At 35.5% G+C, this 72,089-nt stretch overlaps 2 protein-coding genes across 2 annotated transcripts; both read right to left on the reverse strand.

The window, feature by feature from the left end:
- Positions 1 to 22,440: 22,440 nt before the first annotated feature.
- On the reverse strand, positions 22,441 to 36,908 carry LOC142340159 (NADH-quinone oxidoreductase subunit B 2-like). Its single transcript, XM_075390663.1, has 4 exons — positions 36,714 to 36,908; positions 26,572 to 26,791; positions 23,291 to 23,449; positions 22,441 to 22,850 (listed from the first exon to the last, which is right to left on the reverse strand). The coding sequence occupies exons 1-4, from the start codon at positions 36,818 to 36,820 to the stop codon at positions 22,596 to 22,598; spliced, it is 741 nt and encodes a 246-aa protein (XP_075246778.1). The 5' UTR covers positions 36,821 to 36,908; the 3' UTR covers positions 22,441 to 22,595.
- A 409-nt stretch (positions 36,909 to 37,317) lies between these two features.
- Positions 37,318 to 53,805, reverse strand: LOC142339543 (26S proteasome regulatory subunit 6A-B). Its single transcript, XM_075389654.1, has 5 exons — positions 53,379 to 53,805; positions 44,281 to 44,506; positions 41,589 to 41,839; positions 41,269 to 41,510; positions 37,318 to 37,564 (listed from the first exon to the last, which is right to left on the reverse strand). The coding sequence occupies exons 1-5, from the start codon at positions 53,781 to 53,783 to the stop codon at positions 37,402 to 37,404; spliced, it is 1,287 nt and encodes a 428-aa protein (XP_075245769.1). The 5' UTR covers positions 53,784 to 53,805; the 3' UTR covers positions 37,318 to 37,401.
- Positions 53,806 to 72,089: the final 18,284 nt, after the last annotated feature.

Here is a 72,089-nt window from a genome sequence, read left to right on the forward strand (position 1 = left end):
GCATTGAACTCCGATACTCCATGACTTCATTTGTTCAATCAGCTGCCCAAATGTTTTAGTTGGCTATTAAATGTGTCAGAGAGTCAAAAGTGAATGAACTGCAGGGAAAAGCTGCGGGTTGTTCGGGCGCAAGATGGTCCGGGTTCAGATCAGAAACTCTTGGCGGTTTTTCATACAGAACTTCGTGCACTGTTTTGTTTTCTTTTGAATTACACAATTTTACCTCTTGATTCACGTGATGAAAATTTAACGGCATTTGGGGCTTTACTTTTTGTCAATAGATCGTTGAACTGGCACAGCTCTCATTCATTTTTTCTTGCAGAATTGAGAAAACATTCATTGCGTGGATTATTTCAGCTTCATCAAAAACCATTGATAACAGTGTTGAATTAGACAGCTGAATGTTCTGTTGTTTGAGCAACCCTCTTTGTTTTGTCCGATAAGAGGGAGTTAGGGATAAAACACATAGCGGTCCACAGCGCATGTGCAGAATTTTTTTTGTTTTGTGCATTTGGCGAGAGTAAGTCACAAAGGCACTTTGTGACGGACTTTCCCGATTTCTTTTGGCGCAAGAGAAACATTTGCGGCCTCCAGTGCTTGATTTTAGTTTAGATATTTTCCAGCAACTTTACAGGATCAGATGAGAAATTTTTCAAGAAGCTTTAGAATTCTCTTGCTGGCTCGTTCTGCTATGCTCAGGTGTTGCTTGCATGTTTTGAGGAGACATGTTCCATTCAACGGCCATATATTTTCACTCCTGAGGGCATGAGACGCATACGAATTCGCTGCCTCAGTATCTGGAACTTGTACTTGCACTGCACCAATAATGATGATAATTTGTGAATAACTAAGAACTGACAAATCAGCAACAATGTGTTTTTTGAGTAAAGTGGGTCCGCTGTGCAAATGCATAAGGGACGGCTGATCGTTAAAGACTTAGTGCCACAATTCCTTGCAGAGCTTGGCAATGCAAGGAAATATGGTTGGTTCAATTGTGGTTAGTTGTTTTTCCAAAAGCAGTGGGGAGCCGTCTTCATTCGTTAGCATTGAACTCCGATAAACAATGACTTCATTTGTTTAATCAGCTGCCCAATTGTTTTGGTTGGCTATTAAATCTATCAGAGAGTCAAAGGTGATTGGATGGCAGAGAAAAACTGCGGGTTGTTTGGTTGCAAGATGGTCCGGGTTCAGATTAGAAACTTTTGGCGGTTTTTCATACAGCGCTTCGATCACAGTTTTGTTTATCATTGCGTCCGTGAATTACAAAACTTTAGCTCTGATTCAATTTTTTCTTGGAGAGTTGAGAAAATATTCATTGCGTGGATTATTTCAGCTTTATCAAAAACCATTGATAACAGTGTTGAATTAGACAACTGAATGTTTTGTTGTTCGAGCAACCCTCTTTGTTTTGTCCGATAAGAAGAAGTTAGGGAAAAAACACATAGCGGTCAACAGCGCATGTGCAGAATTTTTTTTTGTTTTGTGAATTTGGCGAGTGTAAGTCAAAAAGGCACTCTGTGACGGACTTTCCCGCCTTCTTTTGGCCCAAGAGAAACATTTGCGGTCTCCAGTGCTTGATATTAGAGTAGATATTTTCAAGCAACTTTAGAGGATCAGATGAGATTATTTTCAAGAAGCCTCAGAATTCTCTTGCTAGCAAGTTCTGCTATCCTCAGGTGTTGCATGCATGTTTTGAGGAGACACGTTCCTTTCAACGGCCATATATTTTCACTCCTGAGGGCAAGAGACGCATAAGAACTCGCTCTTTCAGTATCTGGAACCTGTACTTGCACTGCACCAATAATGATGATAATTTGTGCATAACTAAGAGCTGAAACCTCGGCAATAATGTGTAATTCTTAGTAAAGTGGGTCCAGTGCGCCAATGTATTGAGGATTGGTTGAACGTTAGAGGGTTAAAAACAACGATTTCCTGCATGCAGAGCTTGTCTATGCAAGGAAATGTTGTTACTTCAAATGTCGTTGGATGTTTTTCCAAAAATAATGGGAATTCGTTTTCATTCGTTAGCTTTGAACCACAAAACACCATGACGTCACTTGTTTGATCAGCTGCCCGTTTTTTTGGCATGGCAGTTAAATTTGTCAGAGAGTCAAAGATGGTTGGATGATAGGAAAAACTGCGGGTTATTCGGTACAAGATTGTCCACGTTCAGATCAGATACTTTTGGCGGTTTTTCATTGAGAACTCCGAGCAGAGTTTTGTTTTCTATTGCGTCCATAAATTACAAAATTCTACAACCCGAATCACGTGATAAAAATTTAAGGGCATATCAGATTTTAATAACTGTCATTAGATTTTTGAACTGGCACAGCTCTCATTCAATTTTTTCTTGCCTAATTAAAAAAATTTTGCGCGCACTGTTTTTGGCATCACCGGAAACCATTGTTAACAGTGTTGAGTAAGACGACTGAATGTTTCGTTGTTTGAGCAACGATCTTTCTTTTGTCTGATTAGAATGTATTACAGAAAACACATAGCTGTCAACAGCGCATGTGCAGAAATTTTTCTGTTTTTTGCATTTGGCGATAGTATGACAACAAGGCACTTTGTGACGGACTTTCCCAATTTCTTTTGGCGCAAGAGAAACATTTGCGGCCTCCAGTGCTTGATTTTAGGTTAGATATTTTCCAGCAACTTTACAGGATCAGTTGATAAATTTTTCAAGAAGCCTCAGAATTCTTTTGCTGGCTCTTACTGCTATCCTCAGGTGTTGAATGCATATTTTGAGGAGCCATGTTCCCTTCGACGGCCATATATTTTTACTCATTAGAGCATGAGACGCATACCAATTCGCTGTTTCAGTATCTGGAACCTGTACTTGCACTGCACCAATAATGATGAAAATTTGTGCATAACTAAGAGCTGACACCTCGGCAATAATGTGTAATTTTTAGTAAAGTGGGTCCAGTGCGCCAATGTATTGAGGATTGGCTGAACGTTAGAGGGTTAAAAACTACGATTTCCTGCATGCAGAGCTTGTCTATGCAAGGAAATGTTGTTACTTCAAATGTCGTTGGATGTTTTTCCAAAAAAAATGGGAATTCGTTTTCATTCGTTAGCTTTGAACCACAAAACACCATGACGTCACTTGTTTGATCAGCTGCTCGTTTTTTTGGCATGGCAGTTAAACTTGTCAGAGAGTCAAAGATGGTTGGATGATAGGAAAAACTGCGGGTTATTCGGGTACAAGATTGTTCACGTTCAGATCAGATACTTTTGGCGCTTTTTCATCCAGAACTCCGAGCACAGTTTTGTTTTCTATTGCGTCCGTAAATTACAAAATTCTACCTCCCAATTCACGTGATAAAAATTTAAGGGCATATCAGATTTTACTAACTGTCATTAGATTTTTGAACTGGCACAGCTCTCTTTCAATTTTTTCTTTCCTAATTAAAAAAATTTTGCGCGCAATATTTTAGCATCATCAGAGATCTTTGTTAACAGTGTTGAGTTAGACGACTGAATGTTCCGTTGTTTGAGCAACGATCTTTCTTTTGTCTGATTAGATTGTGTTTCAAAAACACATAGCTGTCAACAGCGCATGTGTAGAAATTTTTCTATTTTTTGCATTTGGCGATAGTAATTCAAGAAGGCACTTTGTGACGGACTGCCCCGATTTCTTTTGGCGAAAGAGAAAAATTTGCGGCCTCCAGTGCTTGATTTTAGGGAAGTTTTTTTCCAGCAACTTTACAGGATCAGATGATAAATTTTTCAAGAACCCTCAGAATTCTTTTGCTGGCTCTTTTCTGCTATCCTCAGGTTTTGAATGCACGTTTTGAGGAGCCATGTTCCCTTCAACGGCCATATATTTTTATTCATGAGGGCAGGAGACGCATACCAAATCGTGGTTTCAGTATCTGGAACCTGTACTTGCACTGAAACAATAATGATGATAGTTTGCGCATAACTAAGAGCTTACACCTCGGTAAAAATGTGTAATATTTAGTAAAGTGGGTCCAGTGTGCCAATGTATTAGGGAAGGCTGAACGTTAGAGGGTTAAAAACCACGATTTACTGCATGCAGAGCTTGGCTATGCAAGGAAATGTGGTTACTTCAAATGTCGTTGGATGTTTTTCCAAAAAATAATGGGAATTCGTCTTGATTGGTTAGCTTTGATCTACAAAACACCATGACGTCATTTGTTTGATCAGCTGCCCGTTTTTTGGCATGGCGGTTAAATGTGTCAGAGAGTCAAAGGTAGTTGGATGGCAGGAAAAACTGCGGGTTATTCGGGTACAAGATTGTCAACATTCAGATCAGATAGTTTTGGCGGTTTTTCATTCAGAACTCCGAGCACAGTTTTGTTTTCTATTGCGTCCGTAAATTACAAAATTCTACCTCCTGATTCACGTGATAAAAATTTATGCGCATATCAGATTTTACTAACCGTCATTAGATTTTTGAACTGGCACAGCTCTCATTGAATTTTTTCTTGCCTAATTAAAAAAAATTTGCGCGCACTATTTTAGCATCATCAAAAATCATTGAGAACAGTGTTGAGTTAGACGACTGAATGTTCCGTTGTTTGAGCAACGATCTTCGTTTTGTCTGATTAGAATGTGTTAAAGAAAACACATAGCTTTCAACAGCGCATGTGCAGAAATTTTTCTGTTTTGTGCATTTGGCGAGATTAAGTCAAAAAGGAACTTTGTGACGGACTGCCCCGATTTCTTTTGGCGCAAGAGAAACATTTGCGGCCTCCGGTGCTTGATTTCAGAGTAGATATCTTCCAGCAGCTTTACATGATCAGATTGGAAGTTTTTCAAGAAGCCTCAGAGTTCTTTTGCTGGCTTGTTCTGCTATCTTCAGGTGTTGCATGCAAGTTTTGACGAGCCATGTTCCTTTCGACGGCCAAATATTTGAACTCCTGTAGACATGAGACGCAGACGACTTTGCTGCTTCAGTATCTGGAACTTGTAATCGCACTGCACCTAACATGATGATAAATTGTGCATAACTAAGAGCCGACAATAATCTTTTTTTGTGTAAAGTGGGTCCGCTGCGCCAATGTATTCGGAACGGCTGAACGTTAGAGAAATAAAACATCAGAAATTATAGCCTTGAGTAAAGTAGCGTAATATTTATTGCGAGAAAACATGAAACCAGTACCATCGCGGTAGAAGATTTTAGAATGAATGCCACTGAAAACAGATGGGCCAGGGGAGAACTTACTGTAAAGACTTTCAGGAGCACCAGTGAACATACTTATTTAACAGTCGATAAACATATTTCAATCACTTGGGTCGATCTTCGAAGCAGTGATAATCAATGCTCTTTACATGTAAGTTGACAAAATTTATATTACACAGATGCCATTGATAAAGTCTGTGCAGCTCTTACGCTGGTGACTCAATCGTGCTCCCAAGATTGCAGTTGTCACGTTGCGGGGAAGATTATGTCTCAGAACATCTGTGAGATCCTTAGTGGTTGCGCTTGATAGAAATGAACCACTGGTTTCTCGTCCGCTGACTTTATGTATTCAGATCGGGATGCTCCTAGGACCAGTCTCTCAGCTTGCCAAGAGAGGTTCTCTGCCCTGAACCGAGCTGCTATTTTTTTTATATTTATATCATTCATTTACTCTTTGATAGTTTTATCACATCAATTAGGCCAAATTGTTCAAAACATGCCGACATATAAAATTTGTTGCATTACGTTAGCTTCATAGAAAAAATTGGACTGAAAACGGGATCATCAAGTTAATGTGGATAATCGAAGAAGCAAATTTCATAGAAGACAGTGTTAGCGCACTACAACTTTTTACGATTGTCACTTTTGTGAACTAATAGGACAATGTTTTAATATATAACCACTTGGACAATTTACTACCACCAGTTACAACTTTAGTTACTGTTAACACTCAAACAACAACTGGTCGAAAACCTGTTTGACTGTATGACACCTTCGCAATGACGCGCGCTGCAGAATCAGTGTACGGAGCTACGCAACATCCGAAAACTGATTTTTGGCGTGATGCATCTGTTCAGAATTGCATAAGAAATCAGATCTTTTCAGGTTTCTGCCCCTTCACTCTCCAGCTTATTATGTAACTGGTGTGCATAACATACTGGGTTGCGTAAACGGAAAACATCCAAAAACTCTTCACTACCGCCGATTCTGCTGCCAGTCCATGGAAACCTTGCAATGCTGGCAGACAAGACCCAGGAGTGCAGGCAAAGATCAAAATACAGAAGCTGGCGTTTCCGAATTAAATTTATTGCCGATGGTTTTGGCGGTCTCGTAACAATTATATTAACTTTGGCAAAACTTTGGCAAAATGGGTTAGAAAATTTAAAAACAAAATTTTTCTGATTCTATTTATCCATTTAGTTTAATATATAATTGCGCACCATCATCAGTTTTGACAGTTTTTCTGTTAAAAGTTCATCTCGCAGAAGAATAAAGACAGGGAGTCATTTCAAAATCACCACACAATGTTAAAGCAACTCACTGAGCGCAAATTGCGCCATCTTATGGTTAACGATCACGGCAGATTTTCCAACATTTAATTCTCCCATGAGTGAACAGTATTTAAGATAATTTTGTGATGAAAACGCTAGCTATGTGGCAACAAAAGTGGTGAAAAGGTCAACGCAACAAATTGTTTTTGGGAACTTAAGCTATGCAAAATGAATTTTGTAAATGGAACTGGAACGAAAACCAGGATGACCTGAAACATTTTAACCAGATCACTGAAACAAGAAAAATATCCAATGGAATTCAGCGCTCAACAGGAGAGCTCTCATCAGGGATCCACTCCCCGAAAGAATATTGTTTAATATTAAACAAGGAAGAACCTGTACTTCGATTACTCAATGAAAAACACCCACAAAGTGTCGAGCCAATCCAATCTAATTTGTTGAACCCAAGCATTCAGTTTCATCTCAGCTAACACAGGTCTCTATTTGAAAAGATAAGCAATATCGAGTAAAATGAAAAGAGCAATCTATCTAGCGAGAAAATAATGCTTCATTACGCAGCCATTTAAAGACTAGCTAATCAGATTCGACCATTTAAATTTACACAAAAAATAGTATTAGTCTTAAAAACGTATCGGTAACCGTCTTGAGCCGACTGTCGACTGAGACATAAGACCTGCTAACAAACGCAGCTAGATATAATTTTTTTTTTGCTTTTTTGATGCGTTTGAATACAATTTTACTATCATAGGATGAAAACCGACATTAGCCGTAAAAGTGATCGTGCAGTAAAAGCTTGAGAGCTGTTTTCAACCGTACGCCAATATATTTCTATATCCTCTTTAACTTTGAACCCCCAGAGTTACTGACAGGGCTCTACACGTGAGCTTGGAATCCTGTGCGCGAGTATAGAAAACGCTCACGGAGAACAACTTAAAGCACGAAACAGCTCTGTAGCCAGAATGAAAGCGCAGATCATGTTGCCAAACATGAGAGTGATTGGGGAAAAAATAGGTAGCAAAAAGCACGGTTGAAAAATGGTATGTTGGCCTAAAGCACACAGACCAGTTCCGACGGTCCATTCTGTCAAAAATGGGCTTCTAGAAGATAATTAACCCAAAAGTTTTCAATTAAAAAAAGCAATCAGGGTTTCGCAGGAGGATGTCCTAGATGCTTCAAGAAACTGTACGACTCATCTAAAAAACATTTGATGCAATAAAATTATCGTTTAGACGGCAGATCTTGGTAATTCCAATTAATATTTTCCCCTTTTGATTCATGTTCATCTATTTTCAGCCAATTTTGATAACGGATCACCAAATTCTACCTCTTAAAAATACTTGCGTCAATAAACAACCATTTTAAAAACTTTTGGTCAAAAACATTTTGAATTGACAAATTGATGGTCGCTTAAAAACTTCGAACGGGTGACGTCTTGTAACCTAATAGAAAAACGTAAAAAAATTGATTATTTCACCAAGCTTGAAAACTTTTGCTATATATAAAATATGCAGTTCATAGAATGCGTATAATAATTTCTATGAAGAAGCCAAAATGCAAAGAACTGTAATTTTGTTGTTTTGATAAGATTTTTCAAATAGTCCGGAACGAAAATTAGTAAATTATTCTACTCTACGCTTTAAAAGTAAAAAATGTGATCATTCTCAACTAAATCTATACTTTAGTGACAAAAAACGCCTATGTTAATGGTTTGACGTGGTAAAAAAATCATTGTCTCGTCATCTCAGCATTCGTACTATGTTGCTAACACCAGCACAACCCATTTCAAGGCTTGAAATTTATCATGTGCGTATAGAAGCTGTAGTGTGCTGGCCCAAAGTGGATTCTGATATTCAGCATCAGCTCAAATTTAGTGTTAAATTTATTTTAAAAGCTAGTTTACTATTAAAATCTAGTTTACTTAAAGATTACAGAGAATTACATCGGAAGCATACACATAAAACAACCTCCAGTTAATAATCAGAATTTGCCGACCGAAGAAAATTTCTACGCGTTGGCGAAAAGGGCTTCGTAAACGTCGTGCGTTCCTACACCGCATAATTTTTGTTAAACTGTTTTTCTCGCATACGCACGTAGAAAATCACCATCAAGTCATTGACTATTTGTACAGGCATTGACTACTTGCATTGACTAAAGTACAGGACCATTATGTTGTGATCAAATTACGTTCGTCATTGCGTTCCATTAAATTGGTCTGTCTTTTGCGCATAGGTTTTCGCGTGGCGACCATTCAATCAATCAAGGCTGATCTTCCTACAGAGACAATTGCATACCAGTCTACTTCCTTTACCAAAACGCGGTCCAATTACTTCTCACCAATTTACGACACCGTTCGCTGCACTACCGAGAAGTGCTAATCCTCTTCATTAGTTTGGCTACTCGTTCTGTCAATGATGAAGCCGTCCCATCAGGGATCCTAGGTCCTGTGTAATTTCGCTGGAGCAATTTGTCTCCCGATGGGATGGGCCTGTTACTATCTGGTGAAATAATGTTACAATTTTTATCGGTAAGACAGAGCTTCTTACGTGTATCGAAAAACGAAACACGACAAAAATTGCCGCGGAAAGGCATTAAGTTGAGGTTCACCCCGCTCAGTGCGCCACACCCTGGTCGCATCTAGGAGAAATTGGTCCGTATTTTTACGAGAGTAGTGTATGCCATTCACGATCAAGATCGCCTCACAGATGAAGTTTTAACATCACAATTTGTCTTACTGAATACGCTGTTAATTGATGCGCCTACCCGTCTGAGCTAAGCCCAATAATATCTAATCACTTCTTAACTTGTAGCAAAGCAATCGGAGTTTCGTCAATTCTTTGCATTCAGGATTTATTTTATCTCAAACGGTACGCTCGTGAGCAGTCCTTCACCAAAGAATTTTGGACACGTTCGAGTTCGTACCTGCACTGAGCCCCTATTCTAAGTAGTAGACGCCTACCGAGCGTCACCTTGTTTCTGAAAATTCGTTTCCAATGCGTTTCTGACAGCTTTGCAAGCTCCGAGCCGTTCGTCATACACATCGCTCGTTCCTCCAATTCGTAAGCTTGTCAGGATCTCGCTAACGCCATTTTCCGGGCCCGGGGATGTCATCCGCATAATGAAAGCATCAAGTTATACAGCGGGATTGTAGTGCTTCATTTCTGAACTATAACTTATCCAGTTTGATTCGAGTATTTAAACGGCGCAGAAAATACATTCTAGTTTACGTAGAGAGTCTGTAAAAACGCAAATAACATGATTTTTGTTGATCCTACTAAAAATAAGCGAAATTAAAGCAAATTTTTTTTGGGTTTCAAAACATATAAGTGATCGAAATGAGCCAAAGATCGGCTAGGACATAAGACTTGCTCACAAAGGCAATTATATTTGTCGATGAATTATATGATCTTTTTTTGGATGCAATTGAACACAATATGCATGGTCCTAACATTGTAATATACTGTTATTTAACAAAGAAATTTTACAATTGTGCTTTTTTAGCGCCTATAATTAGAGCAACAGCAGATAAAAAAATAAACCAACGGCAGCCAGATTCCGTCAGGTTCAGACGCCAACGAATGAGGCGAATTTTCGCGTGCTTCAAAGAGAGTTTTGCTTTGGCCAAAAACGTCCCCGCTCCGAAGCTCCCCACATTGAAGCAGTACTTCTACACGACGCAAAATATCGACAGATAGCTCTAGCAAATATATAACGAATTCGTCCTGTTTGTAACTATAGGGCTCGAAAATCATACACAGCACCATCCAACCGATTTGTAGATAGCATGTGCCCACTGTGCCAGCCACTACCCAGAGAGATTGTTTGGCCATGGCAATGTATAGTGTATCCCTTCTTCCGTTGAATGATTTCTCGCACAAACCCAATTTGACGCAAAAGTGGTGCTCGGATGATGACAGTGCGATAGGATGTTTGAGAATCAACTGATATACGTCATGGATTTGTTGGATACTGGTAATAATTTTCAATATATAAAGAAGGCCTCAAATGGAAAGCGCAATGGCAATAGGTCACAAAAGAATCCAGAGCTGGTGATCAAACGAATCCAAATTATCAGAGGCACTGACGTCACATTGAACACGTTTGCGTTGTTTTGGGATTGTTCCTTGCCAGAGTCGTGACGACATTGCAAACATTTTTCAACTGGTTTCAAAAATTTGGAAATAGCTCGAACGCCAAACGCTTAATGGTGTTTCACGAGAGGTTAAAACAAAATATTTGCGGTTTTGGATCGAAAAACTTCTAACGCTCAGAAGATGTTCGTGGACACAAAGAAAAACATTCAACAAATTTTGGTGCCTGTTCTTTGACTCGTTCATCAGCGAAAAGGCGATCGCCAGTTGTTTTCTAAATCAGACTGGAAGAATGGACATTGCGGCACCAAACGAAAATGACACAGACGACGCTGCATCACACCCCAGGTTCAGTGTTATGGCAATGAAGATTTAACCAGAATCAATCTCTCACGTAATAGTACAACCCAAGATGTACGCCGCGCTCTGCTTATGAGGATGAAAGCCCTCAAACACAGATCCGTGGCACGTTATGCTGCCAGAATTTGTTTTAGAAAAAAAACTTTGCACCTGCTAATAGCATTGTCACTGAAACACTAGTTTCACGCTGAAAAAAATCCTTTGAGTGTGTTTGGAATTGGTATAAAACTGAAGCAAAAATGAGATATATTGACCCTATTTGCGAGGAAAAATTGACACTGACATTGTTCTTTCTGCAAAAACAGCGTTACACCCACTTGCAGCGCAATAAAATTAGAGACATGTTCACAGATATAGTGCATGACATAGGCTAAGACGTCGAAGATAGCCCAGCTCTTCAGATACTAAAATTGAAAAACTTTTCCTAAAAATCTACTAGCAATTTTCACAACGCTCCAACTGACATCACCTCAAACAGTTTGTGCATGTCTAGATTCACCACAAGTGTCTAAAATGTGAACAAAAATGTTTAACCCATCGGCTGCGTCATGCCAAAAAAAGCCTAAAACTATCGCAAGGCAACTGAAAAACTTAAATATCAAAAACGCATTTCGCAAATTGAATACTTTTCTTCCATTTGTGTTTTCTTGCATGGGGAAGGAGCTGTCTGCAAAACAAACTAATAAGCAATAATAATTAGAAACGAAAATCTCCAACAAAAAGACGAAGCATATGCTGACGCACTAAAGTGCATTCGAACAAAATTGAAATTTGCTTACCTACGCAGAGCCATTATCTGTCCTAGAGGTTGTTGTGATAAAACTTGGTAACGGAGGTTCAAAACACCTGTAGAGTTGCTGTGAAGAGAAGCCGAGACAGCTATTTAGTGAATTAATGTATTACAAAGACAACCATTGTGACACCCTATCAAGCACACTTTCGAAGAAAGCCAAACACAGCACATAGTATTCCAAGTACAAATACAAAATCAGCAAATCTAACATATGAACAAATATTAAACCGCTATTTAGACGCTGACACTGTCCCAGTCGAAAACTACTTGGGCAAAAATGGATGGGTATCAGGTGACAGAAGTGATATAATGATCGAGGAGACGATGAAAAGGTCGCCGATATAATAATTATGAAAACAAGTCCGCCTCCTGCTTCAATCTTCATCCGAAGTTAACGAACACTATTCCTCGTTCCAAAAAATCGCCCGAACTTAATCTTGCCCGAAAGGTGACGAAACAATCAAAAAGTGACGTGAGGGGATTTTGGGACACCTTAACACCGGGAAGTACAGTACTCCGCACTTCCACAACCACAACAGTCATCCAAGAGCCCGGTGTTCCTGAAGTTCGCGTTAGGAACAATGATATCGCGAATTTCGGCACGAAAGCCGAACGTAACACACCTCTCAGGAAATTTGCGCAAAGACATCTATTCCCAAACGAAAAGATCACAGAGGAGAAAATTGCGTTCCATCATAAGGAATTGAAGTAAAAGTACGGAGGGGACATCAAAATCAGGCACCGACATAATGACAACATTTGAAGCGTATCATCAACGAATACTAACATCTCTAAGACATTGACTGCCAGAAAACCAACTAACCACAGCCACTTGTTACCCGGGGAGGGGTGGGAGAAATACAGCCACCCCAAATACGTCCGCGGCTTCGTCGACTTTACGAACAAGACGTGCACAAACGTAACAGACGTGCACCTGACTATAATGGTTTTGAAGGCTCAGTTTGTTTAGTCAGCGAATCAGAGCCAGTCCGAGCACCGAAGAAACAACGTACTGTAAATTCGGTGATTGGGACGATTATTCAAGAGGAGTCAACACAACCAACACCCGAGGGGACCAGTTTTGAATTGCCATTGGTTGGCCCACCCGACCCGCGAGTACGTCCCCATACAATTCACCTCCAGATTCTGATTATGCTGACTATGAAAAGACGATCGGCATGAGTGTATACGATGCAGAATACCAAATCTATTTGTTAAACTCATCACATACAAACAATTAAACTTTTAATTTAGTCATTTATCATTTTAGTGCATTTGTTGTACGTCAAAATTGTTGCTCATTTGTGACAGCTTTTCTGTAAATTTTCTGGTCAATTCTTCAGTTAGACTGTTCCTGTGCTACAATTACATATTAATTTTAGTATCCGCGAACACTAGTACTGTTGCACATGAAAATTTGCTTGATGTTTATCTTTAACCTTCACATGACCTATTCACGTTTTACCAACCCAATAATTTACCTTTATTACTTTTATTAACCAGCAAATAATTTACCTAATATATATCTATCCGTTAAATTGTGTAAATAATTTTTATTTTTATCTCATGTCTTGCTCTCAAATTTGACAAAGCAGAGAATATGTGATACATTGATCAAATTATTTTACTAAATCCTATTGACCACCATAAGTTAGTATGATATATTAATGACTTTCAATAATTCCCTAAACATTAATTCACCTCCGCCTGTAAAGCGATTTTTCAATTAGTTCATGTCACCCAATTTTATCACTTTTACTTAACTTCATTCTCGTATTAACTTCCATTGAATTCAGTTGCTCTTTTAAACGTATAGTTTGGAAGTCGAAAATATCTGCTAGTGGAAACTCAACAGCCTTCCAAGATAGAAACTCTGATTGGAATACCGTCGGAATTCCATATCTCTTTATCAACTCTACTAACCCCAGCTATAGAATTGACCACGGATTCGTGCCTTAAATTCAAATTACAATTTCAGACAAGTATTATCGATGGATTGCTGAAAGATATAATATAACTGATTAACGCAAAATTTGGACAAATTGCCAAAAATTTGCATCAGAATTAAGGGTATAACTCCGATTTCTCTCAACTACGATTATATCTAGGAAAATTTCGCAATAATTAGACAAAAAATGTCATGGTTTGGAATAGGGTGTGAAAAGTCTACACCATTTTACCCCTCCCATAGCGTTTCTCGTTCTTTTGTTCGGCCGGATCGGCCTTATCCGTATTGTTTCCCGTTGCGTCGTGAGTTGGCAGCTCGGCGTTTCCGATGCCTCAGCAATTTTGCAATCCGTGGTTCGCCACTCACTCGACATACCCGGCCCGTTCATCGCGCTTCGTTGTGGGTTGCCCTCCTGCACGCTCAACGTTTTATTCCTTTTTTTCGACGGCTATTGCGATCCTTGATGAATTTCCTCTTTGCTTATTGGCGGTTTGCTGAACAAACCATCATCATAAGGTTTAATATATGTCTTTTTTGTTAAGCGTGTATGCTCTGTGCATATAAATATCACCCATGAATTCGAATTTGGTTTCCTCGTTTACTAAGGGCAAACGTTCAGAAAAATTAACACAGCAAGATCAAAATTGGGAGCTGAATTTTCTAACATTCATAGCAAATTCAATATTGCCATTGGCAAACAAAATAGAAAACTCGAAGATTGAACGTCCTATGGTCAAGTGTAGGGATGCTTTCACTAAAGTAGTTTATAAGAATGGGGAGCTTTTGATCTTGAACAGAGGACTGAGAATCCAAATGTATCCTTTAAGAACCTTGACGGATGGTTAGACTGTTTCTAAAAACAGAATTTATTGCTGCTGATGGAGGGTACAGTGACTCTGTGCAGGACAGAGCGAAACAGATCACAACCCTTCGTACACCTTACCACTCATAGACAGTTTCCCCCTTGACTTTTTCGGCTGGACTGTCTCACTTGATTATTTCAGCGACATGTATACCATAACTTAAAAGGGCGGAGCTCCAAAAATAACCTGAGGTATAGTCGCGCATCATCAAACAGCCCCCTGAAGTTGAATGCGAACTAGAATTACAGGTGGGATATAGCATCTGGTGCGCAATGTTAATTACTCTTGGGACAAGCTATCTTTCAAGACCCCATTAGTGGCTGAAAGTATTTTTGAAAACCACGCCCGTAACTCAAAACACTAACTTACTTTTCTACATAGTGCAAGTTCATTTTTCATGGCGGTTTGTTAATAGGTTTCATATCAATCAATTTTGAGAGCATGCTGTTTCTAGCTATATAATTTTACCGAAATGTTGCGCAAAGCTTGATCAACAAATTGACAAAATTTAGTGGAGTTTTTCCCTGAAAATGTTTGTAGTATATTATGCTTCTAATTGGTGAAAATATACAAACAAGGATGATTCCAATTAAATCGTCACTATTATTTTTCAGGCATCAAATCGTTTTAAGAGTACTTACCCGTGAAAACAGTAAATATAAACGGCGCAACGAATTAGTTAATAACTAGCTAATAGTTAATAGCTGTTGAATAACGCAAACCGTAGTTAATCGTTTGACGCACTTCTCGGACATCAACTGATTTGCACAGGAATTTATCAGCCAGCACCCAGAGTTGAAACACATTGTCGCCGTAAACAATTCAGGATCTCCAAGACACACAAACATTTTTTCGCAAAGTTCAACCAGAGCCAAAAATAACAGGCTTCACTATCGTGCATTGTGATTTTAAACCTAGCCGCAAATTCCGACGCGTGACTGACAGTCATTTTGGACTTGCTTACTCAGTTTCGCCGCTTGTTGAGCTGTACTGCTCTTCGCCTAAGCCTTCCAGAGTGCTTATTTTATAGAAATAACATACATATTTTTCCTCTGGTAAAGAAACTCAAATTCCATGTTCAGGAGAAATCTGATTCTTAGCTTGACAAAATTTCTATTTCTTTCCTAATGGAGGCTGCAATCACAACTCTTCATGTTGCTTAGCAGATAAGCACACAAGGAACAAATTCCGTTCGTTTCATGCGTCGCAAGTTTGCTGAAACACGTTTTCCCAAACACTTTTGCATCTGTTTGAAAATTGGCCGTTTTTGCTTTTCACCCCACTTCGTCTCTCTGCTTAGGCAAAAACATCACTAGCAAGTCACCCGTAAATATGTGAGCAAACAACTGAAAAAAATTTTAAGCTACACGCGAAAACAGCCGACAAAACGGCTCGTGTCTGTGCGTAGCTTATTTACGGAATGTTCCAAAATACGACGAAGTAAAAAAATAAACTCAGCTGGAAGATTACCAGAAAATATCCGCAATAGCTTTGTAGATCTGCAGTCTCAAAAGAAACAGTAAACATAACCGACTAACGTCTGGCGAATTGCTCTCAAACGACCGGCGAGCGATTGGCTTCGTCAGTAGCTAGCCACGGGTTAGTGAGGTTAGGTTTAGCTTCATTGGACTCCGCAACCTTTAGTTTTTTAGCCTTGTTAGTAATTAAATCAAGCAAAAACAAAAAATTCGAAAAAATTGAAAGTTTCAACAAAAGCTTCCAGATTTTGCAGCAAAAATGTTCGTTGGCTAGTAATGATCGTTAAACTCAGAAAAGGACAAAAATGTTCAAAAATTTGGAAAACAATTGCAAATCTTAAAAAAATCTTGCTAAAATTCAAGTTATTAAAATCTTCAAAACCATTTTATTGTCTCAAGAGACCATCCATTATTCCGATTTCAAGCTTGAAATTGTTTCACTGGCTCATAAAGATTCATAAACTTGGAACATGATAATTTTCTGAAAATTTGAAAAAATCTGATAAATTTTATGAAAAAAATAGTTTAAACTGGAGTCATATTGATAAATATTGACAGCCATTTCATTAACTCTCGAAACTCTGCGACACTTTATCACCAAACCCCGGAGGAGGTTGGACCCTTGTAACGGAAAAAATTTAAAACAATCAAAAAGATTCAAAAAACTTGAAAAAAATGCATATGTTTTTAACAATTGCTGATATTGAAATCTTGAAAAGCATACCATATCGAACCCTAGAAGAGGTTATGTGGCTCTTGAGGTTGAAGAAACCTACAAAATGACAAAATTAAGAAAAAACAGAAAATTTGCAAGTTGCATAAAAAACTGCTAAAATTTGTGATAATTAAAGTCGAAAACTAATCCATGGCCAGAAAACATTTTCCAGTAACTTATTATCAAATCCCAACGGAGGTTTTCTGTTAGGCTGAAAAACTTGAGTAATGAAAATAAATGTTCAAAAAAAATAAAAAATTGCAAGTTTTGCAAAAAAACTGCTCAAATTCATGGTGTTGAAATCTTGAAAAATCCACTGCATTTGGAAACTATACAGTAACAGACTGTCAAAACCTAGAGGAGGCTCCGCGGCTCTTGAAGCTTTAGAAACTTACAAATAGATAAAATTTTTCAAAAAACTTGAGAAAATGCAAGTTTTATAAAAAAGAAAATAAAATTGATAAAATTTGTCATATTAAAAAATTGAAAGCTGTTCCATGGCAAATAATAATTTTTAGCAACTTATCAAACCCTTAAGGACGTTTTCTGTCCCCTGCGTCTCGAATGACGTGATTAATGGAAAATAAATGTCAAAAAAATTGAAAAAACTTTTTTCTCAAAAAACGCTTAAATCCGTGATGTTAAAATGTTGAAACCATTTCACTACCTCTAGAAACTATGCACTAACCTATTATAAAACCATAGAGGACGTTGCTTAACTCAAAATGACAAATTTTCTAAAGGCTGGAAAAAATTTAAAATTAGTTTAAAATTGCGTGTTTTTAGCGATCGATTGTTCGTCGTCAGTAGGCAGGAGGGGGGGAGGAGGGGTGGGGTTGCACCGGTGGCCTGATGGGGGAGGGAGGCGGATAAACAGTGGGGTGGGGGCAACAGTGGGGGTGTCTCCAGCCTCTAAGAACCGCCCTTCATACCATAAGTAAAGGTCTGCAAGTTAGTTTGAGCTGAAACAGAGCTGAAAGGCTCTCAGAGCCTTCATTGCCCGCTGGGCGCTACCTGTTAATTCCGTTTTTGGGGCGGAAGTGTCAAATGTGTTAGATGAAAAATCGGTCAAGCGAGTGAGACTTTCGCTTCACCTTATCTCTTTGAAATAGAGTAAAGAAAAATCAATTTCAGATTGAGGAAGTCATTTTTGTGAGTGATGTAAGTCACGTGTGACCAAAAACTTAATCACGCGAAAGAACAAAAAAGTCAATCCACTAAGAGTGAAAAATGACGTTACACACATACTTCTTGAATTTGTATGAACGAATGAACAAAAACCAGATTTGAAGTTATAGGGACATATGGTTGTAACAAAAATCTGGACGACGAAATTGAAAACATTGCAGGACAAGTCCTGAAGTACAATCTAAAGAAATGAATGAAAAAATTAGAAGGACCCTACCTGATCAACAGATCAATTGAACAATGCCAGTCAAAATACAAACAAAATCATCTCAAAAAGTTGATAAACTAATACAATCAAACAACTAAACAAAAACTTACTCATTGCTAAAACTTGAAGCTTTTACCGAAGGCAACATTTGATCCCATTAAACAAACCTATTAAAAAACGTTGAAAACCAATTTTATCTGTGAAATCGGTCCAAGACTATTCCCGCAAGACTTGAAAAAAACTCATTGGCTCTTGAAGATCGATTAAATCAGAAAATGACAGAAAAATTTAAAAAAGTGAAATCAATGGCAAATTTCAATGAGCTTTTGCTGAAAATCGTAACAGTTATATCTTGAAAACCTTTTCTGTGACACTCGAGGCTATCCAGTAACCCAATTTCAAGCCTTTAACAATTCATTTCATCAAAAAGATCGATAGGCAAAAGTTTTTTTTTAGAAATTCAAATACTCGTTCTTAAAATAAAGAAAACCATTTCATTACACCCTAGCAACTATGTAAAAGTATACTATAAAGAGGTAAGAAAAACTGAGTAAAAGACAAATGTTTTAGAAACTTGTTAAAATAAAAAAACTTTCTAAAATTCGACTTGTTAAATTGTTGAAAACAATTCCAATGACACTAACAACCAAGCAGGAAGTTTTTATCAGACTGCGGAATAGGTATAATTTGCTTAATCAATCCCGGGTGGGCTGAGGCAATTTGTCTTCATGGGCAGGCTTTTTCCGTTAAGGCAATTACTCATAACTGCTATTTTGACCTGAACAAAAATGCTTACATCTGTGGGTCAGGTAAGATTGAGAAATAGCCTCGACTGAATAAAATGACCTCAAAAGAAATTGAAACAAAGAAAGAAAACGAGGATTTATTGAGGCATAATCCTGTTTTCTTAGTGTAAACGATTAAAGAATTATTCTAGTTAGTACTGCACCCTGTGCTGAACAATACAGTTGAACAAACTCATGGGTTTCTAGTCTAAAACTGTGCATTGTGTTTATTCTTACAATTAAAAAGTGTTTATAAATTGAAATCGTTTTAGACAATGACTTGATTCAATTTAGTTTGCTTTGCTCAGCAACCACTGAAATTCAAACTGATCACAACAAGAGCGAATGAAACTATCCCAAAATTCCCTCAATATGAAAAAAGACAAGCTGGTGATTTGTATCAAAACCAATTTTGCTTAACTTTTTATTTGTATTATTTTATTAGTAAACTGCTTCCAATTCAGTACAGTTGCTTGAAACTGTCAAAAAAAAATTTTCATTCCAATGCTCAAAGAGTTAAGCTCAGAAAACCTCAATCAAAAACTCCAATTGCGCCTAGCAAAAAATTTGAACTAAAAAAGACACTACGATGTTTTCTACAACTTCATTGGAGAGACATTAAGACCCGTACTGATACTGATATTCGGAATTAAAAAATCATAAATACCAGCGGTTGCTATACAGATGCTTAGCAAAATAGTTCAACTGTCATACAAGAAAAGAAGGACAATGCGTGGACTAAACTTCATCCCCTCTGCATTTGACAGACTTCAGTTTTTGTTCATAAGAGCAAATCTTCAGATCCGGTGGCACAACGTTAACAGTAATACCGTTACCAAGCAAAGAAGTAACTCAAAGCGACAATGTCCAGAAAGGGAGATTTTCCACTTATTAGACGAGTTTAGAGATAGAAAAGCAGCTAATGTATACACTCGTCCAAATTGGAGATCCAGAATTTTTCGGAAAGCTCAAGGCCACTCGTATCTTAGTTTTGCATGCCAACATGTCACAAAATGTTGAAGTTTATCCTGATTCAGTGAGAGATCTTCACTTCAATATTGTTTCAAAGAACAGAAAAGACTTTGAACACCCCACAGAAATATAGACGAAGGCGTGGAACCATAGCTTGCAGATTGCCAGAAAATAGCCGCAAAAGCTTTGTAGATCTACAGTCTCAAAAAGATAGTAACAGAAACAGACCAAAAGGAAATTTTTTGTTAAACACTGAGATGTTATATAAGTTATTAATTGCTCTCCAATAACCTTCATTTAGAGTGACACGCACCCACTTGAGCTTATCTCTCTGAATTAAAATAAAGAAAATTCAGTTTCAGATTCAGACTCGCTCCAATAAGAGTCATAAATGACGTCACGGGACCAATTCAGTTGAACCTGCATGAAGAATGAACAAAAAGCAGATTTGAAGTGGTTGTGACGTCAAATGAATGTAAAAATATTGACGACGAAATAAAACACAGTCAGAAGAATTCCGAACGAGACTCGAAGCGTCAAAGCTTCACATAAAACCGCAATCTTAGCTGATACCATAACCTTTGCTATTTAACCATCAACTCTTAACCTTACTGGGTTTCATTTAAAAAGATTGCCAAAATTTATACCCAAGTCACTACGACAAATAAATACAGCAAAAATTCATTATTAAAATATTCGGTAACGTAAAATTTCCAATATTCTTAGGATGCTCGAAATATTGATAAGCTTGAACAACTGCCAGCGCTATAAATTGAAATGAAACAACTCCTGAAGCTGGTCTTCAAAAAAGAACTCAGCAATCAGCTGTAATACCCAAAAACACTTTTTGAAAACATTAGCCAGAAAAACATCTCAGGAACTAAACTAAATTTTTCAAAAGAAAAAGAGTATTAAAACGAAGACTCAAATAACCAATACATTTATATTTCCAATCAGTGCAATTCAGACAAAAGTAAGATATTCTTCTTCCCTGTTGGATATATGATAGACAAAATGAATTGAAACTAAATCAAAATAAAATTAATCATAGAAAAAACAAAAGCAAAAGAAAAAAAAATTCAATGTTGTTTTTTAAAAACAAAACAAAAAACTCCAGAAATTGCAGAAAGTAGTTATCAGAAATAACCTTGCAAAACAATTTTCAGCAAATTCGCACTGCTGCATTCTTAAATAAAATCAATTGCAAACCACTAAAGAAGTGACATAAATCTTAAGAAAAAAGTCAAATTTTTTAAATGGAAAAGCAAAACGAATAAAAAATAGGAGCTAGGGGAATGGATAATAGAAGGTAGAAAATATATACACAGTATAAGAAAAACAGAAATAAAACGACTACATCGTGGTTCTTGAAATTTAAAAATCAAAATTAAAAAAAATGAATTCTAATACATTTCAAAACCGAGCATTCTAGATATAGAATCAACCAAGAGGCATCCTGTTAAGATAAAAAAAGAAAAATTCCAACATTCAAAACGTTTAAATATGCAAAAACGAGCAAAAAACATTATTAACTGCACTTATGAAAAATTTTTAACTGTTTTTCAAAAAAGGTCAAAAAAATAGTCGAAATATTAATAAAATGAAAATAAAATCCCTGATTTTGCCAAAAAAGACTTGTTTCTATTAAATTGAACTTAAATACAAAAAAAACATATCAAAAAAACTAGCAAAATCAGGTTAGCATGTGCACAATTTTATAAAACAAAATTACCTCGTGGTAGAAGCATTCAGTATATGAATTATCAATGGGAAGTTGCCAAATAAACTAATTTTTAATAAAAAAACACGGCTGAAAGCTTGAAAAATAAAGAAATTAATGGAATAAAGTCAAAAATTAATTCAAAAATATCAAGAAATGTGCTAGTTTTCAACTCGGAAAGTTTCATTAGGCTCTGCAAAGCACTGTGGTATTAATTTTCGAGGGCTACATGTCAAAATGATGTCGAATAAAAGTCAATTCTATAAAAAAATACAAGCCAAAAAACTCGGGACAATTGGACGGAAAAGCGGCTAAAAACCATTATCTATATGTGCCATTCTGTTAAAAACACTTTTCAAAGTCGAAAAGTCATTCACTGAACACAGCGCATGATCCAAAAACGCAGCGCACTCCCTCAGAAAAATTAGTTCACATAGCAATTTTGATCACTTTCGCTTTAAGGGCAAAACACCGTCTGAACGAATAAGACTTCCAGTAAAAAAAACCTTAAGAAAACCAATACTCCTCTTCGAGTCTTAAAAAAACCAAGAGAAGGACAATAATATCCCCAGCTATCGCTGTGCGTCTATTAAAAAATAGGAGCGCTATAGTAGTATAACCGGAATAGAAGCTGAGGCGGCTATTAATAAACAATAAGAAGCAATTCGTAAGCTCATATTTGATGTGTAAAAATAGCTAGAACCAATACTTATCTACTATGTGGACCGAACTAAGATGAAGCTATCATTAATCGTATTTCACGCGTTTGCCTGGCGGTTATTAAAAACTGACGACCGTTAAAGTAGCAAAAAACAGCCAGCCAAAAGTAATCTTATATAATACCTCCAACCTAGATTTACCTACCAATTTAGCATACGTCACGTTAAAAAGTAGAACACTTTACATTGAATTAGTAAGTCTCTCTGTGTGTCCATTAACTAAAAGACTGGATCCAATTTAAAAAGTTTTCCTCTCAATCATCAATTTCACTTCGCAGGTTGAAGTCACAATTAATTTCAAAAGTCCGGTAGCTCTATCTCCTGTACCATAGAGACACGTCTCGGCTGTTTTTAATCTTTTTCTGCAACTGCAAGAATCCATACAAAAGAGCCTCGGCAGTGGGGGGACAGCCTGGAACGTAGATATCCACTGGCACTATCCTGTCACACCCCCTGACTACAGAGTAGGAGTAGTGGTAGTAGCCTCCCCCGTTGGCACAGCTGCCCATTGATACCACCCACTTTGGCTCAGGCATCTGGTCGTACACTCTGCGCAGGGCAGGGGCCATCTGAACAAACATAATTCTCCACTATTCAATTTATCGTATTGAACCAGTCCAGATTAGAGATTTACCTGCATAAATGGTACTTATCTCATGAGTTAAAAATAATATAATTGAAAGTATTTAACGACTGCGCCTTTTTTCATTCTTTTATGGGTCTAGTAGGAGACTGACCATTACAATTAACTTCCAATTAAAATGTAAAATATTAAATTTAGATGGTCTTTCAGGGGGAAACAGCTTCCCAGTAAGAATATGCTTCTTAGATTTCATCAAACTTCTATGTAACTCAGAATTTTTTTTCTGAAACAGAACACATGCATAGCCACAATGGCCTTCTTAACGTAAGTGTAGCCGGAACCACACAATCTCTACCTCAATCTGTAGTATACGATGAAACTTAAATAGCGCATAATTTCATTTATTATACTAAGCTACTTACATACCTTATTACATAACGTGCCAGCGACAATCATGACGTCAGCCTGCCTTGGACTGGCTCTGAACACAATGCCGAATCTGTCCATGTCGTATCTGGGAGCAGCCATGTGCATCATCTCCACAGCACAACACGCAAGTCCAAATGTCATTGGCCACAAGGAATTCTACACACATATAAATGGTCTATTAATAATAGCATAACTTCATTTTTTATAAATATCATTGAACACGAGAGCAAAGAAACTAATTGACTATGGAGCACTATCACACGTAAAAAGTGTATTCGCAGGTCCCTTTTAATGAATTTTACTCTATTCGACAGTGATTAAAATCATATCAAAAGAAACTTTCTCTAAGGAAACCAACATTGATAGCCCCTCTAATTTGATTTCTAAAGCTCAAATTCTTTAAGTCTTCAGGACTTTAAGCTTTATCATCGGATCGAAATCAGTAGTCAAGTAAAGTCACGTCTGTTTGTTTCCATCTCAATCTTTCATACAATTAGTAATAATGGGCTAAGCAGCAACCCAATTCAAAGAAAGAAAGCAATTAATCTTACAAAAAACATGTGCAATTGAGTTTTTGATTAACCAAATATACTGAATAATACCGCATCAAATCAACATAATTTTAACAGAAATGTTTTTAATTTATATTAGAATCTGGGCCTTAGCGTCGCGTAACCATAACACGTTGTGACCATAGGAAATTAGAATCCCTAAAACAATTAAGCAAAAACGGATTTAAGAAACACCCATTATCAGTCCTTTGCTTGCACAAATTTTTTCGTGATCTCCCGAGAAACACTCAAACAAACACTGAGAATTTGTTTGAGTATATCATATACTGTCAAATTCAAATTGATGTTATCACACTCTGTGATTAAAAAAATGAAGACTAACCAAATTTAAGATATTCAATTTTGGAAGATATCCGAGAGATAATTTTTGAACGATAACTCGAAACACAAAAATGGCATTGAAGAAACATTGTAATAATTGTCACAGCAAACGAAACACATTATCCGGAATGAACGGATGCAATAATCAACCGCAATGTCAAACATCGAAAAAAGGCTTTGAGATTGAAGAATATTCATTTCAAGATACCACTTACCTACTATATTTGTAATATCGATACAATATATCTTTCTGAAGATGGAACAAGATAGAGAGCAGTTATCTTTCAAGCTTCCACAAACGTGCAACAAAAAACAAACCCGGCAGATTGCCGGAAAATAGCCGCCGTTGATCCTCATAACCAAGATTGGGATTGAAAGAAAAGGAAACTAATGAAAAAAAAAAAGATTTTTGTACACAAGTGCAAACTATTTTGATTTCATTTTGGAGCTAAACATACTCCTGTTTTGTAGAGAGACGACACAGGGTAAGGTATCAGTACCGATAAGTATTAGAAATGGTAACTGATAACAAAGTTCGAGTAACGGGCATCAAAATTGGGTTTTATGGGTTTATCCCGTTTCTATTTCTGATTTCGTTTTTTGACAATGACTCAGTTCATTTTGAATTGCTTTGCTGAGCAACTGCTGTCTAAAAACACTTCGCAGAATGAGAAAGAGTCAAACTAGCCCAGAGAAGTAAAAAAGATTTCACGCAAAATGTTGAACAAGCTGTGAACTAAGGTAAAGCGAAAAAATTTTATTCGACGAAGTAAAAAAACATGGCAGGACAAGTCCTGACGTACAACTCAAAGAATTTTCATTGACTAAACAAAAGACTAGACCTAGAACAGACTATGAGTGAATTGGAAAAACCATTTCTAAAAAAAATTGATCACAAAAAAACAGAAAATCAAAGTTCAAATGCCGCATGTGAGTAAAAAGAACCACTAGAGAGAAATGAAAAATTGGTTAAAAAAACTATGCCTAGAATGAACTAAGAATGAATTGGTAAAACCATTTAGAAAAAAAATCCAATCCAAAAAATTGAAAAAATAGTAAAAATCAAAGTGAAATTGCCACATGTGAACAAAAATACCACCAGCGAGAAAGCGAATTTTTGTTCAAATACCATTTTCTCACTCTAAATTTTTGTTCAAATACCATTTTCCAAAATTAGAGCGAAAAAATTTCACGCCCCAAAAGCACTCGATTTTTCACTCCACTTCCTGTTTCGGCGTCACCAAAATCACTACTCCAATTTGACTTCAAAAATCATGAAAATGTGCGAGCAGAACTTTAAAAAAAGACAGCGTCCCAATACAATTTAAATTCCTTGAATTGTAAAAAATAGGAGCACTATAATAGCCGGCTGAGAAGCTGAGGGCGGGCTATTAATTATTTTAATGAAACAAACCGACGGTCGCACAAACTGCTCTCGAACGTTAGGCAGATCAATTTAATTCGAGTGCTGTAGCCTAGATAAATTTTCGTTTATGGATACCAAAAATCCGTCCAGGCTAGAACCCGAGACCTCCAGAGTCATCAACAGAAGCATTCACCGCTCAGCTATTAGGCCCTTGTATTTTCGGTACGCTACAACGGCTTTTAGTTTAGCAAGAAACATTGTTTCGGAAAGATTAATCGAGATCACTCAAAAATGAAGACCAGCTTGAAAAAAGTCACTCGAGAGATCAAAGAATGTTCCAGCAAAAAAGCGAGAAAATGGTCAAGCAAAAATTTTGCCTAAAAAGACAAACGCCTATAATAATGCTTAACTTCGTTCGAGAGCAACTAAAGTGTCTGACTTTTCCAGGTAAAACACGTATGATTGGCAAAAGTATTTTTGCTTATACATAACAGATTTGCTATGTGATCAGATTTTCTGATTTTTCGCCAGAGATTGACAGAGATATAAAAATCCGATATAAAACAGAAATCAAGTGACGTCCCACCAGCTCATTTTCATCAATCCTTCGCACAAGTAGGAATTATCCGCAAAACAGCAAGAACATGTGCTGTTGAGTTTTTGATTAACCAGATATATAGTGAACCTTTATATGCTGTTTTTCATACACACAAGATTCCTGGGCTCTTAACCGTCGCATAACCTTAACAAGGACACGCATGCATTAATTTTCACAATTTCATCACAACAGATCACGACACACCCCATTCATTCGTATTGTTTTTATTATGTAAATTTTCAAGTACACGTGGATTCAATGGCATGTGTTGCTGTTGCTTAAATAGTGCACTGTCGTTCAGCAACAGCTTCGATATCCAAGAGCTTTATTCAAGAATTATTTTGTGTCCGAAGACTTTTCTGCTTATAAACATTTATAGATAAACGTTGCCGCTGAATGGCATTTTTGACTCATTACTAACACTCCTGCCCCAGTTGACGATGTCATCCAGTCTGGCCACTACATACTCTGCCCTGCTGTCTGGCTGGGGCATCTTGTTGGGAGGGGGAGTCCTGTCTGGCAAGGAGGAGTTCACATGTCTTCTGGACACAACTGAGGTGGATGATTGTTGGGAAGAGGAGACAGTAGACTCATCTTGTGATGATGATAAGAGTGAATTGACTGGGGCGCGTGGAGACCACCTACATCAGACACACATTGATTTTCAACGAAAGAGCTCAATTTTGAATTCAATTTTTCATCTTACAGCCAAAGAGAAGATTCTTTTTTGAAAAAGGAGCCGATTAATAGTGATATTCACCAAGTTAGGAGCTAGTAATTTGTAATGATTTTACCAAACATTGATCACATTAATCTCAAAAAAATTAAAAAATCATAGAGTGCGAAATAAATCAAATAAAACTAAACATCTCACCCGATTTGAGGAACGAGCAGAGATTAGCCCCATTAGCTCAATTGTGACTATACCAAGCAAATAAAAAAATGCACCGGGCGAAGTTAACGCACTCCTTTTGAAGTTTTAATTGATTCGGCAAATAATGTGCGAGCAAGATAGGTAACAAAACCAATTAGCATTTGCTCAAACGATCCCGGAAGGCTGATGAAATGTGTCTTGATGGGCAGGCTTTATCCGTTATAGCAATTACCCCTGACTGCTATTTTGACCTGGCCAAAATTGCTTGCATCTGTGGGTCAGATAAAATTGAAAAAAAAAAACCTCGACTGCCTCCAATGACCTCAAAGGAAATTGAAGCAAAGATAGAAAACGAGGATGTAATGAGGCCTAATCCTGCTTATTTTCAGGGTAAACGATCTAAGAATAATTCTATTACTACTTCACTAGTGCTGCACCCTCCGCTGAACATTAAAGTTGAACAAGCTAATGGGTGTCTAGTCTAAAACTGGACATTGTGTTCAATCTTACGATTAAAAATTGTTTATAAATTGATTTCGTTTTCAGCATTGACTTGATTCAATTTAGATTGCTTCCCTCAGCAATCACTGAAATTTGAACTGATCACAACAAGAGCGAATGGAACTACCCTACAACTCCCTCAAGCTGGTGTTTTGTATCAAAACCAATATTGCTAAACTTTTCATTTGTATTATTTTAGTAGTAAGCTGCTTCCAATTCAGTACAGTTGCTTGAAACTGTCAAAAAAATTTCATTCCAAAGCTCAAAAAAGTTAAGCTCAGAAAACATCAGTAGAAAAATCCTATTGCCCCTAGCGAAAATTTTTAACAAATAAAGACACTAGCATAATTTCTACATCGTTTGAGAGCAATTAAGACTCTTAAGATTACTGATATTCAGAATGAAAAAAAAATAACTTCAAACGGTTGCTATACCAAATGCTGAGCAAAATAAATTAACTGTCATAATAGAAAGGACAATGCATAGACTAAACTTCAGCCACTTTGCGGTTGACAGACTTCAGTTTTCGTTTATAAGAGCGAATCTTCAATCGAAAGAGAACATTATCCGTTGGCACAATGTTACCAGTAATACAGTGAGCAAGCAAAAGAGTAACTGAAAGCGACATTGTCCGGAAAAGGAGATTTTCCACTTATTAGACGAGTTTAGAGATAGAAACGAAGCTATTGTATACACTCGACCAATTGGAAATCCAGAACTTTCTGAAAAGCTCAAGGCCACTCGTATCTTAATTTTGCATGCCAACATGTCACACTAGGTTGAAGTTTGTCCTGATTCATTGACAGATCTTCACATTTTAATATCGTTTATAAGAAGAGAAAACCTCGAATACATCACAAAAATAATAGCCCGAAGGCGAAGAAAAACAAGACGCTTGGAGAAAAACGCAAGCGGAACGGACAGCAAAAAACTCAAATCCTTAGGTTGGTTTGCGCTTACTGCTTCTTTGTTGGCTGATTGTCAGTGCAACATATTCATGAACTGAATTGAAACTATTGCACTGCTTACGTAAAAATCATGGCCAAATTCGCGTTCGAAACTGAAATTTGTTCTATTACTGACAAAAAAATACGAAACATTCTTACTTATTTCCATGATAAAAACTTATTGAAAAAGACGACCAAATAGTTTCTCTAACAAACCAAGTTACCGAAATGGAATCCAGAGTAATTCAATTGGAGCGGTATAGTTCGAAAGACAAAATCATTATAAATAACCCCCTTTGCAACCTGGTAACCCCAACATACCAGATCAAATTCTATTTTTCTTTAATAAATGTTTGAATTATTCCATGACTCCGGACGCAATCAAAGCCTGCCACCCCTTGGGTAATTGCAAAGGTAACATCCCCCCTGCAGTAGTCGTCAAATTTATTTACTACAACGATGAAATTGAATTATACAATCGTCGACCAATGCTCGCAAATTTTAGGCACCCCTAAATGGTAAACCCGTATATATGAAAGAACGTCTCCCCCAACATGATTTGGCAAATCAAAAACGGGCTAACGAACTGGATTTGGTCACCACGATCTACAGCTGCAGGGTAAAACTGTTTTTAAAAACTGAAAATGGGCGTTTAACACAACCTGTTGATAGTGTTAAAGCACTTGAAGATCTTGAATCACGGGCAATAAAGAAAATATCCGTATCAACGCAACCAAGCCAACAACTGGAATCCTAATCAAGTGCCAAATCAGCGACGAAACAAACAACCTGGCGATGTAATTGAAATTGATAATTTCAACGAAATTAATCATATGGGAGCAACACCAGCTGGAAAAAAACTTAATGACAACGACACACAGCCCAATAGATGATTGTCCTAACATTTAAAAAAAAGCGGCTTAAAAAACAGACGCAGTGTACACTCCCTTTCGAATTTGTGTTTTGTAACAGTTTTAAAATCAAGTAATTGGACAATCTTCTACCACTTGGAAATGGAAAAACACTCGAAATCGCTTTTGTTTATTAACGTGCAATCCTTAAGATCCCATCATGACCAACTTTGCTGTCAACTAGAAACCCTCGAAACCAAACCGGCAGTAATAGCTGTATGCGAAACCTGGCTCACTGCTAACGATCCAATAGACATGTATTTCATAACAGGGTATCATCCAATGATAGTAAAAAATAGAAACGACAAAAGAGGAGGAGGCGTTGGCTTTTTGTACGAGATGATTGTAAGCTAATATCCAACTTCTTTTTTGAAGGAAATCTGGAGCACCTACTTTTAACCATAGAAAGCGGAAAAAAGCGAATAAATTTCTGTGTTCTATATAGGCCTCACTCTGAAAAAATTCAAGCTTTTTCTGAGAATTTTGAAAGTTTACTGTTCAATATAAACGCGATGAAAGAAGAAACTACTATTTGTAGTGACTTTAATATTGATATCTCTGATACATATCATCAACAGTATAAAAACTTGATAAATTCATTTAACTATGAAATGCAAAACGCAGAACCCACAAGAATAACTAAGTTCACGAGCAAATGTATCGATCATATTTTGTCGAAACAATCGAAAGTATCAACCCTGAAATGGACTTTCAGCGATCATTACGCTCTACTTTATGAATTTAATTTTTCAGTCTCTAGCTCTCAATCTAATGAATTTTTTTACAGTCGTAATTTTAAATTTTTTGAGAATGAACAGAATTATTTGAACTTCCTCTTCATTCTCCAACATAGATTAAACAACATGAATGATTATGATCTTGAAAGTTCGTGGTGTGAACTAAGTTCAATCATTCTACAAGTTTTTGATGATAAATGTCCAATTACGAAGAATAAAATCTTCAAAAACAGTTGGATGACAAACAGGTTAAAGAATCTTATTAGAAAGAGAGATCGTGCTCATGATACACTCATTTCTCACCCAAATAGTAAAAATGAAGTCCGGTTCAAGCAATTACGTAATCTAGTAACAAAAGAAGTACGAAATACTCGCAAACAGCACTATGATCAAAAACTGACTTTATCAGGTAGCCCAGCACAAAAATTTAAATTGTTCAAGGAATTCCTAGGGCAAAGGAAAAAATCAGTAAGACATTGATGTGGAAGAATGTAATCACTTTTTATCAACGTGGGGAAGAAAATGAGTAACACAAATTTTCACAATGTAGACAGTGAGCCAGGTTTACCATGTCACGACAAAACTTTTTTTATATTTCCCGTTGACACTACGGAAATTTTCAACATAATAAGTTCATTAGAAAACAAAAGCACAGCGGGTCATGATGGGATCAGTAACAAACTTTTAGCTTCAGTAGTCAGCTATCATGTGGCTAAACTGATAAATAGGAGCATTCGAGAGGGATTTTTTCCGGTTTGTCTTAAAACAGCCAAGGTAATTCCTCTACATAAAAATGGAAATTTTGAAAACCCTTCAAACTATCGACCAATTAGTCTTTTTTCATCCCTAAGCAAAGTGTTTGAAAAAGTCTTGATTATCAGGATGGTTGAATTCCTCAAACACATCAACTTTTCTCAAACGAACAGTTCGGATTCCGGCCAAAACGCTCATGCGCATACGCTATCGCATCAGTTACAGAACTGATGCTAAATGTCATTGAATCACAAAAAAATAGGTTTCGCTTGCTTCATTGACTTTCAAAAGGCATTTGACACAATTAATCATTCACTTCTCATGAAAAAAATACAAAATCTAGGCTTTCGAGGAAAAATTAATACACTCATTGCTTCATTCCTGTCAGATAGAGAACAATTTGTAGTCCACGGATCAAAAGAATCGAAAAAAATTGGAATTTAAGGTAGGCGTTCCACAAGGATCAATTTTGGGCCCGTTGCTGTTTCTTTTGTTTATCAATGATCTGCCTCAAATTGTTCAAAATAGTTCAAAGGTTGCACTTTTTGCAAACGACAACAATTTTAACATCAGGCAAAAATTTGGAAATTAAGGATAAGCTCAATAATGACCTGAAAAAGATTGAAAATTGGTGTGCAAGAAACAAACTTGTCATTAACAGTAAGAAATGTAAAATTGTGGGTTTTGGCCGGAATGCACAAAAATCGAAAAATCTGCTATTAGACGAAGTGCTTGAAGAAGTAGTTTCATTCAAATATCTAGGAGTGTTAATTGATAGGCATCTAAATTTTGATCTACACATTGAACATGTTGGAAAAAAATTAGCAAAATTCAACGGAATGATGTTCCGAGCAAGAAACTTTTTCTCAAAAACTTTTCTATTACAAATGTATAATAGTTATGCCAAACCAATGATATCGTATGGAATTTTAGCTTACGGTTCGGCAAAAAAAAACAAAACTCAGTTCTATTTTTTGTCTACAAAAACGCATTTTAAAAACTATCTTTTTCAAGAAGAGAGGAGACCATGTATGCTATCTTTTCAAGCGTTACAACGTGCTGTCAGTTTTTGATTCAAATTTTGACGCTCTTGTAAAAGAGATCCTTGATCAGATTGCAAAAGTTTCTCCTTTGAACTTTCTTGATGTTGACAGTAACAGGCCAAACACGCGGGCGTCACTCATCCCTTTGCCAAAAGTCAAAACACAGCCTCAGAAATCCTTGAGATTTTCAATAACAAAAATGTTCAACTACCTTGCTAAAGGAAGTCTTACCCAAACAAGTAGTTAAAAAAGAAATTTCTTCCATTAGAACTAAACTTAGGTCATATTATTTGGATAATAAAGATGTTTTCGATATGTTTTATTAGGTATTGCACGTTTTTTTTCTGTGGGCACCTCTTGTAGAGTCTTTTGACTCGTATGGTGTCCAAGGTGGTAAATTGATTAAAATTAATACTCCGTATAAAGTACTCTGTATAGTCTACCATCTGAATTTAAATCAATCAATCAACCAAACTTGAGATTAGATATTATCTCGTTCGGCCAACAGATATAGTTTTTTCATTAACAGGTTACTTAGTTGACGCAATGCTCACTCGCCAGATTTTTTTCCTTTCGTTTCACAGCTTGCAGTCTTTCGTTGCTTCAACCCTTTTTAAAAAGGCAAATACCACCAAAAAAATTCACCTACCGAGCATCCTTAGTATAGAATAGGCTACAATCTGTTACAGCTGCAATTACCCGAGATCGATTCGATTATAAAGACAAGCTATCTTTGAACAGAAATTGCGGTTGACGTTTTCTTCTGTAATTATGGTGGATCTTCAGCATAAGGTCTTCGCATTCAAAATTTTTATGCGAAAACCTTAAATTCGTTATTTGAACATTTGAATTGCTTTTACAAAGGAAACACTGTGAAAAGCCATTGCCAAAAACTTAATGTTTCTAAAAGCAGAGGCTTTGATGGGATTTTCACAATTGCTTATAGGAACTGCAGTTCAACTTTGTCGCAATTAATCTTCTAGTTAATAGAAAGATCACGTTCGCTCAGAATGAGAGCAACTTAGATGATTGCAAAAAGAAGAACTCAATTGTGAAAAAGTCACTCAAGATGTCGAAGAATTGTTTGCAAAAATTTTACACAAAAAAAAACAAACATGTTTATAATAATTGCTCCAAACTTCGTTCGAGAGCGATCAATAATATAAGGACAGTCAATTAGGTTTGTGAAAGAGAGCAATTGAGACCACGCAAAAACCAAGTCACGACTGAACATACCCGGCGGCAGATCGCCCCAAAAAAAAGCCGCCGTTGATTCTCCATGAACTGATTGGGATTGAAACAAGAACAGCAAAAATGATGGCATTACCGAAAAACATCCTATTGGATTTTGCATTAAGCACACTCCTTTTTCTGAATGAGAGGGTACAGGAATTAGAACCATTGCCAATGATCATTATGCCTGGTAATTCAGACATTTCAGATTGAAGTTCAAATATCGGGCATCCAATAGCGGTTTCCATTTTTGATTTATTTTTTGATACTGACTCTATTCATAGTAAATTGCTCTGCTGAGCAACTAGTGTTGAAAATCAGTTTCCGCAGAATAAGCGAAGAACAAAAGTAACCTATTTCACGCAAAAATGATGAAACAGCGGCAAAATTAGGTGAAGCGAAACAAATTTTTGTTTGACGAAACAGAAATAGGAGCGCAATAATATCCGGCTGATAACATGACGCTCCTGTTATCTAAAGTGGCCAAAATGTCACAAAGGAAAGGATAAATTTAGCATAAACTAGCAGGCCCGCAAAAGCATCACCAGAAAATCATTTAAAAGAATAAGTTTAAAATTGAGATTTTTTTTGTACCAGCTCGTGCTGTAAGCCATGACCCTCCTTCAACAGCCAGAGGTATTGCGTTACGTTACCGGTTTGGTTTAGTATATTACCCCAAGTAACACCAATTTTTTGATCGAAGACTTAATTGGCTTTGCTATCTTGCATATTTAAGTACCGCTAAGATTTGTACAGATAACGAGCTTCTACAGTGAGAAAGAGAGTAAGAAAAGAAAGTGAGAAAAGAAAGTAACAAAGGAAAGTGAGAAAAGAACGTGAGGAAAGTGAGAAAAAAGTGAGAAAAGAAAGTGAGAAAAGAAGGTGAAAACAGAAAGTGAGAAAAGAAATTGAGAAGAGAAAGTGATAAAAGAAAATGATAAAAGAAAGTGAGAAAAGAAAGTGAGAATAGAAATTGAGAAACGAAAGTGAGAAAAAAAGTTGAGAAAAGAAAGTGAGAAAAGAAAAAGAAAGAAAAAGAAAAAAGAAAGTGAAAGAAGAAAGTGAGAAAAGAAAGTTAAAAGAAAGTGAGAAAAGAAAGTGAAAAGAAAGTGAGAAAAGAAAGTGAGAAGAGAAAGTGGGAAAAGAAAGTGAGATAAGAAAGTAAGAAAAGAAAGTGAGAAAAGAAAGTGAGAAAAGAAAAAGAGAAAAGAAAGTGAGAGAAGAAAGTGAGTAAGAAAGTGAGAAAAGAAAGTGAGAAAAGAAAGTGAGAAAAGAAATTGAGAAAAGAAAGTGAGAAAAGAAGGTGAGAAAAGAAAGTGAGAAAGGAACGAGAGAAAAGGAAAAGAGAGAAGAAAGTGAGAAAAGAAAGTGAGAAGAGAAAGTGGGAAAAGAAAGTGAGATAAGAAAGTAAGAAAAGAAAGTGAGAAAAGAAAGTGAGAAAAGAAAAAGAGAAAAGAAAGTGAGAGAAGAAAGTGAGTAAGAAAGTGAGAAAAGAAAGTGAGAAAAGAAAGTGAGAAAAGAAAGTGAGAAAAGAAAGTGCGAAAAGAAAGTGAGAAAAGAAAGTGAGAAAGGAACGAGAGAAAAGGAAGTGAGAGAAGAAAGTGAGAAAAGAAAGTGAGAAAAGAAAGTGAGAAAAGAAATTGAGAAAAGAAAGTTAGAAAAGAAAGCGAGAATAGAAAGTGAGAAAAGAAATTGAGAAACAAAAGTGATATAAGAAAGTGTGAAAAGAAATTCAGAAAAGAAAGCGAGAAAAGAAAGTGAGAAAAGAAAGGAAGGAAAAGTGAGAAGACAAAGTCAGAAAAGAAAGTGAGAAAAGAATGTGAGAAAAGAAAGTGAGAATAGAAAGTGAGAAAAGAAAGTGAGAAAAGAAATTGAGAAAAGAAAGTGAGAAAATAAAGTGAGAAAGGAACGAGAGAAAAGAAAGTGAGAGAAGAAAGTGAGAAAAGAAAGTGAGAAAAGAAAGTGAGAAAAGAAAGTGAGAAAAGAAAGTGAGAAAAGAAATTGAGAAAAGAAAGTTAGAAAAGAAAGCGAGAATAGAAAGTGAGAAAAGAAATTGAGAAACAAAAGTGAGATAAGAAAGTGTGAAAAGAAATTCAGAAAAGAAAGTGAGAAAAGAAAGGAAGGAAAAGTGAGAAGACAAAGTCAGAAAAGAAAGCGAGAAAAGAATGTGAGAAAAGAAGTGAGAATAGAAAGTGAGAAAAGAAAGTGAGAAAAGAAATTGAGAAAAGAAAGTGAGAAAAGAAAGTGAGAAAGGAACGAGAGAAAAGAAAGTGAGAGAAGAAAGTGAGAAAAGAAAGTGAGAAAAGAAAGTGAGAAAAGAAAGTGAGAAAAGAAATTGAGAAAAGAAAGTTAGAAAAGAAAGCGAGAATAGAAAGTGAGAAAAGAAATTGAGAAACAAAAGTGAGATAAGAAAGTGTGAAAAGAAATTCAGAAAAGAAAATGAGAAAAGAAAGTGAGAAAAGAAAGGAAGGAAAAGTGAGAAGACAAAGTCAGAAAAGAAAGTGAGAAAAGAATGTGAGAAAAGAAAGTGAGAATAGAAAGTCAGAAAAGAAAGTGAAAAAAGAAAGGAAGGAAAAGTGAGAAGACAAAGTGAGAAAAGAAAGTGAGAAAAGAAAGTGAAAAAAGAAAGTGAGAAAAGAAAGTGAGAACAGAAAGTGAGAAAAGAAAGTGAGAAAAAAAAGTGAGAAAAGAAAGTGAAAAAAGAAAGTGAGAAAAGAAAGCGAGAAAAGAAAGTGAGAAAAGAAAGTGAGAAAAGGAAGTGAGAAAAAAGTGAGGGTACCCCACACGGATTCGAACCCTCGCCCCTCAGAATAGCAGTCCTCCGTCTTACCACCTGCACTATAACGACTACAAGCCACCGTTTCTCACAATTGCTTATATCGTATCAATAACATATTTCAGATTGCGAGCATTTGAGATCACACAAAATCAAAAAGTAAAGCGTGAAAAACTTAGTTGAAATCTAAGAGTGTTCTAGAATAGCGCAGAATCTGTAAAGCTAAAACTTTGCAGAAAAACACACGTTTACAATAAGAACTTCAAACTTAGTTCGGGACCGTTCAAGAAACACGTAGTACCCAGGACAGTAAATCCTCCCTCTGGGCGAGCAAACTGTTAAGCCCACTTAGCCTCGTGGTAACTGCACCTGACTAACAGTCTTTTGTCCCGGGTTCGATTCTCACCCATCTACTTTGAGCCTTTTAGGTCATTGACCTCTCTCGATATGTCCGCTTAAACATGCTGCTCAATGCGGCTCTTAAACATGCGCTTCGAGAGGCCCCTTAAACATGCAAAAATTTTGTCCCACTTTAGAGCTCACGCGTTTAATATATAGGATGACAGAGGAGTACAGTAATTGTTCAAGAGCAAGTTTCAATAGAGGTACCAAGGTACTTAATGCCCCGAACTTTTACCGGTTTATCAAGTTTTTGATGACAAAAAGTCACATCGATCAATTGAAAAATCGAACAAGTGGAAAGTTGCATAAAATCACTAATATGACCCATAAAATAGCTACTAAATTTGTTTAAGAGCAATCATACAGTTCTAAGCTGACTATCTCACTTTGTGAAAGTGGAGAGGCTGGTTGTGGCGTTGATGTTGAGTGATACCCCTTTTGAGGTGAAAGGAGACCTCTGCGCAATTCGACTCAGAACGTATTTAGTGGACATATTTCTATGTTCTCGCTCTCACTCTGTCAAGTCAAACATGGGAGAAAAGCCACACTGTCATGCAATATCTGAAATACAAATTGGGGTCACGTGATTACATATTAAACCTTACAATTGCAAAACAATAATACTACCTATCAAACCCTTTCAAAACATTGTTTACAACTTTGAGCAAAATGGCAAATTAAGGGATTGAAAGACTATTTTGTTTAAGAGGTCATTGTTCGATATCAGGGGTTATATATTATGCTTAAAACTTTAATCCTCAGCAAGAATTCGCCACTGTTCAATTTTGCCACATTCATCCAATTTTTGTTAGCTACACCTTGAAGGCCTTACCCCTTCCCCCTTTAGTACTAATCATGCTCATGCATTTACTAAAAAGGATCTTGCAGTAATAATTCTCGTGGCACATTTATTGTCAACTTTCTGCGAACATGTCAACCATATTGAGCGAATTCTGCAGCAGAATTTGTCTTTTAAATGTACCAAAAGAACCAATTTAGACTTCAATAAATTCAAAACAACTTTTCTAATAATTTCAACAGGATCACAACTCATATACATGTTAGTCTATAAAATCAAGCGTAGTAATTCAGGTTCGTTTTCTTCTTCGATTGCACTTCCAGTATCCCGTCCATGTAATCTTCATGACATAGACTACTCGCCCCTCTTCTCAGTGCAATCATACCTGCTTCAATACAGACTGCCTTGCACTGTGCACCATTGAAATCATCCGTACACCTAATAACCAAATCAGTTCCACATATAATTACAGATATCACGTTCAAGCCAGCGCCCATACCAAATTGGGTAGGACCATGTGGTACTTTTTACACCTTTAATTCAACATCAGTTATCTTAACCCTTGTAATAAGAGCCTAATGCTGAGGAATATGAGCATACCCAAAATGATACCCAGTATGTAAGCCCTTTGTTAAAATTAGTAGAAAAACTAGTTCGCCCGATTCGACAAAATAGCAAATTAGGTCTCGGTGACATTGGGCGACAATAATTGTTTCACAGACTCCAGTATTAAGAATTCCATTCCACAATTAAGTGTTGAGGTAGCATTTTGGATTAGAGATTGCATTTACGCGCAACAGCACCTAGTTGTTCCCGCATTTGTTGAAAAAAAACTGGAGAACTTTATGCTAGCCCACTTTTTTGTCCAGAAAATTTTTGATTTTTTAGAGGGCATCCAAGGTTAGCATATGTATGAATTTGAAGCACTCTGAGTCTAGAATTTCACTACGAACATTTTTAGAAATTTTGCTTTTTTGGAAAAAGTTGAATCATTTTCTACCAAAATTTCAGGCAATTTGGATCAAACAGTTTTTGATCAGACTTAGCTCAAATTTTGATCAAAACTCAATCATTTACGACAACTAGCAGTCTTTTCGAGGATACTTTTGAAAAACAAGTATCTTATCGTTTTGTCATGTCTCTTTATAGTACAGAAATACAATAAAAAAAGAGTTTTATTTTTGAAATTTTAAGCCGTCCCACAACTGTGTTAACCTCACTTCACAAACACTGTTCAGTTTGCTTTAAATACTTGTTCAAGTCTTGATAAACAGTGCGAAAATCTTTTGCCATCTGTGTTTTGATGGTTAAAACTTTTTAAAAAATTTGAAACAAATATATTTCATATCGAACCTAAAAAACTAAGAAGAATTTAAAGATTTACTGAAAGCACGCACATTTTCGGCATGCACAATTGGCTTAACACCAATCAACAAGGACACATTCTGCGCTTTGTACTTTTTGCTCTACACAGATTTTAAAAAATTAATTTTTGTTGACATTTTTGAAATTTTAATCACCTTTTATGCTACTAATGATATTTGTTCTCATATTTCTGTCATTCATTAAAACAACAAATGTGAGTTATTAGGAGCAGCTGCACGTAGTCAATCAGCTATTTTTGAGTTCCGAATTTATATAATTTATGTTTTTGAGTGCAGTCCTTTTTTAAAGAGCTTCTTAATTTTTTTGAATTTGAGGTCAATTGGAGGTATAATATCAAGGGTCAAATCAAGTAGCAAAACAGGTAATCACACTGAGGCAGCGCAGTAACAAAAAACAAGTAAAAAATAAGTATAAAGATATAAAAATAAAAATAAGTATAAATAAAAATAAATAAGTTTTATGGAACGAACAGCTATTTTTGAGATAAGAAAATTCAGATTTTTCCGAATTGTCGACTTGCCGTGCTTTGACTGCTGCATTTAAAGTTATCCCCTTTCAACATCACATTACTTTACAGAAGTTATTTAAAATGAAAAAAAAACAATTGCATTAGTACTTAGCTTCAACTGTGCGAATTACTTCACATGATACTGATAATTTTCTGACTTTAAAAAATTTGTTTTGAAATAATTGTCGATATTATTTAATTCTAGTTCTGTTCATAGTTCTTTTTGGCGGCTTACGTGATAACCATTAATGATGACAACTCTCATTAAAAAAGAGGTACCTTTTGGACGTTCTCTTCCATTTATACTCATGGAGATTACCTGCATAGTATGCTATATATATTTTCAAAAAAATGTACACTTTTTGAAGCTATCAAAATTAGCATGTCTTGGAGAAAGTGAGCTACCTGTTTTGAAAAACCCGACTCGTCAGGGAACGATTTGTTGTATCTATTGTATCATGTGCTGTGGAATCGTCATTAAGATTCCTTAGCTCAATCTGTATTACCACAATTTTTGATTACTTTGAATCCACAGATGTGTTACAATTGTGCAACCGCATTTGATTTATCGTTAACAGAACACGTTAGTAGTCTTGAAATCAATCAGTCGGTCCCAATCGCATTTTTTGTTTTTTGGTTGAATTCTTATCCAGGATTTGCCCTGTTTTGTGAACGTCTCAAACAATATTGGTTCATTTCACCTGCTTTTACTGCTTGTTTATACAACTGCCTAAATTGATTTTGACTTCTACATGCTATTTAATGTTGTGAACGTCTCAGATTGCTTCGTTTCACCTGCTTTTACCGCTTGTTTATACAACTGCCAAAAATCATTTTTGGCTTCATGCCATTTAATTCCTTCGTTTCACCAAAGAACCTTTTAGGGGATGTTGCAAGAAAAAAATGAGACAATATTGTCCTGTTGATAACGTAAGCCACAGTCGAAATAATTTTGACAAATATTTAAAAAAATGTTTCAGTTTCCAGTATGTTGTATTTCTGAAACAAAGTGTTTTGGCTACGGGTAGCTCTAAATGAGAACGGTTTCACTGGGTACACGTGACGTGGAGCCGCTTTATTCTTGATGATTTTTAAGTTCGTTTTGGATTATCTAGATAAAACATGAAAACATTATTGTTTTATTAAACATTAATGTTTTATTTAAAACAAATGTAACTTCTACAGCTGCATTTACCGATGTTTTTTGACTAAAACGTTCTGGCTGAGAAACTCAAAGAGAATGAAAAACAGTAAACTTTAATCAGAAGCCATCAATTCGACTTTTGAATTGTTAAAAATCATCAATTTGTTAAAGTTTTAGAAAAAGACTGAACATAACCGACTAAACGTCGGAAGAATTGCTCTCGAACGACTAGTGGGAGCTCTAATCAATTGCAGCCTGCTACAGTCGGGGGGAGGGAGGGAGGGGGAGCCTAAATGGGACCAAGAAGTTCAATAGTGCGCTTCAAATAACCACAGAGGTTAACATAAACCACTATTAAGATTTGAAGTTAAAAAATGGCACCAGTTTTGGCTCACTTTTCATTTGACTTTTAGTATTAAATTGCCGCCAATTGAATTCAGCTGCTTGAAATTGTGATTGAGAGAGAATTTTAGATCACGCGAAACACAAAAAGTCATGGGCGTAAAAGTCACTCGAAAAGTCAAAATTGTCAAGCAAAAATTTTGCAAACAAGACAAACACCTTATACAATAATTGCTATAAAATTTGTTCAAGAGCAATTAATAAAGGTCAATCAAAATAGTCAATATTGCAAAAGAATTAAAACTTATAGGATTCGTGTTTGATTACAACACGTTTTAGGAAAACTCCTCCAATAATAATTATCCGTTGTTTCTGTTTCAAACTTCAGCTGAAAACAGGTGCCAAAAACAAATGTTTCAGAAATATTATTTTTGATATATTGATTTGATATATGTTATGCTTTCAAATGCGAATGTGGGAACATTCTGTGCAGCGCACAGAACATGCGATCATTCTTGTTCAAAATAGGCCCGGCCCTTCTAATGCACATATTTCAATTATTGAAAAAAACTATATGTAATTGAGCTCTACGGGAACGTTTTTTGCACTCTAATTCCAACTATTTAAACATATTAGACATCACATAGCACTTTTGTTAATATACCACAATTATAACAATGGTTCAATGGTTCACGTTGTTGGTGATACTGAAACACTGAAAGACGTTGTTTTAAAAACTAGTTTTCGACAAAAAAATCTTGCCTGGCCAACTCTGTGAAATTGACGTCGTCGCTCAAATTCATTTTTCGGCTGTGGATTTGCATGATACGTGCTCTGGCCTCCTCGTTCGGGTGCGGGAACTCAATCTTGCGGTCCAACCGACCAGACCTGAGCAGAGCCGGGTCCAGAATATCTACCCGGTTTGTGGCAGCTATCACTTTGATCTCTTCTGTTGAGCTGAAGCCGTCGAGCTGGTTAAGTAGCTCCAACATTGTTCTTTGCACCTGCAATATACATATTGTTGCTCAAGTTACTTTTGATCAAAATTAAGATTTTGAACACAAAAAGCATGCTATACACACCTCTCGATCTCCCGCCTTTTCACTGTCGAATCGCTTCGTGCCAATAGCGTCCAGTTCATCAATAAATATAATGGCAGGTGCCTTCTCCTTGGCCAATGCAAACGCATCCCGCACCATTTTGGCACCATCTCCGATAAACATCTGCACCAGTTGAGGTCCAGCCAATTTGAGGAATGTGGAATTGGTCTGGGCTGCACAAGCTCTGGCTAACAGTGTTTTTCCGGTGCCCGGGGGTCCGTACATCAAAACACCTGGAAGACCAGTAATACAAATCTGCGCCCAAGATACTTACCCTAGATATTTAAAAATCTCGACAAACATTGTTTTCTAGCGTTGGGTTGCCCTACCTAGTTCAATAAAAATTGAGCAGTATAGTTCGCGATATAGAAAATTAAAATCACAAAAAACTTATAGTAATCCTTGTTAGTAAAACCTAGGCTATCGAAAAGAAGACGGCGGTGACACAAAGTTTCCTTGGGCTGACAAAAAAGCTCTCAAAGAAGTTTGTTTGTGATACAAAAATTTAATTAAAAATTTTTGGGGATCTAAGTAGGCGCAACTACTGTGAAAATGGACCAGTACTGGATTCGAACCAGTACGTCTGCCAGAAGATGGCAACAACACTGAACAGGTAAAAGTTCTAGGTTGTTACATAAATTGTCAACTTACTCTGCAACGACAGATTAACTTTGTTTGTTCGATTTTGTTTTATTATCTCCGTAAAGTATGGCCAATTCGAGATAAAGTTAAAACATCAGTTCTAATTGATTTAATTAGAGTTTTAGTGTTATCACGTGTTGACTACTGTAATTCGCTTTATTATGGTCTGCCAAACTTTTTATTAGCAAAACTTCAGCGAATAATGAACTCTGCCGAGCGTTTGATTTTTCGATTGTCACCGTCAACCCCAACCTCTTCATACCTGAAGCAGCTACACTGTTTGCCAATTAGGCAACGAATTATCTTCAAAATCCTATTGTATACGCATCGCTTTGTACATCAGCCTGGCAAACTCCCCTTATATTTATCGGATTTAATGAAACGAAACACGATGGTTACAAGGTCTCAATATTTTTTACAATTTACATGTTGCCAAATTTCGCTCTAATTTTGGAAGACGTTGGTTCTCGCATGCCATCGCTGTTGAGTGGAGTAAACTCTCTTTTGAGCTGAAAATTATACCATCTAAAATTTTATTCAGGCGATAACTCAAAACTTATCTGTTTTAGTTTTCCTGCACTGTTGAGATTTTAAATGATGCTTAAACCAATAATGATAATAAAATAATAATAATAAACATAGCTGGCAGATTGCCAGAAAATAGCCGCAATAGATTCGTAGATCGACAGTCTAAAAAACAGTAAAAAAGAAAGACCAAAAAAATTCGTATTTTCATTGAAGGCTGATCTGTTATATTTTGATTAAAAATCTGTATAAGTTATTGCTGCCTCCATTAGCTGATCTCAAATAACCTTCATTTAGAGTAACACACACCCATTTGACCTTATCTCTTTGAATTAAAGTAAATAAACGTCAATTTCAAAGTGAGGAAGTCATTTTTGTGAGTGAGGTAAGTCAAGTGTGACCATAAATTTAATCACGCGCATGAACAAAAAAACTCGCTCCACTAAGAGCGAAAAATGACGTCACACATGCAATTCAGTTGAAATTGCATGAACGAATGAACAAAAAGTGGCTGTGCCGTCATATGGTCGTAACAAAAATCATGACGACGAAATAAAAAAACATAGCAGGACAAGCCCTGACGAACAGTTCAAAGAATTTTCATTGACTAAACAAACATCTAGACCTAAAAAGGACTATGAGCGAAATGGAAAAACCATTTTTAATAAAATCAGATAAAAAAATTTAAAAAAAAACATAATCAATGTCAAAATGTCGCATGTCAAGAAAAAAATCATTAGCGAGAAATGGAAATTTGGTTCATAAAAAAAGCTAGGCCTAGAACGAACTATGAATGGATTGGAAAACCCATTTAGAAAAAAATCCTATCCAAAAAATCGAAAAAGCAGTAAAAATCAAAGTGAAATTGCCGCATGTGAACAAAAAACCACAAGCGAGAAAGCTAATTTTTGTTCAAACACCGTTTTCTCACTCTACTTTAAAATTAGAGCGAAAAAATTTCACGCCGCAAAACCACTCGCTTTTTCGCTCCATTTCCTGTTTCGGCATGACCAAAATCACCACTCCAATTTGACTTCAAAAATCATGAAAATGTGTGAACAGATCTTAAAAAAAAAGACAGCGCCCCAATACAATTCAAATTCTTTGAATTGTAAAAAAAACCAAGAGAAGGCCAATAATAGCCCCAGCTATCGCTGTGCGGCTATTAATAAACACTATCTCCTACCCCAGTTTGCTAACCATTATACCAACAGGTCTTAAGCTCTCGAACTTGGGCATCTCTTATAATCCATTCTCATGTTTTTTCTTGCTCCTCAAGGCTTCTTTTCTCTAGCCAAGTATAAGTTGAACAAGTAGAGCTTCTTGTCAAGCTTATCTTAAACATTAGGTTGTTCTTTGATATTAACCTTTTCCAATCGATGCTCTTGTTTACTCAAGTTTTTGAACTGTTTTATAGTCCTTCACTAACCCATTCTACTACCCTCCCGCGCGTTTTGGAGTCAACTATGCAATGACGATTTGAACTTCAAAAAATCAAAATCGTTACCTTTGGGAGGTTTGATTCCGATCTTTTCGAATCGATCCTTGTGCGTGATGGGTAGCACGACAGCCTCCACCAGTTCCTCGATCTGTTTGTCCAGTCCTCCGATGTCGTTGTATTGCTCAGTCGGTCTCTCGTCTATCTCCATCGCCTTCACTCTCGAGTCATACTCAGGGGGAAGTTTTTCCAATATCAGGTAGGAATCTTTGTTCACTCCTACTAGATCCCCCGGCTGCAACACAAGTAATTCCAACAGTTCCAGACCAATTTAATCAGTTCATAGCTGTGTAATTAGACTGCTTTTCAACGTATTGCCTTATCAATAGATTGCACTGAAGCCTATAGGTCGACATTGATGAAAACAGTAGTCAAAAAGTTTCTTGAGCATAGTGGATCGGACCAGCTCAATCAATATAACCTTCTGAACTATAAGTTTTTATACAACGGTCTTTTCAAATAAAGTGGCCTCAGCTGTAACAGACTGCACATTTTGCTCCCAAGCGATTCATCACAAAATTTGCGATTGCCACTAAAAATTGCAACCGTACTGAAAAAACTAACAGGCCCGCAAAACCATAACAAGAAAATCATTTACACGAATAAGAGGTTTAAAAGAAGTTAAGGTTTCTGTTTCGCGACCGACTCAGGCTCGAACCCATACCCCTCGCTTAACAGCTATAGCTCTCACCACTTACGCTAACTATGCGTATTGCGCTTGTCCTCTGATCTTTATACAGCAAATTCTGGACAATGGCTTTGTGACTCGCTTGTTTTTGCTAAATCGCATGCATAATAAGAGCAAAAAATGTGCATATTAGGAGCTTAAATATGATGGCAAAGCGCGTCTCAAAACGTATTTATTATGCGCTAGGTTGCATGATTAAGGACCGCTAAAACATGTTACGATAGGAGCAATGTTAACAATTGTGCTCAATTGCGACTGATATTTAATATAATAGAGGAAGATCAGAAAATACGACTAAAACTGCTCAAAACTGAGTTTCATAGCAATTTTATGGATAATGGTAATAGAACCGCAAATCAACAGCTATATAATAAAACAACCTGTGGTTATCCTATAGAGGACAGAGAAAGCTGTTTGATTTTTCCAATTCAGTTGAAGCGCTTGTATTCTGTTTTGGCCTCTCGTTTCTTGGGGTGACTATTTGCTCAGCTGGTTTTCTTGATCATTAAATTTGAGAAGAGAAAAACAGAAGTAAACAAAGGGAAAGAGAGAAAGAGAAACGGAAAGAGATAGAGAGAGGGAGTGAAAGAAAAACGGAACGGAGGAAAAAGAAGAAAGATTAAAGACGAAACACACAAACACAGAGAACGAGAAACACAGAGAGGTAGAGAGAGAAACAAAGAGAGAGAGAGAGAGAGAGAGAGAGAGAGAGATAGAAAGAGAGAGAAAGACAGGAAGAAAGTAAAAATGATTGCTCTAAAATTCGTTGGGGACAACAATACTAATGGGAAAAATCCCCGTGGTTTTTACGAAAAACCATCGTTAAAAGAATTGCAATAAAAAACAAAAAATGAAAAGACCAAGCGAATGGATAGAAGAATTTTGACAAAAACAATTGCAATTTTTTTACCCCCAATCACACACACACACACACACACACACACACACACACACAAACAAACACACACACACACACGGCAACATAAACCAATTCGCGTCGTAACAACTGCTCTCGAACGCCAGGCGGCATGGTGTTGATTAGAAATCTTCAATTGTTGATTAGAAACAAAAGGAAAGGTACCCGACACACACGCGTTCGAACCCTCGACCCTCAGAATAGCAACTGCGCTATAAATACTACAAGCAACCATTTCACACAATCACTTTTAACATATTTCATATTGAGAGCATTTGAGATCACAAAAAAATCAAAAAGCAAGGCGTGAAAAACTTAGTTGAAAGCTAAGAGTGTTCAAGAATAGCGCAGAATCTGTAGAGCTAAAACTTTGCAGAAAAACAGACGTTTACAATAAGAACTTCAAATTTAGTTCGGCAGTACTTCAAAAACACGTAGTACCCAGGACAGTAAATCCTCCCTCTGGGCTACTTTCAAAATCTCTTAGCCTCACTGTACGGTAATTGCATTTGACTAACAGTCTTTTGTCCTAGGTTCGGTTCTCGCCCATCTATTTTGAGCCTTTCAGGTCACTGACTTCTCTCAATATGTTCGCTTAACCGTGCTGATCAATGGGCTCTTAAACAAGCGCTTCGAGAGGCCCATTAAACATGCAAAAATTTTGTCCCATTTTAGAGCTCGCGCGTTTAATATAGTATAAATTCAGTCGAATTACTCATAGCCGACAAATTGCCGGAAAATAACCGCCGTTGACCCGCTTGACGCACATTGGGATTGGAAAAAAATATGAGATAGAAATTGACAGAATTTTTCAAAGTGTCAATTTTTTTTCATTTGGTGTGTAAATTCTGCATATTCGGTTAGATTCTAAAGTAACACTTAATTCAGCTTTTAAACTGAACGCTATAAAGCATAATACTAATGCCAGCTAGCAATCGCTTTAATGAATTTTGATAACCTAATGCACTATGAATTAATGACCGGGCTTTATATGATTATCTTGTTTCTTTTGACATTTTGATTTTGCTCTTTTGACTTTCACCGCAATGACTGCATTGCTTAATTAATAGCGTGAAAGAATTTAAAATCAGTTCAGTTGATACAGTGAGTGAAGTAAGCCAAAAGTCAAGCGCGAAAATCGTGACTTATGTAAAACGAAAAACGTGATCAAAAGGTAAAGCACAAAAAAAACATAGCAGGACAAGTCCTGACGTACAAGTCAAAAAATTTCTTGACTAAACAAAAACTAGACCTAGAACGGACTATGAATGGGAAAACCATCTCTAAAAAAATCAGATAAAAAAACCAAAAAATAAACAGAAAATCAATGTCAAAATACCACATGTGAACAAAAACCACTAGCGAGAAAGGGAAATGTGGTTCAAACAAAAACCTAGGCCTAGAATGAATTATGAATGAATTAGGAAAACAATATAAAAAATGCAAAAAATCGATAAACAGTCAAAATGAAATTGCCGCATGTGAACAAAAAAACCACTAGCGAGGAACCGAATTTTCGTTCAAACGCCGTTTTCTCACTCTACTTTCAAATTAGAGTGAAAAAAATTTCACGGCGCAAAACCACTCGCTTTAGCTGCACTTTCTGTTTCGGCGTGACCAAAATCACTACTCCGATTTGACTTCAAAAATCATGAAAATGTGTGAACAGATCTTAAAAAAAAGACAGCGCCCCAATACAATTCAAATTCTTTGAATTGTAAAAAAAGACAGCGCACCAATACAATTCAAATTCTTTGAATTGTAAAAAGGAGAGCGCCTAAATAATAGCCGTTGAGAGGCTGACGGTGGCTATTAATCAAAGACTAATTGAGCGGGGGCCTCCTAAGGAGCTACAAACGATTTTTTAGAGCTAATTTCACAATCAGCTTGGATAAACTTTTCATCTAACTTTTAGTAGTAGACTTCCGTCAATTAAGGTAAGCTGCTTAATCAAGAAGTCAAGCATGTAAATACGGTCAATTGAAACAATTAAACTTGAACAACTGTTAACTTTTTAGGTACAGAACTTTATAAAACTTACTACTTTGTCCCGATAAAAAGCTCATAAATAGACATAATCTGAATGGATTTCCTATTTGCGCCAGATACTTTTAATGGTTTCATTATCTGCGCTTTGTCATTCCATGCTCTTTTATTCAATTCTGACAGATTTTGAAAACAAAAATTTCTACAGATAATTGCGACAAGCCGTGATCCCAACCCCCCCCCCCCCCCCCCCCCCCCCCCAATACATTTTACTTGACAAAACATCAGAAAACCTAATATAAGAGAGAAGGCCTCAATTGAAAAAAAAAATTAAGACAGTTATTCTTTTCTCAGTAGATTGTACAGTAAAAAAGTCCCATATACAACACCACAATTCACTAGTTGAAATATAAGTGTTTCTTTCAACGAGATTTCCAAAAAAATCTGTAATTTTTTTACATGAATACCAAAAGACGCTGACAAAACTAACAGAAGATTCGTTCTGCACTTATTTAGGTAGGTTGATTATGTAGGTAATGAGTGGGACGAGGAGCCTTGTACTTGGCGACATCTGACGCAACCCAACGTCAATTTCAGATAATCTACTCTGACATACTGCCACCTTTGACTCAGGTATGAGGCAAAGATTGTCAAAAAAAGTTACGCTAAAGCCTTGATGCGAAATTTAGCCAATCAAATCATTATAAATGGTACTCAATCAAAAGTTTTTCTGGAAATCAAAACACAGAGCAGTTGATAGCTCACTAGTTTCTCCACAATTTCATTCATAAATCCTGTGTAGAAAGTAGAGATGAAGTCGGACTCATTGTTTCTTTCTGACCAAACAATGATTTGTGCAGTGTCTGACATTTTCAGTTCGTTATCAATTTCCATTTTTTAATTAAGCATATCTTTTTTCCTCTTCCGTCTCTTTCTGTCACTACTGAAGCAATTATGTGCTTCCTAGTGATGAAATATCTAGATTCCTTGAGGGTCTTAAAATATAGATAATAGAATACATGATTTTGATACCAGTTGCGTTGCGGACACACAAGGAAAGGTCAGATCTTTGCTAGCCCAACCTGTTGTTCTAGCTGTGGCACAGAGCTGCAATTCGCAGGTAACTTTGGCGGGATACCGGCGCTTATTGCCGTTTTTAACTAGTACCCTAGTTGAGTTTGTATCAAAAATAGATATATTAGTAGTGGTACTATATATCTACAACATGCTTGTGGTGCGGCGACCTTTCTGCATTTACGCAATGATGAATGACATGCAGTCCCCGGTTCGGGGGGGGGGGCAAGAGGGACAACGTCAACATCGGAGGAAAGGGGCAAGGAAGGATTAGTCTGTGCGGTGTGGTCAGTTGGACTGAAGGTATTAAGTCCAGCCAGTTGGCGACCTGTACTGGTCTTTCCCACAGGTCAATCAAGTTTAGGTCCGTTGTGTTCTTACTGCAGTTGAAAATGTGGTTTACGCCATGTAGTGCTACTTCCCATTTGGGAGAGAGGTTATCAACATTGTTACAGATCCCACTCAAAATAAGAGCTTTGCAGTGGGCAGTATCCAGTTCTGTTGTGCTAGTCGGATACGTGCAATTCGTGGCAGCATTTGTTTTTCTGCCATCTTTGGTGGAGGTGAGTCTAGTTGCATGCTTTCTTTGTTCAACTGAGTATGGACCGTGTGTCGGTGGATGCTTGTGAGCGATTTTTTGAATTCTATGCAATATAATTGCTCTTTATTGTTTGTGTCTTGTTTCATGCGGTCTCCAAGTAAAATTTAGGGACGGTGTTATGGGACGGAAACTGGTTGAGGAGCTTGTTTTGTGATCAGCACGGTGGCTCTGATAAACGCCGGCCAGAAATTGCTTTGCTAAAATCTTTATGTGATCGTTATCAGGCAGCATTTCACCCTCATTATGTAAGTCATTGATGTCAGACATTTTTACCTAGCCAGTAATTGCACGAAGAGCAAAGTTTTATTGTTTGAAAGTTGTTCTAATTTGTCTGTATGAGTATTGAAGACCAAATGGGAGCACCGTAGTTCATGAAGCTAGTACTGCACATCGTGCAAAGTTTTACTTTTTCTGTTTCAAAACAGAGAACATGAAGGGGGCTCAGTCGAGGTTATTTTTTTGTGATTTGCCGAATAAGTTTGATGCTCGAAATTTCAGACCATTTTCAAAATTAAAAAAATCCAGATCATCAAAATGATAACATAACCGACTAACGGCGGGCGAATTGCTCTCAAACGACCAGCGAGCGCTTGGCTTCGTCAGTAGCTATCCACGGTTTATCGAGGCTAGCTTTAGATTAATTGAAGGGGCGTAAGGAGAGCCCAGCGTGGGTGCACCGCAGCAGAGGTGCAAACGTACATTGAGGGGACTGATGTAGCGGCGGTGGGTGAGTGGGGGTGTGCGATCAATTTCTAAGAACTGCTCTTCACACCATAAAATTAAGTCTCCAATACAGTTTCTGTTATCGCATACTTGAAGACTAGTGGATTGAACGGCTCTCTAAGAGAACTTCATGCCAACTAGGCGCTACTTCTTTATCCCGTTTCTGAAAAGTAAAGTCGAATGGGTCAGACAAAAAATCGGCCAAGCGAAAAATAGCATAAAAGAGACAAAGGATTAATATAATTGCTACAAATTGCTTTTGAGAGCAATTAACAAAGATTTTCTAAAAAGTGCCTGTTAAATCATTAAGGATAAAAACATTAAAACCATAACTTATTGTTAATGAGGATCAGAGATGCCATTACGCCACATAACAGCAGCCCAAGTGCGGCATCAACAAGAGAGAGAGAGAGAGAGAGAGAGAGAGAGAGAGAGAGAGAGAGAGGGAGTGGGAGATAGATAAAACGTGAACGAGAAAGAGAAGGAAAGAAATCCCAACCGACACAGAGATAGGTTTATTTTCAAAGACGGGATTCGACTCTGTTTTCTAACCGAAACTTCTAGTTTTCTAACCTTGTTAGTAAACAAATCAAGAAAAAATTGAAAAAGGCAAAAACAGAAGTTTTCAACTTCGCAGTAGAAAAAGTTCAAATCCATTTCATGTCGCAAAAGTTCTGTCAAGTAATGCTTCTCCAAGACTTAAAAAGTTTCGTTGTCCAGTAATGATTGTTTAACTCAGATAAGGATAACAAATATTGAAAAATTTTGGAAACTAATGCAAATTTTAACAAAAATCTTGCTAAAACTCAAGGTACTAATATCTCAAGAACCATTTCATTACCTCCACAGACTATCCAGTATCCCTGTTCCAAGATTGAAATAGTTTCACTTGCACATAAAGATGCAAACAGGGTAAAGGTCCCAGGGCCTCTGCTGTCTGAAAAATTTCAGAAAACGTGAAAAAAGTGCAAATATTTAAAAAAAAGCTTAAATTCGTGATATTAGAATCTTGAAAAAACGTTCCAGTACATCTATTAACTATGCAGTAACATATTATCATACCCTAGAGGAGGTGTCGTGGCTCTTCAGGCTAAAGAAACCTCAAAACCGACAAAAAAAACTCAAAGAAACTTAAAAATGTAACTTAAGTTTTATAAAAAAAAGTTTATAAAAAAACTTGTGATATTAAAAAGTTGAAAATTAATCCATGAACAACAACAATTTTCAGATTACTTATTATCAAACCCTAATGGAGGTTTTCTGAGCCTTAAAGCTCAAAAAAAACATGAATAAAGACTGTAAATGTCAAAAAATTGAAAAAAGTGGCACAAAATTGTCAAAAAATGCTAAAAGTCGTGATGTTAAAATCTTCTATGACATTCCAATACATCTAGAAATCATCCAGTAACCTATTTTCAAACCCTAGTGGAGGTTCAGTGGCTCTTGAGGCTGTATAAAAGAAAGTCAAAAATCGAAAAATTTGAAAAAAAAGTGCAAGTATTATTAAAAAAAATTGCTCAAAATTTTAATTTTAAAAAGTTCAAAACTAATACATAGCCAATTAAAATTTTCTAGTAACTTATTATCAAAACCTAACGGCAGTTTTCTGACACTTGAGCCTCAAAAAACCGGAACAATGACTATAAATGTCAGAATTGAAAAAAAATGGCAATAATTGTCAAAAAATTATAAAATTCGTGGTGTTACAATCTTGCATGACATTCCATTACATCTAGAAATTATTAAATAATTTTTTTCAAAGCCTAGAGGAGGTTCTATGGCTCTTGAGGTTGAAACAATCTGAAAAAACGACAAAAAAATTTTCAAGAAACTTGAAAAAAGAAAGTTTTTATCAAAAATAGCTAAAATTTGTGACATTAAAATGTTGAAAAACTACTCCATGGCCAATAAAAAATTGTCAGTAACTTATTATCAAACCTCATAGGAGGTTTTCTGACCCCTGGGTCTGGAGAGACCTGAATAAGGAAAAACAAATATCGAAAAGTTTGAAAAAACCATTCCATTACCACTAGAAACTATGCAGTAACCTATTAATAAAACTTAGAGGTTCCTTGACACCTAGGGCTAATAAAAATAAAAAATGTCAATAATTTTCCAAAAGCTTGAGAAAAAAATTGTGCAAAATAGTATTTAGCAAATAGTTTTTAGCGAGCGGTTGTTCGTCAGTAGCTAGCGACGGGGGGTGGCAACAATGGGGTGGGGGCAACAGCGCGGTTGGGGTAGGGGGCTTGGGGGCAATAGTGGGAGGGTCAACAGTAGGGGGCGACTTCAACCTCTAATAACCGCCCTTCACAACATAAGTAAGTCTCCAAAACAGTTTGAGCTGAAAGGCTCTAAGAGCAGTTAATACCCACTGCGCGCTACTTGTTCATCCCGTTTTTGAGGACAAAAAGTCAAAAGCGTTAGACAAAAAATCGGTGAAGCGAAAAATCGCATTTAAAAAAAGACCGACAGGGCTAATATAATCGCTACAAACTTCGTTTGAGGGCAATCAACTACAAACTTTGTTTGAGAGCAATTAAACATTTGGTGCAGCCGATAACAAAAATGATTTAAAAAATGGCCGATATTGTTCCACAATTTGATATCGCAAGACCTTCGCAATAGCGCTATCCCAAAAATTTGTTCTAAAACTCTTCATAAACTTCAATTACACGAAACCTTTGGAATATAGCTGTCAAAAAATGGCTGCTTGAGACGTAAATTTTTGAACAATTCTCGGCCATTTTGACAAATTTTCGTAATAGAAACAAGGCAGAGGGACACTCTCGAACTATAGCTGATGACGAGTTCTCGGCGCCGCCATTTTTCAGGGACTTGCAGCTTCTAGACAAAAACTAAATGCACAACATGCAAAACTCGCCTTTGTCCAACCAAACTATACCACGTTTCATTCCGCTTCTCGTTTAATCTGAACAGAAGACAATCTGGTCGCGTATTATTAATGAATGTTATTCCAGTTACAGATTCTATGAGAGCCGTTTCCAGACAACTTAAGTTAGTTACAAAACTACGCTTCGAAAACTTGTTTCTGCTCAAATTATTGAAACACCTAGGAAGATCGAATGTAACGCCACCGATGTCGGAAACCGTCTTACCTTAAGATCCTCGGCGTCTACTAAACCGATAACAGGCAAGAAATAAGTTTGTCGAGTACTTGTTTTGACAACTGCGCATTTACCAGCCTTCTGTCCATCCAAATCAACATTCGCTCCCTCGTTATCCCCGTCCTCTGCAGGGTCAACATCCAGCAATTCAATGACAGTTGCCACTAGATATGGCAACGTTTTATTGATTTTCACCTTATCATTATTTTCTGAGATTTTATCTTTCTGAGTTGAGATTTCATGGTTCAACCGCATTACTTCACTTTTCATTATTTTTATTTCAGTGTCAATGAGTCGAGTTCGTCCCGCAATCTCATCAGTCGTCATTTGCTCTAGTTCTCTTTCAATTTCGTTGTCAGCCTCAAACAAAGCTGAATCGTTGACTGGAGCAGCCATAAAATTATCTGGAAACAAACCCGTCAGCTTAAATTTGATTATCGTATTGAGATTAGGCAAATTACGGATTTATTCTTTTCCGCCCGGTTATTGTTCCCACATTTTTGACTTTTTTGAGGGCATCCCAGGCTAGCATATGCGGTACCAATTTGAAGCTTTCTGCGTCTGGAATTTAACAAAGAGAAATTTTAGGAACTTTTCACCGTTTTCTACCTACGCCTTCAGCCAATTTTAGATCAAATTTTGGTCAAAATTCCAACAAATACCACAACTAGCGGTTTTATCGAGTATCTTAGAAAAACAAGTACCTTATCGTTTTGTCGATGTCTCCATTTAGCGAAATTTTGACTTAGTGATAGGATGCACTTTATCCGTATGCATAATTGCCTGATCATCAACCCAAAATAACTCACTCAATCAGGCATTTTGTGACACATTAAAATTTTGACCACATTTTATGCCACAGATTAAATTTTTCTCATGTTTGTTAAAACAACAATGAATCCGAGGAGCAGCCCACTCAGTCAGCTATCATTGAAATCTGCAGAGAAGCATTGTCGACTAAAAATTAATTTGATTTACAAACACGACCGTTTTAGAACATTATGTTCATCATCAGGTTTTACGATCAAATAAAATCAATTACAAAATGTATAAACTTGTCTCAGACTATTGATTTCTAGGAAAAGACAACGAATTAAAATAACGAGTTTTTAAAATTATTTATAGTCAAAAACATAACCGACCAAACGTCGGAAGAATTGCTCTCGAACTAGTGGGAGCTCTAATCAATTGCAGCCTGTTTCAGTCGATGGGGGGGGGGGAGGGAGGGAGGGGGAGCCCAAATGGGACTAAGAAGTTCAATAGTGGGCTCCAAATAACCACATTAGAGGTAAACACATACCACTGTTATAATTTAAAGAGAAAAATGGCAACAACTTCGGAGTTTTTTATTTGACTTTTGGTATTAAATGCCCCAATGGCGTTCAGCTGCTTGAAATTCTAATTGAGAGATTTTCAGATCACGCGAAACACAAAAAGTCAAGGGCGTAAAGGTCAATCGAGAAGTCAAAACTGTCAAGCGCATAATTTTGCATAAAAAAGACACACGTTTACAATAAGTGCTATGAACTTCGTTTAAGAGCAATTAATCACATTTACCACATTTTAAGTTACATTTTTTACATCAAAAATAATTCAATCTTTATTCCGGAGTTTTTGCAAATCCGGGGCGTATTGTCTTCTTTTCCTGAGAAGGCTTTTTTCACTTTCATTCTTATCTGTTGTTTTAGTTTACTTTTTCGGGTCGACAAAATTTCGAATTAGCATTAACCAGAACAATTTTTGAAACTCAAAAGCCAAATTTTGTATTTGAATTAAGACTTCATTGTCAATTCCCGCCTCCGGTACCCGTCGCGCGAGGTTTCAGCTTTTTGATGTAGATCGCTTCTATTGTCCAGAAGTTTTCAAACCCGCGACATGAATCTAGGATATTCCATTCAATGTAATGCGCTGTATCAAAATATTCAACAAGGTGTTGTCCTATAGGGGAAACATTTTTTGAGGCTACTAAATTTCTAGTGATAATATATCAACTGGTTTGGCCAATATAGATGGAACTACATCCAATACAAGTCACCTCATATGCCACATGGGAATTCAGATCCCCATCAACAGATGAGTTCAGGATGAGCAACCAAATACTTAGTTTTCTCTTTGCGAAAGTGATGTAGATGCCACACAGTTTTTTCAGTCTACTTGCAAAGTTTTGAGCGATGTTTCCTTTGTATTGATCAAAAAACATCATTTCAGCTAATTTTTGTTGAGAAATTTAATTGTATTTAGGTGTTGATCATTTTTGGGAGCTTTTGCTGTGACTTTTTCCGTTGTGACTATCTTATCCAACGTCTCATTAAAAATACTCGATGACCACTCAAATGGATACTGATTTTCAGTTAAGATCTCTTGATTGTTCTTATGAGAAAAGGATTGACAGTCACTGATTGCAATGAAAATTCCATGTACAGTCACTTGCTTCAAACTTTTCTTATGTTGTCACGGCCTACAGCTAAGGAAATTTAGGATTATGCCGGTACCTTTCAATTGTTGATACGAATGACAGCTACTTCATCTATCATCGTTTTTGTTTTTGTTCAGATCCAAGAATGCCTGGTCTCCAATACCGTTGGGCGTCTCAAGAGTGAACAGTAAATTTTGTGAAGAGATTTAGCATAATCAGGGCAATTTAGTGGGTTCCCCTAAACAGGGCTCACTATGTCATCCACATACCTCCTGATTATTCTCAATTCTTGTGTATCCTCTGTTGTACTTTTTCTGCACAATAGGAAGAGATCAATGCAATTTCCTGCATATTCATATAATCCATGTTAGTGTTACTTTAGCAATTTGCATGAAACCAATTTTTGCTTGATTCGCACACGACGCCTTTCCCATGAAAAATATAGCGTTGCTTACAATCAATGCTAATTCCCTTCATGTCAGGAGTTTTGTTCTACCTTCCCTCATTTGTTTCCTGCAAGGATTTTTCAAATGAATTTATCCAAAAAGTTGCCAACTTTACCGCAAGCGAAGCACACATTGCTAAGCTGTTCACATTTTATTACACTTAAAGTGAACATTCGTTACGGCTAGTCTCAAAAGGCTCTCCATAGTTGAACTTGGAATCCCAGGAATGTTGTCGCTTTAAGCGCAGTTTCAACGGGACATTGGTGTACAAGCTTTTAACATCGCGAGATACCGCTAGTTCGTCTTCCTCCAATTTGTTAGACTCTAAAGTGACTCTGTCTTATTTCGAGTTGATCTCAATAATTTCACCTGGTAACCTCTGGAAAAGGGAAACAAAATTCATTTAGTTTCTCGTAACTGCTACCCGGTATTGACAGTACGGGCCAATTGGGCGTAACGTTTTATGTACTTTAGCAAGTCCATAAAGCCTAGCCGTTTACGATCCAGTTGTTCTGAGCCTAAGTTAAGTGTTTTCATTTATCTTTCCCTGTTTCAATAAATGGTGCAATTTGCTATATATCAGTTTCTTAGTTTTTATTGTTAGATCATCAATCTCTACATTAGGAGCTTCAAACTGACTGGCACTAAGGATTTCATTTAGTTGATCAGAGTAAGCTGTCTCTCTCACAATTCAAAAGCCACAACCTTTATGAAATGGTACAACTAGTAGTTTTTGATGCTTTAAAAAATCCTTTACTTTTCAACCCCTCTATCCATTGATGTCTCACGTTCTTGGCATACCATTTTGCAATCATATCTATTTCACATAACTTCTTGCAAACAGTGTTGTTCTCCATTAACTCACGAACTAATCTGTCTACATCCCCAAGGAAGCACTGTTCTTTAAATTTGTCTCTGGCTGCATGCTTTGGACCTAATGATAAGAAGTCAAGGACAAATTTAGCCAGTTCTACACCATTCAATGCACAAACATTATTATTAGATCCGCAATGGTTTGTCCTGTCTCTCAGACATTTTCGCCAACTTGTCGTTAAGCCTCCTACTAATCAAATCGGAATGATATCGCATTTCTTTTCTAATGCGGTACACAATTGATGGTAAAATTCATTTTTCAGCTCTTTCTTTGAAATGTTCCTATGTTTCTGATGTTTTTCTTGGATTATTCTACGACCTTGTTCCGCAGAAATTTAATCTTTCCTCAAGAATATAAGCTGAAAACCGTGCACAGCTTGTTCTGAGAAAACTATGTTGTTTTTTTGGAAATCATAACTTCAAAAAAAACGGAATGATGTTATTATTATTATTAAAGTTTGTCAAAAACTCTATGCGATATTTACAGTTTTTTAGTTTATTTGAAGATTTTACAAAGCTTAGGTATCGGTTTAAGCAATTGTTATGCCTGAAAATATAAATAAGCCATGATTGTGGTAGACTTTTGCACATCACGGAAGCTCTCTCAAGAACAAAGGCAATGAAGCCCTACTGCTCAGGAGCTAAACTCTTGATCTGTGCCATTTCTAACAGTCTTACATTCGCCCTCGCTTTCCTCTGTCGTTTCCCAAGGTTCTTCACTTTTTTTGAGCAGAGCTTTTATGTTTCCTTGGTGGCGCAGAACCAGTGACTTGATTTCATGTTCCGTTTCCTGGTGGAGCACACTGTAGTCTCCTTGCTGTGTTTTCGCTTCCGCTTTGATATCAGTTGCATTGTCACCCTCCGAACCAGTATCCCAGTGCTCAACAACTCTCTGAACATATCACGAGTTTCAGTGCGCTGGCAGTATACTAGCGCTTTAAATTGGTTCTTAATCGCGGTAAAGTAGTTTGTCAGCTCTTGTACGCTACCAGGTCTGTAGTTTTTTGTTTTGTGGCTTGAGATAATCTTGTTGATTAGATCTTGCCGCACATCTATTTCAGTCTTTGTGACCAATTGGCACTTGACAAGATTATTTTGTTCGTTTTTCAACCGATTCTTTGCATTGGAGTTGAAAGAAAGTCCAAGGACTGGTGTTATTTTTGTCAAAAATTTGTTCTTTTACTATATTGAACACTCTTTGCAGCGTGATGGAGTGAGCTGGCAGCTAAAAAGTGAATCATCCTTTCTGTAACATTTCAGAAAGTTATAAAATTTTTGCATTCTCTCGCCTTTTTGGGCCCGTTAATGATATGGTTGACAATAGTTAAGGATGCGGAGAAGAATACTCAATTAAAATTAATTTCATTTTTAGAAACAAACGTTTTCGAAGATAGCGTTCATCGTCAGCTTCACAATCAAATAAAATCATTTACAAAGTTGATCATTTTGTCTTAGACTATTGACTTCTAAGAAATGAGTAAAAGTAACAACGAATTTTTGAAATTATTTACAGCTAAACTGACAACTACAACATTTTGTTTACATTTTTTACATCAAAAATAATTAATATTTATTCCGGTTTTTTTGAAAATCCTGGATGTAATTTTTCTTTTCCTGGAAAGCATTTTTAATTTCATTCTTATCCGTTGTTTTCCTTTACTTGTTCGGGTTGAGAGAATTTCAAATTTATATGAACCACAATAGTTTCAGGTAAAAAATATTAAAATCAAAAGTCAAATTTCGCAATTGAACTAATACTTCAATGTCAATTCCCGCCACCAAAATCCAAAATTGAAGTCCAATTTCGTATAATTCAGTTTTTTTGGGTGCTGTCTGTTTTTTTAAAGAGCTCGTCATAACCTTTGATGACTTCAAATTAAATTAGAAGTCAAATTATTAGGGATCACATCTGGTAGCCGAATCGGTAATTACACTAAGCAGCAGAAACAAAAAAAGCTAAGCTTCAGAACTCCAACTGCAAATTCAGATATACAAGAGAAATCAGATTTTGTTGCATTTTGCTGATTTACCGTCCTTTGACTAGTTTTGATTGTCCTATCTTTTTTTCAAAATCAGATTTTGCCACTACTGTTATTAAAGGTAACAAAACTGGATTCCATTAGTGCATAGCGTCAACTGTAAATCACTTTCTATAAATCTGATAGTTTATTTGACTTTTAATGTAATTGTCATTAAGAAAGTTTTTTTAAACTCTAGTTGTCCCTTCCGCGGTTATTTTGGCAGCTTGCCTGATTATAAGTAATGATGACAATTCGAGTCACTCATTGGTGCAATAATTTTTATTTTTTTTGCCATAGGGATTAACTGCTTAAAAACGAATGTTTTCTCAAACCAAGAATTTTACTTTTCAAATTTTGTTTTGACATTTTCAATTTGCTGTTTAAATTTTTTAAAACGTTTTGAGCAAATTGAAACCAAACTGATTTCATTTGATCCATTTCTCCATTTTTTGATAGTTTAAAATTCGTTTTTTTTCAGGAATCGAAGTTTTCATATTCCAAAATAAACGTTCTGTTACCCACTATTGGCGAATGCTATGTTACGTAGCTCACGGTTCCATCAAAGTTGATGCACCTTTTTGCATTTTGGATTTTTTAGGTTTGGTTCTCATTTATAAATTTATTCGATCACAGAATACTAAAATAAAAAACTCTTCTAGAAGATTTTATTTCTTTGCAGTGCCTCATTGTTTTCTTACTGTTTCAGTGTAGCGAAGTAGAAAAATATCTCTCAAGACGTGAAGACGAAATCAGAGCTCTTTTTTCAATTTGCATTTTTTACCTCATCATTATTTTAAGCATGTCTGATATGCATCTTTTGCCTAATGTTTTTACAGATATTGTTCCGTTTTTGAACAAGTTAGACGCCAACTGTTTCCAGAAGCCGGAACAAATTAGCTAATTTTAGCCAGCTGTTCAATTCTCCATCTTTTTGTTTTTCCATTGTAACTAAATTATGTTGGATGTGGCTCCATAAATATGGTTTTTAGCCCAATCGTCGCATTGACATGAGTTTTCAGTACTAAAAAACCACAGTTTTTGAACAGCATATTTTACCTCTTTCTCTCAAATGTACAAACCCATTTGCTTTATCTATAGGAGAACACGTCAGTAGTCGTAATGAAATCAAATAAGCAGAGATGCATTTTCTTTGTGGTTTTTTTCCATTGATTCTTTTCAATTGCTTCTGCAGCTTGTTTAGGCTTCTTTCTAAACTCGTTTTAACTTTTATATGCTATTCAATTCATTCGTTTTACCAAACCCATGTCTAGGGGACCATAAAAAAACCTACAAAAAGTTCAAGGTAATTTTGTCATGATGATAGTTTTTTTAAGCAAAATTAAAATAAATCTGATTTCTTTTTATCTGTTTCTTCTTTTTTTTGATAGTTTAAACGTAGTTTTTTATGTAACCGACTTTTACATTTTTATTGTTTAAAAAATGTGTTTTTACTCACGATTGGTGAACGCTATGTTACGTGGCTGACGGTTCGATCAAATTTGATGCACTTTTTGGGTTAATGATGTTTTTTAAAATTTGATGCCCATGAAAAATATATTTGTTCGCAGACTATTAAAACCAAAAATACTGCTTGAAACTATCATTTCTTTTCAGTTCCTCATTGAGGTTTTTGTTTTATTTCAAAAGTATATAAGCTGCCCAACTTTCATAAAGATTCAGTGTACTAAAATAGAAAATTTCTCAAGCTGTGAAGAATAAAATTGAGCTGTTTTTTCAAAATGCAGGCTTTTTTCTCTACGTTATATAAAAAAAATCTCACATGCATTTTAATGCCTAAGTTTTTTTTTATATATTGTTTTATTTATGAACAAGTGAGACGTCACCTGGTTTCAAAAGCCAGATCTAATTAGCTAATTTCAACCTGCTCTTCAGTTCTCAATTTTTTGTTTTTACATTGAAACTAATTTTTGTTGGGTGTGGCTTCATAAATTTGGTTCTTAGCCCAATCTTCGCATCGAAATGATTTTCGAGTACCAAAAAAACCACAGTTTCTGATCATCATATATAACATCTTTTTTTTCAAATTTACAAACACATTTGCTTTATCTATAAGAGAACACGTCAGTAGTCGTAAAAAAATGAAACGACAGAACTGCATTTTCTTTGTTGATTTTTTGCTAGAAATGTAAAACAGGAATGTCCGTGCTAGGTGTATGACATTCTCAAACAGATTGACTCTTTTCAATTGCTTTTGCAGCAGATTTATGCAACTTTCTAAATCAATTTTAACTTTCACATGCCATTTAATTCCTTCGTTTTACCAAACCACGGTCTAGGGCATTACACAAGAAAAAATTTTCAAAAAATTGAGGTAGTTTTGTCATGATACTAATTTTTTTAAGCAAATTTTAAAAAATCTGTTTTCGCTTTTTCTCCATTTTTTTGATAGATTAAACGTCGTTTGTTTCAGAAATCAAATTTTACCTTTATACTTTTACAAAAATGTGTTTTTACTCACTATTGGTGAACGCAATGTTACTGGCTCAAGTTTCTATCAAGTTTGATTCACTATTTTGAGATATTGATTTTCATTTAGATTTGATGCTCATATAAATATAAATTCCTTTGCAGAATATTAAAACCGAAATTACTGCTGGAAACTTTTTATTCCTTACAGTGCCTCACTGAGCTTTTTCGTTCAATTTGAAAAGTATATAAGCTGCCCAGCTCTCTGACTGGTTTAGTGTAGCCAAAAAGAAAAACATCTCTCAAGCTGTGAAGAAGAAAACCGAGCTATTTTTTCAACTTGCATATATTACCTCAACATTATCTTAAGCATGTCTGACATGCATTTTTACGCCTAATGTTTTTACAGATATTGTTCTTTTTTTGATCAAGTGAGACGCCACCTGTTCGCAAAAGCCAGATCCAATTAGCAACTTTTAACCCACTCTTCAATTCTCCATTTTAGTTTTTCCGCTGAAAGTAATTTATGTTGCGTGTGGCTTCGTAATTAGAGTTCTTAGCCCAATGTTCGCATTGAAATGAGATTTGAGAACATTAAAACCACAGTTTGTAAGAACACATTTGTTTATCTAAAGCAGAACACGTCAGTTGTCGTAAAAGAAATCAAATAGGCAGAACTGCATTTTCTAGTTGTTTGTTGCTAGAATTGCATAGCAGGAATTGTGGTGCTCGATTGGTGATTTTCCCAAACAGTTTGATTCTTCTGAATTGCTTTCACAAATTGTTTATTCAATTGTCTAAATTAGTTTTCACTTTCACATGCTGTTTAATTCCTTTGTTTTACCAAACCCCTGTCAAGGGGATTATACAAAAAACTTTAAAAAAATTAAGATAATTTTGTCCTAATGATAGTTTTTAAGGAAATTAATATAAATCTGACTTCATTCCATCTGTTTCTTCATTTTGTTGATAGTTTAAACGTAGTCAGCAATCAAATTTTACATTTAGATTTTTATTTAAAAAATTTTGGTTTTACTCACTATTGGTGAACGCAATGTTACGTGGCTTACGTTTCTATCAATTTTGATTCAGTATTTTGAGATATTGATTTTCTGTCAGATTTGACTCAAATATAAGTATATTTTCTTAAGCAGATTATTATAACTAAAAATAACGCTCGAAACTATTATTTCTTTATAGTGGTTTATTAATTCTCTATATTAAGAAAACCTCTCATTGAGGTTTTTTTAATATTTCAAAAGTATATAAGCTGCCCAACTTTCTTACTTACTCAGTGTTTTAAAATAGAAAAAAATTCTCAAGCTTTGAAGAAGAAGTCTGAGCATTTTCTTCAAAGAGCATGTTTTTACCTCTACGTTATCTTAAACAAGACTCGCATGCATTTTTATGCCTAATAATTTTACATACATTGTTCTATATTTGAAAAAAAAGACGCCACCTGTTTTCAAGAGCCAGATCATGTCAGCTACTTTTAGATATCTCTTCACTTCTCCATTTGTTTTGTTTTTCTGTTGTAACTAAATAATCTTGGGTGTGATTTCACAAATAAGGTTCTGAGTTCAATCTTCGCATTGACGTGAGTTTTGAGTACATAAAAAACCACAGTTTTTGATCAGCATATTTAATCTTTTTTCTCATATGTACATATACATTTGCTTTATTTATAACAAAACACTTCAGTAATCTTTAAAAAATTAAATAGACATATTAGATACCAGATCAAAATAGCTAATTTTAACCCGCTCGTCAATTCTGCTTTTTTGTTTTTCCGCTAAAACTAGCCCAATGTTTGCATTGAAATGAGATTTGAGTACTTAAAAACGACAGTTTTTGGTCAGCAAATTTAACCTCTTTTACGCATATGTACAAACACATTTGTTTATCCATAACAGAACACGTCAGTTGTCGTAAAAGAATTCAAATAGGCAGAACTGCATTTTCTTGTTGTTCGTTGCTTGAATTGTATAACAAGAATAGTGGTGCTAGGTTCGTGAATTTATCAAACAGTTTGATTTTTTTCACTGGTTTTTACAAATTGTTTATCCAACTGTCTAAATTAGTTTAAAGTTTCACATTCTTTTTAATTCCTTTGTTTTACTAAAACCCTGTCTAGGGAATTATAGAAAACAACTTTAAAAAAATTAGGTAATTTTGTCATGATGATAGTTTTCAAGGAAATTAATATAAATCTAACTTCATTCGATCTGTTTCTTCTTTATTCTTGATAGCTTAAACGTAGTCAGGAATCACTTTTTACCTTTATATTTTTAAAAATTTTGTTTTTACTCAATATTGGTGAACGCAGTGTTACGTGGCTTACGTTTCTATCAAATTTGATTCAATCTTTTGAGATATTTATTTTCAATTAGATTTGATTCTCAAATAAAATTTATTCGTTCGCAGATTATTAGAGCTAAAAATACTCTTGAAACTATTATTTCTCTATAGTGCCTCATTGAGGTTTTTTTTATAATTCAAAAGTATATAAGCTGCACAACTTTTTTTAAATTACTCAGTGTATTAGAATAAAAAAAATCTCTCATGTTTTGAATAAGAAATCTGAGCATTTCTTTCAAAAAGCATGTTTTTACCTCTACGTTATCTTAAACAGGTCTCGCATGCAATTGCATGCCTAATGTTTTTACATATATTGTTCTATATTTGAAAAAAGAGACGCCATCTGTTTTCAAAAGCCAGATCATGTCCGCTAATTTTATTCTGCTCTTCACTTCTCCATTTTTTTTTGTTTTTTCCGTTGTAACTAAATTATCTTTGTTGTGACTTCATAAATAAGGTTGTGAGCCCAATCTTTGCATTGACATGATTTTTGAGTACATAAAAAACCACAGTTTCTGATCAGCATATATAACTTTTTTCTCAAATGTACATATACATTTGCCTTATTTATAAGAAATGACTTCAGTACTCTTAAAAAAATCAAGTAGACAAATTAGCTACCAGATCAAAATAGCTAATTTTAACCCGCTCGTCAATTCTCCTTTTTTGTTTTTCCGCAAAAACTAGTTTATGTTGGGTGTGGCTGCATAAATAGGGTTCTTAGCCCAATGTTTGCATTGAAATGAGATTTGAGTCCTTAAAAACGACAGTTTTTGGTCAGCAGATTTAAACTCTTTTTCGCATATGTACAAACACATTTGTTTATCTATAACAGAACACGTCAGTTGTCGTAAAAGAATTCAAATAGGCAGAACTGCATTTTTTGTTGTTCGTTGCTTGAATTGTAAAATAAGAACAGTGGTGCTAGGTTCGTGAATTTCTCAAACAGTTTGATTCTTTTCACTGGTTTTTACAAATTGTTTAAATTGTTTCTAAATTAGTTTAAACTTTCACATTCTTTTTATTTCCTTTGTTTTACCGAAACCCTGTCTAGGGGACTATACAAAACAACTTAAAAAAAATTAGGTAATTTTGTCATGATGATAGTTTTTAAGGGAATTAATATAAATCTAACTTCATTCGATCTGTTTCTTCTTTATTTTTGATAGCATAAACGTAGTCAGGAATCACTTTTTACGTTTATATTTTTAAAAATTTTGTTTTTACTCAATATTGGTGAACGCAGTGTTACGTCGCTTACGTTTCTATCAAATTTGATTCAATCTTTTGAGATATTTATTTTCATTTAGATTTGATTCTCATATAAAATTTATTCGTTCGCAGATTATTAGAACTAAAAATACTGCTTGAAACTATTATTTCTCTATACTGCCTCATTGAGGTTTTTTTTACATTTCAAAAGTATGTAAGCTGCCCACTTTTTTTCTTTTACTCAGTGTATTAAAATAAAAAAAAATATCTCAAGTTTTGAATAAGAAATCTGAGCATTTCTTTCAAAAAGCATGTTTTTACCTCTACCTTTTCTTAAACAGGTATCGCATGCAATTGCATGCCTAATGTTTTTACATATATTGTTCTATATTTGAAAAAAGAGACGCCACCAGTTTTCAAAAGCCAGATCATGTCAGCTAATTTTTTTTGCTCTTCACTTCTCCATTTTTTTTGTTTTTTCCGTTGTAACTAAATTATCTTGGGTGTGACTTCATAATTAAGGTTGTGAGCCCAATATTCGCATTGACATGATTTTGAGTACATAAAAAACCACAGTTTTTGATCAGCATATTTAGCTTTTTTCTCACATGTACATTTATATTTGCTTTATTTATAACAAAAAACACTTCAGTAATCTTTGAAGAAATCAAGTGGACTGGGCTGCATTTACTTTTTTATTTTTTTGCTTGAAATATAATTCAGGAATTGTAGTGTTGGGTTCATGATTTTCTCAAACAGATTGATACTTTTTAATTGATTTTGCAGCGTGTTTATGCAACTTTCTTAATTTCTTTTTACTTTCACATGTTATTTAATTCCTTCGCTTTACCAAACCGCTGTCTAGGGGATTATACAAGAAAAAAATTTCAAAATAATTGTATTTTTGTCATGATGAAAGTTTTTTTAAGCAAATTAAAATAAATCTGATTTCATTTAAACTGTTTCAGTTTTTTTAAAGATTAACGTCGTTCAAAAATAAAGGTATTTTCGTCATGATAATAGTTTTATAGGCAAATTAAAATAAATCTGATTTCATTTAAAAAGTTTCAAATTTTTAATATTTTAAACTTCGTTATTTCAGGAATCAATTTTTACTTTTATATTTAAAAAAAATTTTGTTGTAACTCAGTATTGGTGAACGATATGTTACGTGGCTTACGTTTCTATCAAATTTCATTCACCATTTTGAGATATTAATTTTTGAATTAGATTTGATCCTCGTATAAAAATATATTCGTTCGCAGATTAATAAAACCAAAAATTATGTTGGAAACTATTATTTCCTTACAAGGCCTCACTGAGGTTTTTGGTTTATTTTCAAAAGTACATAAACTGCCATGATGGTAGTTTTTAAGTAAGTTAATAAAAATTTCACTTCATTCGATCTGTTTTTGCATTTTTTTCGATATGTTAAACGTAGTCAGGAATCAAATTTTACATTTATGTTGTTAAAAAAAATTGTGTTTTCACTCAATATTGGTGAACGCTATGCTACGTGGCTACAGTTCGACTAAATTATATGCAATCTTTTGAGATATTGATTTCCTTTAAGAATTGATGTTCATATAAAAACATATTAATTTGCAGATTTTTATAACCAAAACTACTGCGGAAAATTTTATTCCTTACAGTGCCTCACTGAGCTTTTTGTTTAATTTCAAAGGTATATAAACTGCCCAGCTTTCTTACTGTTTCAGTGTAGCGAAGCAGAAAAACACCTCTAAAGCCATGAAGAAGAAACCTGAGCTTAATTGAAATAGCTTGTTTTTACCTCTGCGTTATCTTAAACAAGTCTCGCACGCATTTTTATGCCTAATGTCTTTACATATATTGTTCTATATTTGAAAAAAGAGACGCCACCTGTTTTCAAAAGCCAGATCATGTCAGCTAATTTTAGGTCATTCTTCACTTCTCCATTTTTATTTTGTTTTTTCCGTTTTAACTAAATTATCTTGGGTGTGACTTCATAAATAAGGTTCTGAGCCCAATCTTCGCATTGACATGATTTTTGAGTACATAAAAAACCACAGTTTCTGATCAGCATATTCAACCTTTTCTTCTCGAATGTACATATGCATTTGCTTTATTTATAGCAAAATACTTCAGTAATCTTAAAAGAAGTCAATTGGAGAAAACTGCATTTAGTTTGTTGTTTTTTGCTTGAGATATAATTCTGGAATTGTCGTGCTGGGTTCATGATTTTCTCAAACGGATTGATACTTTTTATTTAAATTTGCAGCTTGTTTATGCAACTTTCTAAATTTGTTTTTATTTTCACATGCTATTTAATACCTTCGTTTTACCAAACCCCTGTCTAGATGATGATACAAGAAAATTTTTTCAAAAATAGAGGTATTTTTGTCCTGATGATAGTTTTTTCAGCAAATCAAGATAAATCTAAGTTAAATTAAACTGTTTAAATTTTTTTATAGTTAAAAGTCGTTTTTTCAAGAATCATGTTTTACTTTTATAATTTAGAAATATTTTGTTGTAACTCAAAATTGGTGAGCGTTATGTTACGTGGCTAACGTTTCTATCAAATTTCATTCACGATTTTGAGATATTGATTTTCTTTTAGATTTGATCCTCATATGAAAATATATTCGTTCGCAGATTATCAAAACCAAAAATACTGATGGAAACTGTTGTTTCCTTACAGTGCCCCACTGAGCTTTTTGTTTATTTTCAAAAAGTATATAAACTGCCCAGCTTTTCACTGTTTCAGTGTAGCAAAGCAGAAAAAAATCTCTCAAGCCATGAAGAAGAAACCAGAGCCTTTTTGGAAATGGCTTGTTTTTACCTCTGTGTTATCTTAAACAAGTCTCACATGAATTTTTATAGCCAATGTTTTCAGATATATTGATCTATTTTCAAAAAGGTGAGACGCCACATTTTTTCAAAAGCCAGACCAAGAGAGCTGAATTTAACCCGCTCTTCAGTTTTCCTATTTTTTTGTGTTTTTTATTGTAACTAAATTATCTTGGGTGTGGCTTCGTAATTACAGTTCTTAGCCCAAGCTTCGCATTGAAATGAGATTTGAGAACATAAAAACCACAGTTTTTTGTCAGCAAATTTAACCTCTTTTTCGCATTTGTAAGAACACATTTGTTTATCTATAAAAGAACACGTCAGTTGTCGTAAAAAAAATCTAATAGGCAGAACTGCATTTTCTTGTTGTTCGTTGCTTGAATTGTATAACAAGAATAGTGGCGCTAGGTTCGTGAATTTCTCAAACAGTATGATTCTTTTCACTTGCTTATACAAATTGATTATGCAACTGTTTATATTCGTTTTAAATTTCGCATGCTTTTTAATTCCGTTGTTTTACCAAAACACTGTCTAGGGGATTATACAAAAAAACTTTCAAAAAAAATTTTTTCATGATGGTAGTTTTTAAGGAAATTAATATAAATCTCACATCATCCGATCTGTTTTTGCTTTTTTTTTGATAGTTTAAACGTAGTCAGGAATCAAATTTTACAATCATATTGTTAAAAAATTGTGTTTTTACTCACTATTGGTGAACGCTATATTACGTGGCTACAGTTTGACTAAATTTGATGCAGTCTTTTGAGATATTGGTTTCCTTTAAGAATTGATAATCATATAAAAGTATATTAATTTGCTGATTATTAAAACCAAAATTACTGCGGCAAACTATTTATTCCTTACAGTGCTTCACTGAGCTTCTGTTTAATTTCAAAGGTACATAAACTGCCCAGCTTTCTTACTGTTTCAGTGTAGCGAAGCAGAAAAACATCTCTCAAGCCATGAAGAAGAAACCTGAGTTTTTTTAAATGGCTTGTTTTTACCTCTTTGTTATTGTAAACAAGTATCACACGCATTTTTATAACCAATGTTTTCACATATATTGTTCTATTTTTATACAGGTGAGACGCCACCTTTTTTCAAAGGCCAGACCAAGAGAGCTAATTTTAGCCCGCTCTTCAGTGCTCCATTTTTTTGTTTCTTCATTGTAACTAAGTTATCTTGGACGTGGTTTCGTAATCAGGGTTCTTAGCGCAATGTTTGCATTGAATTGAGATTTGAGTACTTAAAAACCACAGTTTTTTCGTCAGCAAATTTAACCTCTTTTTCGCATTTGTAAGAACACATTTGTTTATCTATTACAGAACACGTCAGTTGTCGTAAAAGAAATCTAATAGGCAGCACTGCATTTCTTTTTGTTCGTTGCTTGAATTGTATAACAAGAATAGTGGTGCTAGGTTCGTGAATTTCTTAAACACTTTGATTCTTTTCACTTGCTTCTACAAATTGTTTACGCAATTGTTTATATTCGTCTTAGCTCTCACATGCTTTTTAATTCTTTTGTTTTACCAAACCCCTGTCTAGGGGATAATAGAAAAAGCTTTCAAAAATGAGTTAATTTCGTCATGATGATAGTTTTTTAGGAAATTAATATAAATATGACTTAATTCGATCTGTTTCTTCATTTTTCTGATAGGTTAAACGTAGTCAGGAATCAAATTTTACATTTATGTTGTTAAAAAATGGTGCTGTTACTCACTATTGGTGAACGCTGTGTTACGTGGCTTCGCTTCGACTAAATTTAATGCAGTCTTTTAAAATATTGATTTGCTTTAAGATTTGATGTTCATATGAAAATATATTAGTTCTTCGCAGATTTTCAAGATCAAAACTAATGCGGAAAACTATTTATTCCTTGTAGTGCCTCACTGAGCTTTTTGCTTAATTTGAAAAACATATAAGCTGCCCAATCTCCTCACTGATTCAGAGTAGCCAAATGAAAAACCATCTCTCAATCTGTTATGAAGAAACCTGAGCTATATTTTCAAAATGCATATATTTACTTCTACGTTATCTTAAAGAAGTCCAACATGCTTTTTGTGCCTAATATTTTCATATATATTGTTCTATTTTTAAACTAGTGAGACGCCACCAGTTTTCAAAAGCCAGGTCAAGTTAGATAATTTTAGCCCGCTCTTCAGTTTTCAAATTTTTTTGTGTTTTTTCATTGTAACTAAATTATCTTCGGTCTGGCTTCGTAATTAGGGTTCTTTGTCCAATGTTCGCATTGAAATGAGATTTGAGAACTTAAAAACCACAGTTTTTGCTTTGGTCAGCAAAATTAACCTCTTTTTCGCATTGGTACAAACACATTTGTTTATCTATAACAGAACACGTCAGTTGTCGTAAAAGAAATCTAATAGGCAGCACTGCATTTCTTTTTGTTCGTTGCTCGAATTGTATAACAAGAATAGTGGTGCTAGGTTCGTAAATTTCTCAAACACTTTGATTCTTTTCACTTGCTTTTACAAATTGTTTATGCAACTGTTTATATTCGTTTTAACTTTCACATGCTTTTTTATTCCGTTGTTTTACCAAAACACTGTCTAGGGGACTATACAAAAAACTTTCAAAAAACTGAAGTAATTTTGTCATGATGGTAGTTTTTAAGGAATTTAATAAAAATCTCACTTCATTCGATCTGTTTTTGCATTCTTTGATAAGTTAGACGTAGTCAGGAATCAAATTCTACATTGTTAAAAAAAATTGTGTTTTCACTCAATATTGGTGAACGCTATGCTACGTGGCTACAGTTCGACTAAAATTGATGCAATCTTTTGAGATATTTATTTCCTTTAAGAATTGATGTTCATATAAAAACATATTAGTTTGCAGATTTTTATAACCAAAACTACTGCGGAAAACTATTTATTCCTTACAGTGCCTCACTGAGCTTTTTGCTTAATTTCAAAAGTATATAAGCTGCCCAGCTTTTTTACCGGCTCAGCAGTGTAGCCAAACAGAAAACCATCTCTCAAGTTGTGAAGAAGAAACCTGAGCTCTTTTTTGAAATGGCTTGTTTTTACCTTTACGTTATCTTAAACAAGTCTCACATGTATTTTTTTGCCCATTGTTTTCACATTTTTTGTTCCATTATTGGAACAAAAGCCAGATAAAGATAGTTAAACTTAACCCGCTCTTCAATTCTCCATTTTTGTGTGTTTTTTCATGGTAACTAAATAATCTTGGGTGCGGCTTCGTAATTAGGGTTCTTAGCCCAATGTTCGCATTGAAATGAGATTTGAGTACTTGAAAACGACAGCTTTTGGTCATTATTTTAAACCTCTTTTTCCCTTTTGCACACACACATTTGTTTATTTATAACAGAATACGTCATTAGTCGTAAAAGAAATCAAATATACAGAGCTGCATTTTCTTTGCTTTTTTTTGCTTGAAATGCAAATCAAGAATTGTTGCGCTAGGTTCATGACATCTCAAACAGATTGATTCTTTTTAACTGCTTTTGCAGCTTTCACGTGCTATTTAATTCCTCCGTTTTAACTTCAGTGTAGGGGATTATACTAGTAAAAACTTTCAAAAATTGACGTAATTTTAATATGATGATAGGTTTTTTTTGCAAATTATAATAAATCTGATTTCATTTGATCTGTTTCATTGTTTGATAGTATAAACGTCGTTTTTTTCGGGAATCTTGTTTACATTTTATTACATTAAAAAAATGTGTTTTTACTCAATATTGGTGAAGGCTATGTTACGTGGTTTACTGTTCTATCAAATTTGATGCCAGTTTTCGAGATTTTTATTTTCTTTGAGCTTTGATGCTCATGTAAAAATATATGCGTTAGCAGAATATTATAACTAGAACGACTGCTTGAAATAATTACTTTTTTACAGTGCCTAACTAACTTTTTTGTTTATTTTGATAAACATATAAGCTGCCCAATTTTCTCACTGATTCAGTATAGTCAAATGAAAAACCATCTCTCATTCTGTTATGAAGAAACCTGATCTCTTTTTTCAAAATGCATATATTTACTTCTACGTTATCTTAAAGAAGTCCAACATGCTTTTTATGCCTAATAATTTTACATATATTGTTCTATTTTTGAACACATGAGACGCCACCTGTTTTCAAAAG

This window comes from Convolutriloba macropyga, chromosome 5 (assembly GCF_964194025.1).
Source record: "Convolutriloba macropyga chromosome 5, txConMacr16.3, whole genome shotgun sequence".
Lineage (NCBI taxonomy): Eukaryota > Metazoa > Xenacoelomorpha > Acoela > Convolutidae > Convolutriloba > Convolutriloba macropyga.

Coding starts and splice junctions, on each gene's coding strand:
- LOC142340159 (XM_075390663.1), bottom strand. CDS start 36,820: ATGTCCACTAAATACGTTCTGAGTCGAATTGCGCAGAGGTCTCCTTTC. Junction 23,450..26,571: donor TCGTCAACTGGGGCAGGAGT/GTTAGTAATGAG, acceptor ATATGTGTGTAG/AATTCCTTGTGGCCAATGAC. Junction 22,851..23,290: donor CTGGCACGTTATGTAATAAG/GTATGTAAGTAG, acceptor ATGTTTGTTCAG/ATGGCCCCTGCCCTGCGCAG.
- LOC142339543 (XM_075389654.1), bottom strand. CDS start 53,783: ATGGCTGCTCCAGTCAACGATTCAGCTTTGTTTGAGGCTGACAACGAA. Junction 44,507..53,378: donor TAGACGCCGAGGATCTTAAG/GTAAGACGGTTT, acceptor CTTGTGTTGCAG/CCGGGGGATCTAGTAGGAGT. Junction 41,840..44,280: donor CGGAATCAAACCTCCCAAAG/GTAACGATTTTG, acceptor CTGGTCTTCCAG/GTGTTTTGATGTACGGACCC.